This window comes from Triplophysa rosa, linkage group LG7, assembly GCF_024868665.1.
Source record: "Triplophysa rosa linkage group LG7, Trosa_1v2, whole genome shotgun sequence".
Taxonomy (NCBI): domain Eukaryota; kingdom Metazoa; phylum Chordata; class Actinopteri; order Cypriniformes; family Nemacheilidae; genus Triplophysa; species Triplophysa rosa.
The window spans coordinates 20,662,228-20,734,316 of record NC_079896.1 but is presented as its reverse complement, the minus strand read 5'-3'; the positions used below and the strand labels follow the sequence as shown (position 1 = coordinate 20,734,316).

The following is a 72,089-nucleotide window of genomic DNA, read 5'->3' as shown; positions in this document are numbered from 1 at the left end:
TTTTTATTTCTAATTTGCCCCTTCAGTGTAGTGTCAATTCTGTGACTGTTCTTGTTTTGGTGCTTTTTATTTAATTTGTGTAGTATCTTTATATTTATAGATTTATTTATTTATTTATTTGATAGTATAGTGGAGAGCAATAGGATGCAATCGGAGAGCAAAGCTCTGACTCAAACTCACCCAAAGCACTGCTGCACTAAATGTTAGAGCACTGTGTCTACAAGGCTATAGTTTTATTTTCATCGGGTAATATTGTAGAAAAATCTTTTTTGTTTGTTTTGGAGTGTATTTCAGTTTCTTTTTTAATTGTTTCTTTTTATTTCATAAAATGTGATTTAGTTTTCATCTCAATTTATATTACAGACTAGCATCCGTACATCTGTAAATGTTCCTTCATATGTGTTTCTGTGACTCGGAGTAATTTGAATGATTTGGGCGAGCTGAGTACTATAATTTTCTTGTCCTCATAACTTTTACTATCCACAATATACAGACAGGAAAAGAAACACGATTGGGAGGGGGTAAGAGTCACACGCAGACACACAGAGATTGAGAGAGTGAGAGATCAGGCGCTCTCCACTGTGGCCAGAGGCTGGTAAATAATGAATGTGTGGCAGACACAATGCCAGTTTGAAATGTAAATGTGACGTGCGTGCGAGTGTGTGCGTCATGGTTTTAACTGAAATGATGATGGCTGTAGGGTCAAGAAAGTATTTGGAAGAGATGTTTGTGAAACCAGAGATACAGAGTGGAAACTGTAAAATAGCAATGATGGGAAAAAGTGAAGACTAAACATATAGCATGTACATTCAGTGTGATAAGCCACTCCGACTTATGTGTTACAGACTCCACACGCCAAACAATTTCTCTCCGCTTCGATGAGGTCTGGATTAATGATGCCCCCACGGAGACGCTTCTGAAGGACAAGCGCGTGTGTGAGGCGACGTCTGATCTCCTCTGCACCCTCACCACGAGACCAGGTCCAACGGATCTACCGGCCCACGGGGCGGACCAGACTGCCCCAGCGTTCCCACTCTGTATCCAGACTAATTTTATAAAAGACTGAGAATATTCCCACAGAAATCACTGCAGGTCACACTGATCAAGGACACAAAAGAGTCTTATTATAGAGATGGAGAGAATAAGAGAGTTGGGAGGGAGTATGTATAAAAGATTTACGAAGACAGTAGTTTTGAAACAGAAAATATCTTCTTACATTTACATTTAGATTTATTCATTTGGCAGACGCTTTTATTCCTATTCTTGTGCGCATACACCGTGAAAGTTAATTTGACCTTTTTTAACACTGGCGATTTTGCTGTGCATTTATAGCTTTATTGAAAAGATACAGTAAATTATCAGTATTTATTTGAATCATTTATTTTAATGCAGTAAATATATCAGCTGAGATGGAGAATGATAGCTACAAAGTAGCAAGTTATTAATTCACTGGAATTGTAGACACTTTGTGGTAATTTCGTTTGTTTGATTCTTTTCCAAGAGGCGATGCCTATAGCATCAGTAATGACTGCAACAGCCCAGTTTCACTTAGCCTAGTCACACTGAGAGAAAGACACCAAAACCAAACCATATCTCCATGCGTGTCGCACTAAGTGTGTGTGCCAGTCTCAAAGCCAGTCCCTGGGCATGACAGAGGGGTGGGGGGTTAACAGGTGACAGTGGGGGGCAGGAGGCAGGCCAGAAGAAAGCATGCTGGCAGCACAGTTTGAGCTCCAGAGAAATTTTGTCACTCTTGTCAGTCTCCCCCAAAACCCTTGAATCAAACCCACCTCCCTCCACGCGTCCATCTGGACCCCTGCAGGATACTAACCGCGCCCTGAGCCGTGCCCGCATCCCTTCGCGCACACAAACACACGCAAACGTACGCGTACTTACTGACCACACCCACCATTCCTACACACAGCTGTCTTCCCCTTCCTCCTGGTAGGTTACCCCCCAGAAGCGTGTCAGTCCACTGTGTTCTCTTCCCCAGCCAGCTGGCAGCTCATCAGGGGCAGGGCGGCTCACCGCTCCCTGCTCTCATCACTCGGCAGTGGGGAGGACAGGCTGACTGGCTGGCATATGCTGGACCCGACCTCCACAGGGCACCGTGGTGCTCTCCGTCTCTCAGCCCAGCTCACCGTCCGTCAGTCGTCACATAGATCACATCATTAACCTCCAATGTGAGTGTGAAACAAGAACAGCTGTCAATCCAAATAGCTTTTTAAAAAGTTGACATTGTTTTTCATCTCTTTTTCGATATGGATGTTACATATTTGTAGTGGCAGGTAGCCAGGTGCAAAATATAATGCCCCTTTTTTTTGACAGATCAAGTATGCCTTGGTATGTCTTGGTAAAGTGGCAGAGATGGAAGGCCAATACATGTCAAGGTGGGTGGTATTAAAGTAGATTATCACTCCATGCCTGGCAGTATTGCACAGCATACACACCATGTAAAAGCCGGTTTGACCGTGGTCATGGCAGACCTTTCATCTGCGTGACCGGCATCCCGTACTCCAGCACTGTTGGGCCTGTGTGAGATATCCAGGTGTAGCCAGGGGAGATTTTCTCTAAATGAAGCCTCTGGTGGTGGAATCCCCCGCAGGTGTCCCTGGCGTGTGAAAGGCCTGGCTGGTGATGCCGTATGCCTAAAGCACTGCCAGGGTATTTAGATCCTTTGAGTGTGTCCAATCAGCCGGGGCTTCCAGCACGCTCTCCATCCAGCCCGGTGCTCAGTATGCACTCTGGCTGATGTAATTCTTCCAGAGCTTGGCCAAGGACTATATAAACACACACACACCTACTGATGCAAGATTGCAGTATAGCACTACCACAATGGAAAAATGAAACGTGATCTTGAGAGTTTGGTGCACCTTAAAAATGGTGTGAATTTATTTTAAATTAATGTCACCTACAGTTTTCTTATTCTTGTTGAAGGGAAAACCTATATTTGGTCATAATTATCTCAGCTTCATGACTTCTGAGCACATATTTTTCTCTGCAGGCGGGGGTTAAGGTTTTTTCTCAAGTTCACTGAATGATCTGTCTGCTTATTTTGTACTAGGGAGACCGGGGCTAGTTGTCACAAAGACTGTGTCTCATTAACTAGAAGGTGTAAATGAATAGTTCACCACAGGTAAATATGAAAACTCGCCCTCATGCCAACACAAATGTATATGACTTATTTTTTCAGCTGAACACAAATAATTTGATATTAAAATGGCAAGATATAGACCAAAAAATATTTAGACCAAAACATTAGACTCATTGAAAACATGCATATCCAAGTGCTATATATTCATATATTAATAGAGATATTAATTGAAACTAGTTGTCATATGATATTTTGTCACAAGATATGCAAGAACTTTTCAACTTTCAATTTTGCTTAATGAGCTCAAAATAATGCTAATTTTCTCACTTTAACCAAATGCAGGTTTCATTATGTGACACACAGGAATTAATGAGATTCAATAATATCAATGTGTTGCCATATTTTACCTTAATGCCAATAACGTCAGTTTGGGCATGTTTTTAATGTACAATAAATGAATATTCATATATAGAAATATGTTATTTCAGAAGTGAAACAATACATTTGTGAAAATATATAGTTAATATTTTAAGCTTATATGGCGACATTGAGACCAAACCATGCATATCTAAGTGCTAAATTCATATGAATAATTTCAGAACCTAACTGGTTCTCATACGTCTAAAGACTAGTTGTCATATGACATTTTGTAACAAGATATGCAATTTTGCAAAATGAGCTCAAAATAATAATTTCTCAAATAAAATATTTGGTTTCATCACATGACACATAAGAACAATTGAGATTGAATGTTGTTGATGTGCTGCCATATTTGAACTAACTGCCATTAATGTCAATAATGGAAATTCAGGCTAAGTTGTCACATTTAATATACATCGGTATATGAAATATATGAAAATATACACTGGTGTAACAAATGGTTAGCCCCCAACTGCCAAGCTCCAAAACAAAATTTAGATTTTAGGTTGAACTACACCTTTAAGAGAAGCAGCCACAAATGTAAACACGTACAAATATTCTTTCATGCACACTATGTACAATCTCCCCTGTGCAGCCGTGGTAGACAGACTTCCAACACACAGAGGATTAGGGCTGCTTTTACTCTTCAGCACGGCATAGTAATTAGCTGTTCCGTATGTGTGTCTCTCAGAACACAGAACACTGATCTAAGAACCCATGCTGTTGCTCCACCACTGCAGGACCCTACTGATCCAGAGGAGAAGGGAGAAAAAGAGAGCGATAGAAAAGAGAGAGTTAGGTGGATTGAGCCTCAGCCTTGTCAGGATGGATTAAAGGAAAGACTTTGAGGGTTTTTTTTCAGAAACGCTGAAACTGAGCTTCCTGCTCTCCCCAGTTCTTCGGCTGCTGGCTCTTGCTTTTATCCCTTTTTAATCTCGGGCCATTCATTAATACTCCCCGAAATGAACAAGCATGTCATGCGCCCGTTAACGCCTCCGATAAACCATCAGGGAGGCCTCCCGATGACAGATGACATCCGTCCGTTTCTGTATGGGCAAAGCGGGCCGAAAAAGATGTCACTCGTCTGGTGGAACTCCCTTAGCCCCGCCCACCTTGGTGAGGTCCCAGCAGTCCGTGCACGTGACTAATAAACAATTAAGCCTGTGAAGAAACATTCTGGGTAGTTTACGGTGAATTTCAAACCAGGCCGTTTCACTCAAACACGTTCCCTGAACACAGCCGTGGGCAATTAGACTCTCCATTGTGAAGGGAGGGTTTGATAACGTGCTTTTCTTTATTCAGCAATATTTATGTCTCATCTCTCCTTAGCGTGAGGCGTATAGTACACTTGAAAGGAGCCACGAAGAGCTTCAATCACAAGGACACACACACGTTCAAGCACACACCCCCACACACAATCACACTCATCTTTTCAAGAGGGCATTATTGGAAACTCCCTGCAGAAAACATTATTTCAGGCCGGCGGAATAAATGAGGACGGTTTGGCGAAAGGATGCCAGTAACCTGTGCGGCTTATTTTAACCTGTCTCATTACAACAACCTTTAGTTCTCGTTTCCAGGCAATAAAAACATATTTTACTGAGTGGTATCTGTCAAAAAAAGCAAAATACTCATTCGGAGGTTCTGCTATCTCTCTCTTTCTCTCTCTTGCTGATTGATGTTGTGAGGAGGTATTAACACTTCTCCTGCTGCCTGCACTGAAGTTAATGCATGGGAAAGATGGATTACGCCACGTAATGGCGATGGCTTCCAGAAAGATGGCTCAGGAATCAATAATGAGTTTGTCCTCCCCTCTTTCTTCTCTGTGCTCGTCGCTTGCTTCGCCGCAATTAAATAAAACCACATTTGCATATGGAAAAATAATTAAAACAAACAAACCGCTAGGACTGCACCCTCTCCCACAGGAGAGGCAGTCGGGAGATGAGGAAGACCCAAACATGAAAAATGCCCCTCACTGAAGGGTGTAATTGCAGCGCTCAGCTCCTCGTCCATTAATCCTGTCAATTCGGCTCTTCGACACTTTTTTCGGCTCTCCTTTACAGCTTTATGAACGCACAGATGCCAGGGGTTTTGATGAACAATGTAACAAGAGAGACTGCAGACCAACTTTATTCATTAGGACAAATAAATAAATGACATTGAGAACTTGTTGCGGATATGAGGGAAGATATTGAGGACTTCAATCATAAGGAGACGCGCGCAAAAGCAAGCAATCATCACTCGTTGAACTTGAGAATAAACTTTCACTTTTGCCAAATGTGCATGAAAGTTATTCGTGGGTCCTCCGCCCGCAGACTCCCAGCGCGTCTTGTGTATCTGTGTGTTTATAAAAGCATAAAAAAGAAAGCAAGAGTTGTGTCTTTTTTGCATACATGCGTTCTTGCATTTGCAGTGTTGGAGTCTTTGAAAAGACTCCCTGCTGATGCTGCAGGCAAGAAGCCATTGCTCAAAATTCATGCAAGCGAGTGAGAGAAACCGGCTAAAAACTCAATTTCAGCTTCATTTGAAGCCCGGGGATAAAAGATAGACAATCTCCCAGCATTCCTGCAGTCTCATTGAGACCCTATCTGTGTTCAAATACATGAGCCCTGGCACAGTCTGCATAGAAGTGGGCAGGGTACCAGGCACAGAAACACATGTTAGTCCAGAGAGAATACCACCTCCTTGAGAGGATCTGTCATGCTGGGAAATAGCTGGCCAGGTTGGCAGCTCATTGGGCAAGGCACTTAGTCCAAAGAGGGCAGCTTGGTGCCATCCTTCATAGTCATGGTATAGCGAGCCATGCCTGGCTGTGGAGATGCCAGTTAGCTTTATAAAACTTCTCGATTGGGCAAATATTGTTATTCACCAAAGTTTAAAGCTCAGGCACGAATTAATAGATGCATGAATAAATTAGCATGATTAAGTTTAATTTAAAAGACAAGGGAATACCGTACCATCCAGGTTATTTTGAAAGCTCTTCAGTTAAATATTTTATCTGGTTTGTACACTCACCGAGGACAACTAACACCTCACACCTGGACTTGTGTATTATTTAGAGGTTCCCACACCAGACACCCGCTCCTTGAGGGCGGCTGCATTTACGAGCCACGTCAAGATGCCTGAGAGATACGCGGGGTGAATTTGCATTCATTGAGGCCTGCCGTGTTTTCTCTTCCTCCCCTGAAAGAGCTCAACATGATCCAGTGGGCTGTAGCCCCAGGCTAGAACAACACTGCTTAAAAACGCCTGCTTTCGGGCGAGGAAACACTTCCAGGAACGCAACACTTTCTCTGATCTGTCCATCCTCTGCGCCGTCTATAGATGCTGCCTCGTCTGCTCCGTTTATAGAAACTCCCTCAGCTATCCAGGAAGATCTCAGGGTTAGGTGGACACTGACTGGTGTTGTGTTTCAAATCTTAGCTGCTTGTTGGGGGTGTTTACGATACAGCAGGTGACAAGTACCCCAAGTTCAATTCTTGTGGAGTTATTTTGTTTTCAATGGTCCAAGTAAAAATGCAACTGTGAGTCGTACAGTAGTGGCCGAAAGTGATGGCCAAATTGGCGGCTCTATTTCAATATGATTAAAGATGTATTAAAGAGCAGGTTTAAAGGTTTTTGTACGTGTCCTAATGTTGTATTAGAATCCCCAACAACATGTTCAAATGTATCAAAGGTAAAAAAAAATGGTGCTATTTTCTTAAAATATGCATTTAGTATCTATCCATTTCTCAAAGATCCCTAAACCCGAAGCTGTTCAAATTTTCCGCTTCTCTAAGCTCCTCCCTACTGGAGTCCAGTGTGCTCCGATTGGCCAACTGGCCCAATCAGTTGTGATTGGTCTTTCTTCATACACTGCGTGTCAGAAATGAAACACCCATTACCACAGTTCTTATCTCAGGAAGTTTTTTGTAAACAAAGATGCTGTAAGTGTATGAAAATGGCATCAGTATTATCATATCACAAGTACTCCATCTATCTTCATAAACCATTCAGACTATTGTTTTCTATTGATCTTTTTTCGTCATAGCTCTGGGAGAACAACAACAGCTCTATCCAAAAGTTGATCATTACTTTGATTATTCAGAGAGGAGTAACTGAGCAAGTTAGCGAGAGCTTCCAAAGATAATGCACACACCTTTACATAATAAAATGATATAGTGCTGCAGTCCGTTTTTAAAATAATGACAAGCAAACCGTTTTGTTTGAAGGGGATCGTGACCACAGCTAAACTTTGCACACTTGACAAAACCATAATGTGAGACATGTTAGCAAATTGCTACCGTGACTAAATGATAAAGGGATACAGTTTGTACAATACTACGATATGTAGAATGACAACAGTCTACAATAACCGTCACATTATTAGGTAAGAGTTGGATTATTAAAACTGTAACACCCATTCCGTGAACTGGGGTTTCACGGACTGGGTCACATATGCCCTTCAGACATCACTTTTGGCATTTCTGTATATTAGAAGTTTTATTTTATTTTTCAAAAGGGATTAATTTTGACACGTGCTGCATGTAAAATCTTTTCAAATTTGAGGTTTTAGAAGATAAAGACCACTCTTAATAGACAGACAAACAGATGATAGAGAGGCTGGCAACACATAAGCTACCATGAAAACATTATCCAGAAAAGACTACAGTTCCACTACCCTAGTTCTAGTAATGCCCCTGAATTAAAATATGACATTTTTAAATAAACACACATTTGGCTTGTGCATGTGGTTGGTACCCCAAGATATCCGCCCCAAACATAATTTTAAATTAGTAAAACAGAATTGAAAATAGTAAATAACGCATCTAATTAGAAAAAGATCCCATAAGAACTGTTCAATGCGTTAGAATAATTACAGTGTCCGCTTTACTGAAGTTGTATTCTTTATATTGCGCATCTGTGGTGGAATTAACCAAAGCCCCCGTGTTTTCTTCTAACATCAATGCGTATAGCGGGTAAGACCTTAAACACCAAAGGTGTCGGTTGGTGGCGTTCCTGACGCCCATGAGCTTTATCTCAGATACAAGAAGCACAATCACAGAAAACCTACGGGCGCATGTTAGACCTTTTTGTCAGAACAATAAGAAAATAAAATGTTACATAATGGGGGATGCGGTCTCATCTCTGAAAGCAGATGGGGTGTGTGAGGCACAGCAGCTCCCCTGCAGTAAATAACTTGTTGACTGCTCTGACCTCTCTTTGTGTTGTTCTGGATGAGTGGACCTGCGGTGAACATGTGCTTGGTAGAGTAAAGTAACAGTGAAAGTGGGGGGAGGAGGTTGCGGGGAGGGCATATGGCAGTAGCCTCTTCTTCAGAACTCAACATAGTCTACACTGACACCCCCCTTCTCACCACCCCTCGACCGAGGCAGTGCTCTGTCCTGAGCCGCAGATTGCTTATGACAGCCGCACTATTTCAAGTGTAGATTTGAGCTAAATTGAAATGAGCAGTACCACCTGTGCCGGTAGAGGCCCGTGCTTGAGTCTCCTGCAGCGGTTCGGGGAAAAAACCTGCTACCTACAACCATCAAAGCCACCGCCTTCTCCTGCAATCTGCTTCCGCTCTTCCCCTCGTTCCTTCAGCTGCCCCACAAGGGTCTATTCCCCCTGGAGCTCCACTATCCATGTTCTCTACAGAGCAACCACTCAAAGCTCTCAGCTTTCGCATGTTTCTCATGCTGCTAAGCTCATATGGTGTTGGTTACCACGTAAAGGTCCTTATTTCAATCTAATAAAAAGGAATGAAATCTGAATGAATGGAAATTGGCGGAACAGTAACGGAACGAGCTATTTTGACATACATACTAGTTACAGATTAAAAAAGCATCTGACAGACGTCGGTCAGGCAACGTAACGACAGGCGGGAAGTGACTCGATGCAGACAGGATGTAGTCGGTGTCAGTCAGCCGTGAGAGCGGCGAAGGTGGTGCGAGGACAGACGTGAGGTCAAACACTCACCGCCTCATCGAGTTTATTTCCACAAAGTCCTCGGCGGGGTGTTTCCCCTCAGAGGGACTGACCAGAGAAACGCTTCATTCACTTACTGATCAGTGGCCTTTTCCATCTCCTCCCCTCCGCCTGCCTTTCACACTGTCTCTCTCTCTCTTTCGCACACACACACACATATCAGGGTGGTGCGAGGCTCTGAACTGGAAGCTGTGCTTTCTAATAGCGCAACAGGAGGTGAGCAGTGTCACTCGCAGACTTTCAGCAGTGGGTGTCGGACTAGTGTAAACTGTATCATCAGTGGGATTGTACTGGCAGACACACCTGCCAACTGTTCTGCATACAGACATCTGCTAAACCATCAGATATGAAATACATTTCCTCGTAAAAATCCACGTCAGACCTTCCGAAGGCAACCGCACAAGTCCAAGCGGATCCGTGGCAGTCGATGAAACGGCCGTCAGCTGGGTGTAGTTATCTTAACGGTGACCATTATGGGTCAATGAGTAGGTCTGGTCACTCGATGGCCGTTCGTTAAAGAGAGGTCAGATGGTTTTTGCTGGTGCTAACAGCGTCTGCAGCTATGTCGCCACTTGGCTGGTCACTCCTAATGATCAGGCAATCAATAGAGCCTGCAGTTCTCTGTGACCAAGCTGTCAAAAAAAAAACACTCACAGTTAGTACGAGGCGGTATGGAGCAGTCGACTCGGCGGTTTGATCGAGCAGGCGAGCGCAGTGATGTCGGATGAGTGTCCTCGAGAGACTAGACTCAGTGGGAGTTTCTGCTACAGTTGAAAGAGACGTTGGAAAGCAAAACAATTCTGAAAAAATTGCTTTACTGTACACTTTACTGTTATTTAACGGCTTATATGAAATTATTAGCGATTTTAATTTTGATTAAAACAAGCTTTGAAATTGTGTATAGCCTGGCACAGTCACTCTCTTTGATCATACTGCTTAAATAATGTTGATTTTGATCATTCTTCTGAAATTAATTTTTAGCTTGTTTATCGTGTATCAGGAATGTGGGTTCTCCATCCAGAGAATGATTTACACAAACCGACTTTGTGTTTGCCTGCTGGAGTTTCCAAATGTGTTTCATATTTTAACTTCCATGGTCTAAAAGATGCAGTTAAGAAAAATGGCACTGTGCAATACCTGTCAGACATTTCTTTTCTGTATGTGTGTGTTATCTCGTGGTTAAGTGCACAGGAAGGCTCATTGTAGTCCACTGAGGGATGGCAGATAAAAGCGGATTCAATCTCTGTGTCTGGCGACACAAGAAGTTCCTCCGAGTGGCTGGCTGGCCCGCCCCATCTGCTGTCCACACTGAAAGGCCCGTTTGTTGGCTGCTCTTCAGAGACCGGGCCACTCGGAACCCGAGGGTTCTGGAAGTGATCCAGAGACGACTGTACCAAGCGGTTAGTCTGAGAGAGGCGCTGAGTGGCACCGTAAACAAGAGGCAGAGAGGGAACTTGCTGTCACACACTTTATTGTTTCACATCAGCACCAGTATGACACCACAAAACAATAAACATATACACAATAGGAAAACGGAAATAAATAAATGTCTATACAACATCATCAAGTAGCGGAAATGGTGAAAAACAGGTTTATACTGACCAACATCACCATCCAAATTTTAAGGACACCTAATAATACTAAATTCATCAAAACTATGTAACTATAGGAATTATGTTGTGGCTAAAAATTAAAATAATTCAAAATTGTTGTATTTTAGCATATTGTCGCAGTCCTTCTGAAACCCTGTATGTCCAAATGTGCTGTTTTTCAGGAAATGGAAAAACACTGTACTTTTAAAATGAGTACTACTGGGTTGTCAAAGTTGACAAGCACTTTCTAATACGTTTTATTGGTTACATATGCAAACCCCAGTAACAAACATAAAGGGTGACTAATAATAATGATCTATGGCAAAAAGAATAATCACGAAATATGGAGATATAAGGTTTCAGAAGGACACCAGGGATGTTCAAAGTAGCCACCCCTAGAATTTGCAAGTGTACTCTTTGCATTTTATTAACCAGTATTCAAGGAGTTTCTAGCTATTCTGACATCTTATTGAATGATTTTTCTTAATTATTTAGTCTAATTCATCCTTTTTTTAACTTTTAAAATAACACATTGTTTTGGAATGAAAGAAATTAGTAGATTGATCTAATTTCAAATATTCCAAAAATGTTTTAAAAAGATAATTCATCCAAAAATGAAAATTCTGTCATTATTTAGTCACCCTCTTGTCATTTCAAAATTTTGTCAAGACAAAAGAAGATATTTTGAAGAATTTTGGTCAACAACGGCAATACCCATTGACTTCTCTTGTATGGACACAAAATTAATGCAAGTCAATAGAAACCATGGTTGTTCGGTAATCTAACTTTTTTTTAAATGTCGTTTTTGTGTTCTGCAGGGGGAAATAAAATCATACAGGTTTGAAATGACAAGAGGGTGAGTAAATGATGACAGAATTTTTTCAGAAAGTATAGCCTATTTACTGATATAACACAGACTTATCCCTTTAAATCTCTGATAATGTTTTGTTTATTTTGTGTTTTCCTAAAGTGTGAGCAAAATACTGTGCTTAATGTAGTGGCCGTCTGTCTGCAGGGCTAATAGAGCCAGTGATGGACATTTGCTACAATGCTGCCAAGCAGTTATGCACAGCAGAGCACATAATTATATAGAAATAAAAAGAGTTTGTTGACTTCAACAAAGCACTTTTCCACTCACTCTTTTTAATACCTCTCTTTTTTCCTGACTTCTCTGGTGTCTTTGCGAAGGATTAAGAAAGTCATTGTAGTACATTGAATAATGTAATAACGTTGAATACATTATTTAAGATATAACGAGGTTACATGCCAATCCGCTCTTTAAAACATAAGAACGTACCAAGCAGAGTTTTAATTTCCGATTTTTTTCCATCATCTCCCTGCTGTTGATAATTAATATCTACCTGTAAATGTTATGCTAATCTCCTCGGTTATATTGGTGCTGTTCAGATTGAAAACTCTAATCCCGTATTTACTTTCCAGCCATTTTCTGTCCCCTGATAATCTGTGTATGTGCGAGTGTGGCGTTGCGTTCTGCCGGGTGCTTGAGGGGTGTGAGCTGTGTTGTACGGAGGGCTCTGTGCGATTACAGGGGCTCAGTTTTGGCGGGCACTCAGAGTTGTCAAAGCCTTTGATCTGAACTGTCTTCATAATCACTTCAAAAAGTGTTCTCGGCACCGTGAGGGGTTTACAAATTCGCCCCATACTTTTTCCTGCACTTTTCAAGGGTCTGACGCTCTGTTTTTCAAGCTTGTCCGCCATGATGAGAACTTTAGAGAGTGGAAGAGAGCGTTAAATCTGTGACAACAGATTTTGTTTGTTTGTTTTGTTGCTGACTTCAGTCATGACATTTCAATTAACCTATCGCAGTAGCTCCTTTTAATTTGTTCACGGTCTTTCTATAAGCAAAGAGATGGACTAAAAGTATAATACTTCTGCATTTTGCTATGCAGTCTCACAATGAGCGCAAGCAGAAAAAAAAAACTCAAATTCTCTCTTTAACAACAGCATTTGCATATTTTTATAGTCTCTCAAAGAAAATAGCCAGCAGGCTAAGAACTCCAGCAGCAGTGTAAGCTGAAAACGGAAGAAGTGCGTGTGTGCGTGCGTGTGTGTGTACGCCGGCGCTCACAGCATGGCCACTCTGTCCCTCGTCCCAATGCAGCAGAATGAATCTGGGGCTGTCGTAGACACCCCCTGTCCAGAGGTGGGAGGGAAGGTGGAAGAGTCTTCTGCAAATGAAAGATAGAGTCAGGTTAGAATAAGCCCAAACTGCATCTTGAACAATATTCATACAGTATGAAATACAAGATGCACATTTTGTCTTCGGGCATCTTTTTCTCCAAGTGTCCAGATGCTCACCATGTTTGCTAACATAGTTTATGTCCATATCTGATCACGCACCCCCCTCACCCATTTACTGAAGTGAATGATTAATCCTTGAATTTATTGACTATTTTACCATTTTAAATGTGATATTCCATTTAGTCAAGCTAATAAAAATGCATTGCTAAGCTTTAAACAGTTCATGACGTCCTATTTGTTAAACTGTGATAGTTTTACATTTACATACATTTACATTTACGCATTCAGGAGACGCTTTTATCCAAAGTGGCTCGCGTTGCATCCAAAATATACATTTGTCAATTTGCGTGTTCCATGGGAACTGAACCAGTGCAATGCTCTGCTATGTTGTTTTATAGAAACGTGTAGTTTCAATAACATGCGTGTACATTTGGATGAATCCATGTTACATGGTTTCCTAAACTGAACTTTAGAAAGATTTTTAACACTATTTTCTATACTTGATTTACAGATGTTAGCTGCTTTGGTTTAAATCAGTGGTTCTCAAACTGGGGGCCATGGCCCCCTGGGGGGCCCCAAGATGGATCCAGGGGCCCACAGATTTTGCGGCAAATATAGAAATTATCATAAATGTTCTGCAATCAAACATTAGAACAATAAGACCACCAACCAAAAAAATTGATGTTCCAGCATTGTATAACTGAATATGTTTATGGTTTAATTAAAATTCTATAGTTTAAGATTATAAGTCTTTATTTTTGGGGCCGCAAAGCGATGTACCCTACACAAATGGAGCCATACAACAAAAAAGTTTGAGAACCACTGGTTTAAATAATCCTATTCAGCATCTTAAGTAAAGTATTGACACTTATGGCTCATATGCAAACACAACAATAACAGAAAGTAATTGTTAACACGTGTTAACACACAATTTTAATGCTCTGCGCTTTCTTTCACGACCTCCGATCACCCACTGCAAGCATACTGTATAACCATTATTGTGCATACCAGAAATTAGACTCGTTGACCTTTCCACCTTACACATGAGACACATATGTTTCCTTAACATGGCCATTATTCAGCCTCTAAGCATTGCAATACACGCATAGTGTGCGTATTTTAATAAAAGCGAGTGAAAGAGAGGTGGAGGAGTTTCGAATGATATATTACACGTTGCCTGAGTTAAGGGCAGCATTTTGCTGTGGGCCTGTCCATGTGCCCGGCCTGAGTAATGAGTAATGTGTGGTAGGCCGTTTGGCAGAAGGTCAGGCCACATCTAGCAGGCTGGCAAACGTTGCTTTTGTGACCCTGCGGGCTGTGTGCGTGAGCAGGGCAAGAGGAAGAGCATTAGAAGCAGAGACAGAGCGGAAAAAATGGTAGAGACATGGTTAAAGTTCGAAGAAACACACAGGATGCCCAAATAATACAGATGTATGTAAGCCCATTTCCAAATATAAGCACCTAGAAAGTCTCTGCTGTGGGTTGGAACGTAATTCATGCAGATGATGTTCTGACAACCACACGTGCCCACACATACAGAAACAGGAGATTTCATATACTTGCTAACTCTGCAGTTTACACAGAGTCATGCACAGGAAAATCGGTCATACACCCCATCCTGTCAAAAGAATGGTTTTCTCGCCATACAGCTTGAGACAGACAGGTCGCACAAAGGCTCCTTCTATGTATTTTAAAACTAAAGCCTATACGCCGTGTTCCTCTGAGAACCTCGGTCAATGCCAGGCAAGAGAAAAAAATCTCTTTGCATTTGTAATGATGAACCTTAACATTGTATCGGTTGCCCGGTGGCGTCAAAGACAGGTGTGATTGAAAGGCAAGTTTCTACGGAACCGTTCCCGCGCTTCCATCACCTATCCAGCAACCCAGGACAAAGTCTATCATTTATCCCTGATTGGGCTGAAAGCAGCCGGGCTGAATTTGTGTTTCAACACGCTGCATTGCCATAAAGAGGCCCACGTTTTCCTTCCTACGTTCACCATGAATCTCAAACGGCACACACCGGCCACATTAAAATAACACATGAGGAAAATTACAGCTGTATTATTTTATTTGCAGTACCTGTAACAGGCGTCGTATCGCAGGCTGTATATATTGAGCCTGTTCATGCGCATTATTGCGGATTTATTATGTTTTGGACTCGCTCAGTAATGCATTTATTTTGTATATAAGCATAAAAGCACTCATTTAATCTGCATGTTATCTTCTTTTCATATGCTAGGGGGTAGATATCAACAATTTTGTTATAAGTGCATTATAGATAGACAAAAACTGCACATTTTTCTACCGTCAACGTCAGCTACAACTATTGAAACTCCTCTCATCTCCTGTATGTACTAACATACCGAGACGTTTGTATTTCTGAATAAAGCCGAAATGGCAAGAGACCTGTTTTTCTCACGAAACAAGCAACAGAAAAAGTGTCGAGGTCACTTCCAATGCACAGTTCCTCTGTTATTCAATTTGATTGGGATTTGGGATGATTTGTGCTGTGCATCTCTGGGGAAATAAATGCTTTGATTAATGTAATCCTGAGCAGGGAGGTACCACAAACCACAATCCTCAGGGAACGCTGCTGTTTGACAAACAAAAACACGCAGGGCACCACTTCAGTCTACACACAACGGATACATTTTAAATGGTGAAGGGCACGTCACAAAGCTCATGCAACTTTTTCATCAGATTAATATGTTGATGCATAATTAAGATGGAATATGAGATAATCCTAACATGTATGAATGATGTATATATAATAAAGTGTTCAATCAAAGTGCACCCTGACCCGTAATGGGACAGTAGGATATTGTAGCGATGAGCAGTGTGTGTTATAGGATGATAATATTGTTAGTCCACATGGGACGGGAGAACTATAGCTGTCACACAAACACACAAGGCAGAAGACATTCCACATGCAGCCATGTGTCACATTCTGACATGAATGAATTTTGAGGTTGGTCTTGACTGAATCCTAAAGCCATAACATTAGTCTGATTTGATAGTGTATATTTTAAGTCAATATTTTAGTGTTTTAAATATAAGTCTATTTACATATACGTGTAAAAGTATACATGTGTCTAATTATTTAAATGTGTATAAACAATATATGATGAATCCACGTGTCATTTGAAGCACATTATTACATTTGCATTGATTTCCAATGAGAGAGTGTACGATCAATATGGAGCTGGCTGGAATGTTTACGAATAATGAAGCTGGGATAATCTTCGTGCAAGACGTATAGAGCTATGAAACATTTCTCGCCATTTCGGTCATGAGCTGCGCGTCTCCTGGGCCGGTGCGACGGGAAATGATGCACAGGGGAGCAGTGGAATAAACAAGGCGGAACGACGTGACGCACTCAATGAGCTTCTATGTATAGAACAAGCATATAAAATAATTTCCTTCGCACTCACAAATTATAAAATAACATGGTCTAGTCGATTTCTCTCCCTCTCTGACCTCCTATCACAAAACATTGTATTCATATTGTTGAAGAAACAGTGTCTTGTTAAATACAGTAGCCTACATTCGGGAAAGGCGTCAAATATTTAAATCGGTGGTTTATCGAATTTAGGTTAATGATTTTGTCCTATAGATCAAAATGTCAACACTGAAAGTGGAGTTTGGCAATATTGAGGAATTACAGTGACAGATATAGCCATCCCTTCGTTTCCAAATATATAAAAACAAAAATTATATAAAACAAATATGCATAATAATAATAATATTATTATTATTAATTAGCAGTAAAATGTACCATCTCATTAAGATATTTTATTCCTTGAATGAAAGGAAAATAAGGCACATCGCGTCTTTTCTTTGGGGGGACGCCAAAGCTCTGGCCTACAATTTCACGCTGTTGACATGAGCTTAGCGCTTTGAGGATTTGTTTCTCTAATTAATGACAATTCAGCAGTATTTTCAGGTTACACCTAGCCTGCCGCCTTTCTTCAAAACCAACCAATACATTAAATTAAATTAAACAAAACAAATGAATAACGTAGTAAAACTATTTTTGTTTAAATAATATATTTATAATTTTCATATTTATCTTTAATTATTTATTTGTATCAATTTATTCTCTATTTTGCTTTTTGTGATTTCAAACCTAATCACTGAAATAATGTTAACTGGGTGATTTAGGCAGGCACATCTGATCATGACATAATTTATTTATATCAATTAATTTTATTCAATACATTTTTGGCCTGGTACAGTTTTAAACAATGCTAAAGAAACATTTAACATTCATAAATAGACCGTGTTAATTTGAGCCAAATATAATAACAGTTTCAGTTCTACACTTCTGGCTACATTTTTAAAAAGCAATACCAATTGTACATTATCAATCAAAGTCAGTTAAAATTCTGTATTCGAAATACTGTAGGCTATGAAAGGGTTTTGCATTATACTTGGTTCTACAATTCTGTTACTTTGAAAAATAATAGCCTAATAATCATTTGCATTAATGTATTTTAAATAAATGAGTTGTACAGAGGTGTTTTCTCCATTTCGCCTGATGATTTCAACAGGTATTAGCTTTCCATATCAGTACTCCGTGCATCTCTTCAAAAATAAGAATAAATCAATAATAGCGGACAATACCCCAATTACTCACCATTAGCGCTTTTACCATCGTGACTAAGTGCGACACCTGCTGGTGACAAAATAATCACGGTCAAGCTTGTAAGAGTGAATCTAATCTTTGTGATCTTTGAATCCAGTTATTTTAGGTATATACCTTCTGTTCTTCTGGCAATTGTATTTCTATAGACACACGAATTTCACTGGTGAGTTTGGCTCATTGGTAGATGGTCTTGGCTTGACTGTGGCTCTTTCATCTCGACTCCAGTGCACAAACATATAGCTTAATGCGACCAGTGTTCTCTCTTTTATTCCGCTCACCATAGCAACCGAGAGGAAGGGTTCAGAAATGCTTTGCCCGTGAATGAAACAAACGGTCTTAGTGGGGCTGCGAGAGAGATGGCATCTTCGACCGGGAGGGCACAGAAAGTGAACCCAAAGGAAATAGGGAAAATGTTAGATTGATCCGAAAACGTTCTTTACATTTTAAAATCCTATTAATCTAAAGTTGTTTTTATCACAGTCTATATTTGTATCAAACATTATTTAACCTACAAATTATTAGTAATGTTTTTACAATTAATTATGGTATTATTGTATTGCCTGTTTTAATTCATATTAAATTATGTATTAATATGTGCATATCCAGATTATGCATATTTTAATTGCTATCCGTTATGATCAAGATTTGTTTATGTTGGGTTAGCTCTAGTGTGCAGTGGTTTCTCTCACCAGAGTCAGTTGTTCGGTACTGACTAAAACCATTCCGTCATTCACACACCGCTTACACATCGCGCTCTTCCACAGTAGTCTACATGGCAGCGTTACCGACCAAGTTTCACCAAACTTTGGCAGAGAGGTAAACGATCGATTTATGTAAACGACGCGATATTCCACATGTACGCGACATTCTAGACAATTCCACCGAGGGTCTTCCGTTAAATTTGATTAATTGCACATTCTCCACTGGACATTCACTATACAAAACAGCAGCTTAACCGTCTGCTATTTATAAAGCTAAAGAGTCTCATTGATTTCCATGCGGAAGAAACATTCTACCAAACACACAGATATACAGTATATATAGCCTATATATTCATACACACACATATAGTATACATGCGTAGTATGCATGTTATTACAGTTTTTATATGCCCGCCAAATACCGATTTAGTAAATGTTAACTTACCGTGTTATTCCATGATAACAGAAAAAAATGTCTCAAATACTGCATTGTTCGTCCATCAGTGACCGACTCTCTCCCTCCGATTTGGTCCTTCCTAAGATTTTCTTCCCTCTGACTCAACTGAGCGGAGCTCTCCTCTGCACCGCTATTATTTTCACTAAAATATATGAAAATTTATGCAAATGAAAATCAGCACTAACTGTTCGTCTCTTGTTATACTTGGGGATTTTTCTCTCTCTACTTGCACAGAAAACAAATGATCTCCCCAGCAGGGAACACGGGGACCTTGTTACATAAACAAATAAATAATAAACAGCCTACTTTTCAGATAAAAACATTAAACTTCAAAAGTTGAAAGCTTGAACATTTGAAATTGCTTTGGCTCCTCAGAGTGAGTGAATCCTTTCCCTCACACTGGATATCACGTTTCTCATGGCCGCAGAGACGCCCTTTGAAAGCGAGCAGTATGAAATGCATAGCAGTAATTTAGACCAAAATCCACTGGAAATTAATGAATAGACAGCCCCGTGGCGGTGGCCCTACTTTGCCATTCAATGTAAACAAATCCACGAGGTTCTCTCGGTTTTTGAGTCTGATCCAAATTAAATCTTCTGGGAAGGGGAGTGCGTAGTCCTCTCTTGGGTTTTACAAAACCTGATTCAGTGTTATTATACCCAGTGCACTCGCACTGAATGAAATCTAGAAGATAAGCTTTTTGTGACAATACCTTTTGGAGTAATTATTGGTGAATTTGTTTTCTGACTGTATTTATGCACTTAACAAAAACAGTATTTCTAGCAACATCCTATAAACAAGGACAAATGATCATCGCCACGTATTGTGGCACATCTCTTGCTGGAGGACCGTGCATGATATCCGAATTTTCTTTCGACTTTAATTTATACCTCTGGGTGAATCCATATGCTGAAGGGGTCTGGTAGTTATAGCTAGACAGTCCAGCGCGAATTTAGAAAATGAATATGATATTTGACCTATGATTAGTATATATTGGTAGTTAAATTAGCAGAGATTTCTTGCAAATCCCCAAAGGACTGCACAGTTTGCATTCGATTTGGTTGCCACTTTCTCCCCATGCCCTTCTTGTGTATGGTTGCCTTGCACTCTCTGTTTCCGCTTCGAAGCATCTCTTAGTCGTCTCGTTAACTCTTAAGAGGCCGAGGTTTACAAAGTATCCTCATAAAATGTTTGAGTATACATTGTGATGCAATTATAGTGGTTATTAGGCCTACGTCAATATATATAGACCAATCGTGCCAGGAAACTTTAACATTTGTAGCAGACAATCTGGAGGAAAACTACTATTTTGGAAATTCTTTTTGGCAGTCACATAGAGCAAAAAGTGAATCCAGTCAGTGTTCTTTTAAATCGTTTTTAAACGTCCTTTTTCGAAGTGTCAATAATAGGCATATACATTGCATGTGTTAGAAGTCACAGAAGCCTATCTAAATTCAAGTTGCCTCCACAATATAAGATTTGAAAATAGAACTATTCTACAACATATTGTTATAGTCTGTTATTTTTTATATTTTTTAAGGCCATGGGAAAAAGACAGCAGTCACACTGGCTTGTCAATAATTCGCCCCCAAAAAATCAACTAAATTATAGACACTGCAACTTATTTCTAGATTTATAAAAATATCTCGACAATTGTTACAATTTTTAGTCGTTTATCTTGATTTATTTATTTAAATTCAAAAGCAACCAATTGGAATAGCCGGAAGGGGGGGTCTGGGCGCCTGGAGCGAGTTCTCTAGACCTGTCAATCTTGCCGATACTATCCAATCAACGAGAGCCATACAGCCGACTTCCTCGCATTTGGGGAAAAGACGTGGACGATGTACGCAGCACAGGGTAAACACTCGTGTGTCCTCGAGCTCTGAGGGAGGGACGGAGCTAACTGTCAGAGAGAGAGAAAGAGAGAGAGAGAGAGAGAGAGAGAGAGAGAGAGAGAGAGAGAGAGAGAGAGAGAGAGAGAGAGAGAACAAGCGAATGAGAAAGAAGGCATGCAACACTGCTTTGCACTGTAATACTGGATTGTACTTCAACTGGAGCGGTTTGGCAGCTTTAAACACATCAAAACAGAACAAAGAGACAGACTTTGCAGCACCATAAAAGAATCTCGAAAAGAAAAGAAATAAAGGAACGACGCAAGTGAAATTGCTGCGGCTAAATAACAAAGGAATTGAGGAAGAACCGCGTTTAATATTTTTTTCTATCGGTAACGGAACATGCGATTGGACTTAATATTTCAAATAACAAATTGCAACTTCTTCCAGCGCCACAACTTTTTTGCGGGACAAAGTTTTTGAACGATTTTAAATCTTTCGTTTTCAGCTTTGTTTATTTGATATTTTAAACAAAGATATAGATTGAAGGACTGTGGGACTTCCAAAGGACATACACCTGGAATTTATCGTTTTTTTACTCAGTCATATGTTTGAAACATATGAATACAGAGATTTTTCAAGAAACGGATTTTCTCCTCTCGTCTACAGCATCTTTCTCCTGCCTTTTTTATTGATGGTGTTCGCCAAAACACAACTCAGACTTTTAAAGTTTGAATAATTCATGAGAGATAATTTGCCAGCATTAAAAAAGTTTCTGCAAAAGGGAGGGGGAGATCGGCAAACATATTCGTAAGGTTAGCGGAATGGCCACAGCGGCTTCCAACCCTTATCTACCCAGCAGTATATTGTCGTCCGGCTCGATCGTGCACTCGGACTCCGGAGGTGGGATGCAGCAGGGCAGTGCTGCGGTGACCTCAGTGTCAGGTGGGTACAGAGGAGACCCAACGGTTAAAATGGTTCAAAGTGATTTCATGCAGGGCGCAATGGCAGCGAGCAACGGGGGACATATGCTGAGCCACGCTCACCAGTGGGTGACGTCCTTGCCTCACGCTGCAGCGGCGGCTGCAGCTGCCGCAGTGGCCGCAGCCGAAGCTGGATCGCCGTGGTCGTCTAGTCCTGTTGGGATGACAGGCAGCCCACAGCAGCAGCAGGACGTGAAAAATAATTCGGGGAGAGACGATTTGCACTCTGGGACTGCGCTGCATCACAGGCCCCCTCATTTAGGTCCCCACCAGACTCACGCGAGTGCCTGGGGTAGCACAACCGCTGCTCACATCCCCTCAATAACTGGAAGCCAGCAGCAGCAGCAGTCCCTAATTTACTCGCAGACTGGAGGCTTCACGGTGAACGGCATGCTCAGTCCACCGGGCAGCCAAAGCCTAGTACACCCGGGTCTGGTGCGTGGCGACACCCCGGAGCTTGATCACAGCAGCCACCACCACCACCATCATCACCAGCATCAACATCACCAGCAAGCGCATCATGGAGTGAATAACCACGACCCGCACTCCGACGAGGACACACCAACATCGGACGACTTAGAGCACTTCGCGAAGCAGTTCAAACAACGCCGGATCAAACTGGGCTTCACACAAGCGGACGTGGGATTGGCGTTAGGCACTCTGTACGGGAACGTGTTCTCGCAGACCACGATCTGTCGTTTCGAAGCTCTCCAACTCAGCTTTAAGAACATGTGTAAGCTAAAGCCGTTGCTTAATAAATGGCTGGAGGAGGCAGACTCTTCCACGGGCAGTCCCACCAGTATTGACAAAATAGCGGCTCAAGGAAGAAAGCGCAAGAAGCGCACGTCCATCGAAGTTAGCGTCAAAGGTGCGTTGGAGAGTCACTTTCTGAAATGTCCCAAGCCTTCGGCCCAAGAGATAACCAGTCTAGCGGACAACCTGCAGCTGGAAAAGGAGGTGGTGAGAGTTTGGTTTTGCAATCGGAGACAGAAAGAGAAAAGGATGACGCCCCCAGGAGTGCCGCAGACGCCGGAGGATGTGTATTCTCAGGTCGGCAATGTGAGTGCAGATACACCGCCTCCGTCCATGGACTGCAAACGAATGTTCAGTGAGACATAGAACAGCATACAAGACTAAAATATTTTATATATGACTAATCTGATATAACACAGACTATCATCGTGAGATAGCAAAACATTTTGATACTGTGATTGTGAGGGAATATGATTGAGACTGCAGATGTGTTATATATTTTTTTCTCAAGAAAAAAAAATCACCCCTCTTCTTTCCCAACCCTAAATCGCCCGCTAATCTTCTTCCAGGCCCTTTAATGTCTTAACCTAAAAGGTTGTGTCTGCTCTTTCTTTCAGGGACATTTTTTAGTAGATTACTTAAAAGATGCAAGTTTAACTGGGCCGAGCGAACCGGGCGACCAGAGGGTGACAACTACAAGTTCGTTCCATCAGGTAATTTTGGCGCATTAACTTCAATTGGAAAAATGAAAGAAATATGAAATGAACAACAAATCTTTGCCCCCACCCTGTAACCCCAGTGTCTTGTTTGAGAGAGGCAAAAGACGCAGGCAATTGTGTATGTTGTTATGGGACATTAAACCTCAAACAAAGGGATGAAATTCAACCGAACAATGCGAAGAACAGTGGCATCCACGAAGCTTCCATCCAACTTGGCAGAGAAGACTGCATGGTTTGATATTATCCAAAAATATGGAATGGATTTTTTTCTGGCCTTCCAACCCCTATAAAAACAACAAAAGACTGTACTCATTTTCTGATCTCCAAGATCACGTTTTTTGAAATTGTTTTTTAATGTAAAGAACCGATACTCACGTGGATTTTTGAGGAAAAATAAATCAAAGAAGACATTTGAAAAGACTGAATATTCCGCAGCTGCACCTCTTTGAAAATCTTCTGTGCGAACATCCGTTGCCAAGTGGGCCAGAGTTGGTGCTGTGGATGTTTTCATGTGCTGCCATTTCCAAGCAGTATTCTTTGGTAGGTTTTAATAAACAAGACTATGTAAAGCCGGCAATATAGATTCATTAGATCAGATGCTGATCGGAATTATTTACTTAATATTTTTCATTAAAATGCTTTGTTTTAATATTTTATTCGGGATAAATATGAACTATTCCAAACAGTTATTTATTTCCCCAAGACTTGTGTAAAATGTTTTCTCCCTGTTTTCGCTGTTGACCTTATTTGTTTTGTTTAATTTTGTATTATCATTTTTAAAAGAGCACAAATCTACACGAGCTGACTTTGACAGTAGGTAATAAGGGTATATTTTGATGTGATGATTTGATTGTAATTTAATTTCAGTAGTGATTCCGTAAGAGATGATCGAGAACAATAAATTTGTTAGAATGAAACGAGTTTGTGTGTTGTGCCTAAGCTAGCTGTTTATAATTTTCAGCATACCCAGAGAGCAACAATAAGGCAAATGCATTTTGAATAAATGTCCTATTTAATGAGAAAACGAGAGCTAAAATTTAAACAATATAGAGACACTCAAAATATGAAGCCGACATAAACAAAAAATTAATACAAAGCATTTTCATTTAAAAGAGCAAGAAAGCGGGAGGGATAGATTTGTGTTTTGTAGCAAACGTTAGGCCTCGTCTGGATGTTTGGTGCTGAAACTTCTAGCATCTCTATTAGCCTGCATTATACTGTCCTTATAAATAAAACTTTATTAATTATTGCTGTGGAAAGGTGTCAATGCTGTAAATAAATTTGAACGTAGAACTATTTTGTTAGTTGGAAGCAGACGAATGGGTCACTATGACCAGCAAAAGAGACAACAATACTCAGTACATCTCAAGAGAGAGAACACGGGAAAAGTTGTGTTAACAGTGTCATGCGCCTTTAGTTTGCAGAATTTACGTCAACTGTAAAACCCACATAGGTTCTAGATCGTCCGATTATCGTCTTTATTGAACATATAATTTTTTTATGTTGCATTGGTCTTGTTTGCAGCTGCTGACATATTCTAAAAATGTAATAGTGTTTTAAATTAAATGTATGCTATCTATCTATCTATCTATCTATCTATCTATCTATCTATCTATCTATCTATCTATCTATCTATCTATCTATCTATCCATCTATCCATCTATCTATCATCTATCTATATTTAAAACATGTAAAACACGTGTTCAGAAATTTGACATATTTATATATTTTTAGTTTTTAGCAGCTGACAACATGGTAAGATATTTAGATAATTTAGGACAAGTTGAATCTGCTAACATTTAGTCAGTAATATTTTTTAACAATTGCAGAGTTTGCTGTGTGTTTTGCGTTGTGACTATCAGAATATCGCGCCTGCTTTATCCATCGTCTAGTGATGACCTAAATATAATATGTTGCCTCGAGTGCCACAATTTTCTGGTTTGCTTGTTAAAATAAAACAAAGATCAGTGTCTGCAACACACTATGCAACATTATTGGACAAATTGTATAGGACTAATTCATGACAAAAACTTTAGCAGATATAAACCTGTCACAGACTAAACTTTGTTTTATATTACTATTTAAAATTAATTAAGTAAAATATTGGGGCTGAAATGATCCCGAATCGGACATCATAAAACAAACCATGTGCTTTGTAAGTTTAATAGAGAAAACGATAGTGTGATCGTTTATTGTTAAACTTTCCTATAGGATCACTGTTCAGCAAAATCGCGCAATCGTCTCTCTCAAGGTTTAAATTTCGCGGATGAATTCCCATACACTAGTTGCTTAGCAACTAAATTCAATCAATGTTGCATCCCCTCTCTTTGTCCCCATTATTAAGGATGGCAATCTAACATTGAGGCTGAATTTTTACTCGAGTCAAAAAATCCTCGCATTTTTTAGAAATAAAGGCATAATTTATAATAAAAACAAAAACTAGGCATAATTTATAATGAAACAAAAAATGTGATGGACTGGTGTGTAAAAAGTTCCTCTTAATTACGTTGATTTAGAGTTTTAAATGAAAATGTAATTGTTAATCAATTTGTAGACTGAGTAATATGACTGAAAAAATCTAGTGGATGTCTACAACAGCGTTCTATGCACAAGAACCCACTTTATTTTGGGGCGTTAACATGGCTCAAATAAAAAATATAGTATTTTTATTTACTAAATATATGCAATTGTAAATTGTAAAATGAAAGTGCATGTTTTTGTGGAGTAGAGAGAGGCTGGAAATATCGAGCTCAGTAAGCAGATGACATAAACTGCACTAAATTGCATAGTCGACTGTCACATGACTTTTGACCCACGTGCTCAGATGTATCCATTGCTGATAAAATGCTACACAAGAACTGCTATGAACAAAATCTGAAAAATGTCCTACACATTCATAGGGCCTTTTTCACTTTTTTGATAGCTTAACAGAAATGCGAGATATTTCTATTGAAATAGGCACACATAGGCTTACCAAAATTGTTTAACGTTTATCAGCACTGATTCAGAAGCAACTAGTTCCAAGTTATTTAATAATATCGTTATTGTTACAAAACAATAACAGCTTTATTTTATTATATTTAAAAATACAAAAAAAAGTGAAATTCGATTACACATATCGAACAAATAAAGCAGACAAGGCAAAAAGGAATAAGTATTAGGGCTAAACTTTTGGTTCCAGTGACACTAATATAATTACAAACAAAACACACCTAATTATGTAATTAATGTGGAAAGGAAAAAGTTCACATTTTGCCCACTTGTTAGTACCAATGACGCTCTTAAACAATATTTTAAAACACGCGGCATATACAGTATACAGTGACCTACTTTTTAATTTTACAGAATATCTCCATCCATCCACCCCGCCGCCACATCAAAAAAACATCTGCACCAACCATGACATAAACAAAAATTAGTATAGGCTACCAAAGTATGATTATGGTAATAGAGGGATGACGTCGTAAAGGCAAACCAGCTACGTTTGCGTCATAAAATTAGCCTTGATAGAATGCTTAGGCTATTCATAAATGTATAATTGGGGGATATTAATATGCTATATGCTAACATTTTTAATGCTTAACTTTGAACAGAAACAATCAACGCCTTGAACAGACAGAGCAGACACTCACCAAGTAACTCAGAAAAGTGCGATCAAAATAGTTTACGATGTGGTATCAAATCCCCAAAACATCAGATAAACTATAGTTATAAAGAACATGACCCTAATTGAACCAAACAATTGTCAAAATATGTTCAAATGATAATAGTCGTGTAATCGCAAAAGCTTTAAAAAGTAGGCTAATTTGTTTATATCATATTTGTAAATTACAAAAAGGGCCAGACTATTTGCGTTTCTTATGGTTCTTTTTGATCCCTAACCCCTCGTGCTGTGTTCATGCGTAATGCTCCTACATGGGACATTTCTCAGCGGGAAGACCTCTTCCAGACCCCATTGTTAATCCATGTTCTGTTGTCATTGTGTTGGTAATAAGCATTAGGTAAATGATTGTATATTCAGATGGTTCAAATTAGAAATTCCAGTATTTCGTATTCTTGCCAAAATGTATTCGTTTTATTTACAGATATATTAAATATATAATTAAACATACTGCTCAACTATCAGCCTGTTGTTTAAATTAGCTTATTTAGAGTATTTACAAGGTGGTTAAAAGCAAAAGTATTTTGCACCACAGTCGGTCGCGTCATAGCATTGGACGAGTAAAAGTTAGGAGAACGCCATTACTGTTCAATAGTTTTACCCCGTGAAAAGTATTTTAATAGGTTTATCCAAAGGGAATTTTATTTAACGGTAATAATTTTAGTAATGGTAATAATAAATAATAATACGCTTAGTTATAACCGAGTAATAATTTCTGTATTTGTCTAAATCTTCAGGTTAACATATGTAAAATTAAAAACTCTGCCACTACATAAACTTTTTGACATTTTGTCATAAGAAAAGGCCCTATACATCCATGTAAGTAAGTTGTGCTGTCTGGAGGACCAGTCACACCCAGTCACTCTCTCCCTCTGGAGATACACCGTAAACGCCGTTCATGTTCAGCGGGCGCAGGTGCTACCCCCTCTGCAAACCAGAGATTACATTTCCATCACATGTCTCCTGAAGTCATGTGAAACAATAACCAGACACGTTTAAGCAATGCAAAAGTCACACTTGGTCTGGTGTCTTTATTGTTAAATTACAACATATAGACCAACCATATTTAGACATACATTTACTTGTGAGTATTTAATCTATTCGAGAAATTATATATTTATTTTAATATCAATAGTTTTATACAAGTTAAGAAACAACGTTTCCCCATGGTAATAGTATAGCAAGTTTCATCATTGTGCCTTATTGAGATCCCTGACTGTTAGATAGGGAATTGTGCAGACTTAGCTGCTGTCACTTGGGTCCCTGCTGGTGTCTAATGAGTTCTTATATGTGCTGAGTGCGATTGCCATAGAGCGCTCAAAAAAGAATTGAAGAATCTATGAATTCGTTTCGCAACAGAAATACAATATTTAAAAATAATAATAACGATAGCAGCATTCAAAAATCCTATGGGAGCCATACGGACTAGTGGTGAAACCGATCCCCCAGGATCATTTGCCCATGCGGTATACAGCGTGCGCAGGGCATAGCGTGCCCTCCGCCGCTCTCGAGCGCGAGAATGGAACTTCATGAAATATGTATGCAGAGTGACGTTACGCGTGGGGTTTCCTTTCTATACAATGAGAAGACCAAGAAGCCGGACAGGTGAGGGAAAGGACAAGAGTGAATTTAGTTCATCTAATAAGCCTTAAAACAGTTCATGCACGTCTTAGATGTCTTTTAACAGGATTAAATATTTTTTCAAAGATATAATCGGCTAAACATACAGTTTGTATGATGTAATTTAATATAAATTGTTTATATTATAGCCAATAGTACGTCAACGCTACTTTATAGTTGTAACTATTTATTTACTACTCCATTATTTCTTAACATTTGTTTTTAATTAAATTACCACCGCATAGGCCTTTTACTTTGGAGACACTTGTTTATTTATCCACGTATAGCAGGAGTTTGTTACATTGTAACCATACTTTTTTGTTTCTTTTAATTTATTTGGTTTTGTACTCGGCTGTTCTAAAACGATAGGCTACTCCCTACTTGAGTAAAATTTTAACTTCTAATTATAAACGAATTCTAATTATAATAATAATAATAATAACAACAATTAGCATTATTATTAATATGAACAATGTATAATAAAATATATGTAAATACAGTACGCATTAGCTTAATGATAATTATATACTAGGCGTTTTTGTTTTCCACTCTCAAAATATAGTCTTTAAAATAAGACACGTAAATCCCAGTGTTGTTATTAATGCAAATAAGTGTCCATCATTTTAAGACATTTTTTTGTGGGTTGACTACTGGCAAACATAGAGGAAATCCCCTTTTTCTTTGTAAATTCACTTCATCCTTTCATGTTTTAAAGCACATAACCTATACTCTTTTATGCTTTAACACATCCATAGCCCAACAGCGCCATCTGCCGTTTCGTGTGTAGGCTTATATTACACTCACTCGTTGCAAAAAGTGGAAGAGGTTAGAATGGTTTGCGGTTTCACATATTTTGAATACTGACAGACTTGTACACTTCATCTGCGCCACCTAACCGAATCAAATTTAAATCCCGTTTTTACTAACGAATGAGAAATACATTTTCTTGTTTTTAATCCTCATATTAATCTTCTCATATAAATGTTCACCACGTTTTTTTCAAATGATTTTCAGACTCAGAAAGAGCGATGCACTTTACATAAATTAGCAAGATTGGGAAATTTAAACATTTGAAGTAAATGGCTGAAGTAAATAACACTTGGGTGTTTTGGTACATGTAATGTCAAATGTTAACGCGTACCATGACCACAGCCTATATTCTGTGGTTGAACTAAGAAAATAATGTAAATATATCCCACATATAGGCGGAATTATAAACTAGACTTTACTATTTACTACAATAATATTCCAGAATACAAATTTGACAAACATCTGTTTGTAAGGCATAGGAAAAATAGAAATATTCTATGATGTGGCACTGTTATACTGATGTTATAGAAAATCTAAAATCAGCAGCAGGTGAGAACACATCATTAGAATTCTGAATGAACTCCATAGTTCGCTAATATTAGAGGTAGTAGCCAAACAGAATGTTGTTGCTTCACTGTTTTCAGTGAAAAGATGTTTCTCAATTACACAACTTAACTTTATATTACTCTGAATTCCGAGTGTCCATATTTGAGGATCTCAGGGTTGTGCATCACAGACACAGGGCTATTGGAGTTCCATTAATCACTCAAATCCATGGCTTCCACATGCCCCGTCTGATCACAAATGTTAAGTTGCCGCGCTCTTGTTTGAGAGGAATAAATTTAGCCTTGTATCACGATGGATGGTAGCAGAGATGTTTGGGGATCGATGGCCATGGGTGGGTGTGTGTGGAGTTCTGTTCCTCTGGGGTCTGGTGACATCTCCAGCCACACGCCTGCCTCTGCGTCATGGCGGTCCGCCAACAGAGGTCAGCTATCCCAGCAGGCCATTCACTTCAGTAGCAGTTACCAAGGTGACAGCATGTCAGAGCTTTGGCTTCTCAGAGTGGGCTTGTAGGGAGCTGATGCATCACCTCCCTGATGGATTTGTCAATAGTGCTTAGCCCAGGAGAAGCAGCGGCCCGGATGACACCCACCGTCCCGAAACACACGCACACATAGCCATCCAGACATCATCCCTTGGTTTGTATAGACATGTGCTTTTCTATACATCCATTGATTAAGTGATGTATTCGTGGCAGTTGGACAAAAAGGAAGATGGAATTACAGTATCCTCAGAGGCCCCGGAAGGGGGAAGAGGTTCAGGTGAAGGGGCTGTTGGGTTCAATGTTTCATTAACCATGTAGGGATTTAGAGCATAGAGCATCTGAGCCGTCTTTAGCTGTATGTAACCATTTATAGGCTCCAGGGTTTAATAGATTACTAATAATTGGAGCCACATATCCAAGTTAGGTATTAGTGCCCAAAGCCAATAAATAGATTACTGTGAATATATGTAACAGCTCTTTTGCTTAAACTGAGATCAGTGACACAGTGGAAAATCTTTCGTTGATAGAGAGATAAAAAAAAGTTGACCGTCTCCCTTTTTCATGCCGTTTTAGTCTCAAGAAAATCGTAATTCTGGTCACTCATTCACCACCCTCAGACGACAGAGATTCAACTCACTGTTGAGCGAATGGCCAGTGAGAGCACGCTCGCTCACTCGCTGAGGTTTTGTTTTGTGGCGATTAACCTTAAATATCAAAATGGTCTCTCAGAAACACATCTTGAAAGTCGAAAAAACAAACTTAGACATCTGCAGTGCACTCACAACTATGGTATGTGCAGATTCTCAAGTCATTAAAGGCATTACTCCCAGAAATAATAGTAATTAATTGGTGTTATACACAAAGGACATAATTATCTTTTTTCTGTACTGGCACATATTTAATTACCCGTAATTGTTCCCCAAGCCTCGTTCAAAAGGGGTGTAGACTAGACAATCGTAACGCATTATACTCTAATCCTATCTTCGGTTTTTCAAAGAGGATATCCCTTCATCAAAGAATACACAACTTTGTTCAACAACAGAAACATACCGAACTCATTTTCTACATCATTGGTAGACTGTCTTACGTGGACAGCATTACATATGTTAATAACTGCCAGATTTCTCCCTTCCCCTCACAGACCAAAGAACAAAACTACTGATTAACGTGAATTCTTGTGAAGTGTGCCGGTCTCCGAGCGTGTTGGGAGCTAAATTTTCCCCCCGTGCAGAGTGGCCGCGCAGCTCCTTGAACACAAGATGGAGTTTAATAAGTAAACAGAGCAGTGAGAGGACAGAGACTCTGATCACGGGCCCATTCGCCTACCGCGGCCCCCTGCAAGCCGGGCGAGCTGATTAGCTCTGCCGATTGTACCTAGTAATTGCATGACCCCCTCCAGGCAAATATTAGATTTTAGTGGTTTAACCTTTGCGGTCTACGGTGGGTTTAAATTGCCTGTGCAGATGTTGGGTAGCCCAGCGGTAGCCAGAGAGCTGGTGTCTTCTCATCAGTGGAGGGATACGTCTTGAGACTCGGTTCTTATTATCCCTTTCTTATTTAGGCTCGCTCTTTACGTTTGATTGGGATGCAGAGATTTTTCACTGATATCATGATGTTGCTGAAACTTTGTTTATAATTATGTGAAGCACCTGCTAAAACCTCTAGATGTCCGGTTAAAGGATTTATTTAAAAAAGCACTTTGTGATTTTAAGGACAAAGATCATTTAAAGAGCAAAAGGCTCTGTTACAGTAAAATCGACCCCAAAATGCGTTGTTGGGGTACGTGCTGGGAATGTGCGCAACTCTGAAACCCAACGGAAATAAAGGCAGGAGAAATGGGAAGGGGGGGGGGCTTTGCAGGGCAAGTCCATTAACAGGAAATGTTCATGAGATGAAGCAGTAGGAAGTTTTTCTAAGGTTAGTCTCAGCTTCTCCAGAGGGTCGTATTACCTCCGTCCTGTCTGGGGTCTCGAACCTCTTCCTCCCCAGTGGCGGGCAGCTACATCCCACGACCCTTCTCTCCACACTACGTAGTAATGGCTTCCTTCCTGCAGTCGCCACCGGGACCCCACCTCAGACGCTTACCTGGGGGAAAAAAGACGATGAGGGAGGGTGAAAGAGACAAGTCTTTTTATCCATGGGAAGGAGGGAAGGAACCCTTCAACTTGTCTCAGGCTTGGAAACCCAATACAGCCGCACTGGTGTACGATGGGGGCGGGGGGGTTGAATGGGCCTACAAAGTGGTTCCATCTGAGAGTGAAGGAGACGGAGACCCGCGCAGGAAGCGTATCTCAGGAAGAAACACACATACGCATCACACGATCCTGACAGATCTGTATTCCGATCTATCCTTACTGCCCATGTAGCAAGTATCGTGTCGAAGAACTGAGGTGTACAACATGAGATCAGATAGAAAATCTGATAGAAATAAGCAGGGAATCAGAGGAAGGTCTGGCAGTAGCCCCGTGACCATGCAAGCCTGCGAAAGAGGCATTAGCAAAGCTGGCACAGGCAAAGCACTTCACTGATCTAAATCGCTCCATTCTTTCTTATCAGCAGTGTGTGGGGAGCAATACTCAGGTAGCCCCCCACAGGCCCATCGCTAAAAGCCCTAATATCTGTGGACGTCCGTGGCCACGGCCCAATCTGCCGCGGCGGTCGATTTGTTTCACGCACTGCCAGAAGTGCTTTGTAATTAGGCTGATATTGATGAGGCCTGATTCCAGCAGGTAATCACTGGCAGTTCAGCTTCTCTCCGCTCCTCAGCAAAACGTCTCTATTTATTATAGAGCTTTTGCTATCAATTAAAGGCCACTCCATGCGCGGCTCTTTGATAATCAGCCGGATGATTTCCGTGGCTGTCGGAGGGCAGATATTAAATATGGATAAGCATTCTCCACGGATGCATTGTGTTACAACAATGCTGTGCGATTTAGCATTAGAAAGGACTGTTTGCATTAAAAGTCCATTTTCTAAATAAGACTGTTAGTAAAAAACAATGTAAATAAAATTGTGATTTTCTAAAACAATCTCTGCCAGAGTTATTTGTGGTGTGTTATGTCATACTTATTTTGTAGGCTTGGTTGATCGTGTATGTGTGTTTAGGTCCCTGGGCCGTGCGTGTTTTGTGTGGATTACAGCTCTCCTGGATTCTGTCTGTGTTTCTAAAGAGAGGACACCAATTGGGCCTCACTCATATCCTCCGGCTGCCTTTTCCAATCACTGCCTCTCTACCTTTTCTTTCCCCTACAGATAAGCAGCCAATCAGCACAAGTGCTAGTACAAGCGGGGTAGGGGCACGGGGTGGGTTCCATGGCCCAGGGGCACGATAGGAGCACTCGCACCCGTGACAAAGAAACACACGCGGATACTCACGCATTTACGTTAATGGACAAGTGCGTGTTCAAGGGGGAAAAGAGAAATCTGCTGTTTTCCTTTCAATCTTTTGCCACCCTCACTCCCTCCAAGCTGTTGTGTCTTAGTATCAATCAATGGCTCTCACTGCATTGATAAACTACTTTCTTATTCGATTCACTTGTGTTGTTCCTTCTTAAAGTTCACCCAAAATGAAAATGTTTTCATTATTTACTCATCCTCAACCTTTTTCCTCTGCAGAACACAAAAGAAGATATTCTGAAGTATGTTGGTAACCAAAGAACATTGGATGGACACCAGTGATTTCCATTGTATGAACACAAAACCATTGAGACATTTCTCAAAATATCTTCTTTGTGTTCCCCAGAAGGAGTCATATGAAGGTTTTGAACAAAATGAGGGTGAATAAATGATAACAGAATATCACATTAAATTGCAAGACTTCTATAGATGGTTTCTGCCATGAATTACTCACACTCAAGTCATTCGACAAGCCTAGGACATCCGTTAATGTGAATAATACATGGCAGAAATTTTCATTTTTTGGCAGAGATCCCCTTTAACTTTGGGCCACGCGTGTGTGTCCGATGGAACCGTCGGTTCCCCTTTAACGTCCAGTCTGTCTGGATTGTTTATCAGTCTGGCTAGTGGTTAATATAACTATTTATATCTTAATCAATTTATATTTATTGCATAATAATTGTATTAAATAAACAATTTGTTGAATTTTATTGATGTGTACCAGAAGTTCAGTTTGGGCCACAAAAGCGTGCATTCGCAGTAGTGTAGGGTTGGAAAAAATAACAGGAATTTATTGCTTTATCACAACCCCCTCTTTCTTCCCAAAAGGCACCATTTGATCCCTTCTAAAGATCACAGGGGTGCTGAGATAGTGATCAACCACTATTGCCCGAGATGTTTGTTTATTGTGGGTCCAGTACAGTGGGGGTTTAAAGGTGGCCTTGATTGGTCAATTTGAATGTATCATGTTGGGTTTAGTCACATGGTCAAGGAAAGGATGAAAAGGAAATGTAAGATACGCTCTGGGCTTTTCTCGTCTCCTCGCTGGAAGCTCCTTTCTGGGAGATCTGGCTCTCCTTCTTCCTCTTCTAAACTTTCTCTCTTTTCTATCCAATCTCTCAGGTAATATCACATACTTGTACATTTGGAAACTGATAGCTGAATAATTTACAATTTTATACATTTACTTTGTAACCATTTTACATTTAACATCAATTTAAGTTTGTTATGAAATACTTTCATTTACAAATCTGCAGACTAGTGTTGTTAATATTTAAACGCTCCATATTGCAATACAATATGGGTCATGTCATAGGAAAGCTCTCCCACATATATAGCTATCACTGCGCTAATTTCTGTCGTTGGTATAAGTTGCAGAAGGGTGGAAATGGACAAAAATACACAGTTTTATACCAACTTGCTGTTAATGTTTCTTTAGTAATTTCGGCATCCCTATAGCATAAACCACTATAGCAGAACCACATTTACAGTAGCGTTTGTTTATGTTGTTGCTTTTTAAAGGGATAGTTCACCCAAAAAATTAAATTCTGTCATCATTTACTCACCCTTTTGTCATTTCAAACCTGTATGACTTTCTTTCTTCCGCAGAACAGAAAAGAAGAAATTTTGAAAAATGATGTTAACTGGACCCCATTCACTTGCATTGGTTATGTGTCCATACATTAGAAGCGAATGGGGTCCAGTGCTGTTCGGTGACCAACTTTCTTCAAAATATCTCCTTTTGTGGTATATATGATGGTGTGTTAAATAACTGCCTTCTTATACTCACTCATATTGAAATAGCTACTTTGCATTACATTATGCGAACTCAAAAGAACATATTTGGAGTGTTTTTGAAGCATTACTTCCTATCGGGAAATAAGCCTATTTTAAAAACATCTGGACATTTGCCATTTATTTTGGCGCTGGCCCCAGGTAAACAAAATCATTAGACCAAGTCTTAGCAGAGAGCCTGTGCTGTTTGTAACCAGTCAGATGTTTTCACATAAATCCCTCATGAATGGAATAAGATACAGTGTGCAGAATTCCAGAGGAAAAGCCGTTTTATGCAGCCTGCTTCTATGAATGATTGTGTCAGCCACAATGGCCACTCTAAGCAGTGTAAAAGCTTTAAGGTGAAAACGACACATGCTGTGAGATGTGCTTATCCCATCAGGAGCCAGTAAGTATATTAGAAAATCACTGCAAAGCGTGATGGAAATTATGACTGGAATAAGCCAAGATCCTGCCCTGCCACAAAAGCTTCAAGAATCCAGGCCCATCACCTTTATCCTCTCCTTCTCGCCCTCTTATTCCATGCCACCAACCCGTTTTTTCCTCAAGGGTAAATCAATATTTCTCGAGAAGGCACCATTATGACATTTCAGCCTGTGGAATTTGCCATTGCTTTCTCATTCTCTAAAACCACACAGCTCTTTTGCCTTTAAAGGAATCTTCTTTTTGGATGGCAGCCACAAAATTCCTGGAAGAAAGGTGGACATTTCTTAATCTTTTAAAAGACAGCAAAACCATCTTCACATGAGTCTGGCAAAAATAATAATGATGACATCATGCACGGTACAGTTAAAAGGTTAGTCCACCCAATAATGAAAATTCTGTCATCACTTGTTCACCTTCAGATTTTTCCAAACCAATACAGTATGAGTTTGGTTCTTCAGTGACACAGAAGAAATTGTTACTGACATATTATCCCAGGCATAGACTGTATAAAAGATGGACAGCGTGACGCCGCTTCCTTCCATTGTAATGAATTGAGCGTAAAACGTCCGACGATGGGCGCTGACATGTTACGCAAAAACGTCAGTTTGGAGCCTGGGCATGCGCAGAAGGAATTGACAGTGGTGCCAAAGTCTGCGCAGTAGTGAGCACGAAGTGGAGGGTGGTATCAAGGTCCCGCCCATATTCCCTGATGACTCAATCGTAAACTAAGAAATCATGTTACCACACCCCTTTTTTATAACATAAAATACTGCAAAATACAAAAGAATATATTTTGAAAAATGTTGGTAACCAAAAATCGTTGGTCCCAATTGACTTTTACTGTATGGACACAAAACCAATGCAAGTCACTGTGGACCAACAGTTTTCTGTTACCAACATTGTTCAAAATATCTTCAAAATAAAGTCATACAGGTTTGACATGACAAGTAAATAATGACAGAATTTTCATTTTGAACAAGAGCTATTCCTTTAAAGTTTAAAGTGCTCTATTTTCACACATCTATTCATGGTGTCTTAAAATAACAGTTGAAAAAACTTAGATCTTAGAATATAAAAATTAATAAACATTTATATAGAATTTCAATTATTGTTAAATATAAATAAATGCATCTAAATATTTCCTAAACATTTATACATGTATATGTATGTTTTGTGTTTATAAATACAAAATTATAATTATGCACATTGACATATATTACGAAACAAACTTTTATTCTGGAAGCGATTAATCATGATTAATCGTTTTACAGCCCTACTTTAGTACTTGAAAATAAAGCACTTAAAATACATTTAGGCATATTTTAGTGCACTTTTTTCACCTAGCAATGTCTGCTTTTCTGTTTCATGGAAAAACAACCCACATGGAAAAATGATAGAGGTTTTCCTTTTGGGGAAATATCCCTTTAAAGAGAATAAAGCACACAAACTTTGTTGGTCCAAGATGAATAGAACTGTAACATTTTATTTAATGTACTCCAGTTGTACTGGACCAACAAAACAAACAGCAGCTTCGCCAGTGATTCTCTATTAGAGCTGTCACGCTTAATTGTCTTTTAAATAATTGCGATTATGGCGAATAATTGTTTTAAGGCTTTGCCAATATAACTATTAATAATAATTAATTTATTGAACGAAGAAAAGATATACTTTAGAAATGTGAAAATGTTGTAAATAACTAATATTATTTACTACAGACTGGCCACAACACAGAGAAAACTGTCTTGAGCACTAAAACTATGAGGGTCTTGGTGTGTAGATGCAGCAAGTCTGGAAACAAAACAAATCAACACAAAACATGCAAAGCTAATACAACTCAAATGATGGAGAAATGTCATTTGAATGTAACTGTGAGTGCAGATTAAGGACGGTGGATGTAAAATGCAGGGGATACTGCAGATCACCATTGTTTTCTAAGGATTCACAATAATTGCGGTTATCTGAAATAATTGCGATGACGTCAAATAATTGCAATGAGACGATTATTTAATAATTGTGACAACCCTATTCTCTATTTGTTTTATTGTAAGATTAGGCCAGCTCTAGTGTGGATCCAGCAAAAAAAGTTGACGCCAACCCCTGCTAAGACTTCAGATGACACTAACTCTAAATCCACATACAGTACAAAACTGCCACATTTTGTTTTTAATATAATGTTGTTATTGCTTTAACATTTTTTATTTAAAATATGTTATATGATGTCAGCAAACTGCATGTTATTTTAGAACATTACACCTTTGCAATATGTTCTTGACACAGTCATATCTAATAAAAGATTATTATCTTATTATTTTTCTGTAAAAAATAATTATTGTGATTTTTAAGTAAATGAATAAATACAATAATAGTTTCAATAATTTTGTTTAGTCTTATGGTGTGCATCAGACATGTTAGTTCTGAGTTTGGCCAGAGTTAGCATGTGATTTATGTGAAGCTCACTGACCCCCATGGTGAATTGGAGACCAGGGGTCGAATCTATTTGTCTTTGCAAACGCTTGTGGCTAAACCTGAGCACAAATGTAGTTCATCATTGCGCCACACTAGCTCGCCAGAGCATTGACTGGCACAAACCAGAAGCGTGTGACCCTTCACTTTGATTAATGTTACTAAACCCTTACTCCAACTCCATCATGAGTGAAGAGCCAGCATTCATTAAGAACCGTGCTCACATACATTCTCTAGAATAAATGTTAGCCTGTGGCTCTGCCCTCTCCATCTGATTTGCTCTTACATAGTGTGAAGGAGATTGATTTTTTAGAAATCAGTAATTAAAAAAACTTAAAGAGAAGGTTGTTTGGTATGAATCATGACATAATTCCAAAATATATACTGTAACATTATTAAAAAAATTCACATCTTCATTTGTGCAGAAACATTTCACATTATTTCACAATGTTCTTGTAGTTACAAATCTTCACACACTGAAATGACGTTGCCGCGCTTCTTGCCGGATGTGACACACACTAATCACTTCCTGTGCGAGTCGAGCAGCGTATTCAACATGAGCAAACATGGCTGCCTCCTGTAGCAGAGGCGTGAGGTCGCTCTTCTGGAAATACGAGACTTGCAAAAAAGGTTTATGTGTGTCCTTATCAAGGACATGTCTGCAGGTAAAAACGACGCTTTCTTCTCTTTGATCATCGGCACCTCGGAGCGGTCTCTGCGTTTAGTTACTCGTGACTTGTAGTGATGCTGCATAGAGTATCGTGTCCTTGTGCAATAATATAATTCTCACGTAACAATAGAATTCTTATAGCATGTAAATAACTCTTAAATTAACACAGTATAGTGGACGGTAGATCCGTCGTGCTTTGGGAATTGTCAGAATGGCTTGAATGGTTTTGGTTTCATTATTATTTAGTATAAGACGGTTTGGCATCACTGTCAAGCAAAGCTACTAATTCAGATCGCACATTATTCAGTTTTAGAAATGCAAATGTAAACGATTATTACAGTGATGATCATTTATTAGAGGTTTCAGTCACCTTCATTTTGATCAGCGTGCTTCTCTCTTTATTTTAGCTGCCCGTCAGACAGATTTGTGTGTCTGTCTCTGTGTGGAGAAAGAACTTGGCAGCTGCAGGCCCAAAGAAATACACAGAAGAGTTTATCAAGAAGCAGGTGGAGGAGTTTGAGATTGGCAAACGTCACCTGGCCAACATGATGGGGGAAGACCCAGAAACATTCACACAGGAGGATATTGATGTAAGTTATCTCGCTACTATTCTTTTCTCCGTTCTCTTTTGTGTTCTGTTCTTCTGAAGGAGGTGAGTCGAGACGGTGTAGTGTAATAAAGATATAAAGTAAAATCAGAATTTATTTCAATACGTTAATTTTATTTTTGATGACAATATTTTTACACTATTGCTAGTTATAGTACTTGTTTATATGTTTATTTTCTTTTCATTGAGGACATGCATACTCAGCGTTTATCCTAAATGTTCTGTAGGTTGTTTTGATATAAGCATCTGCCTGTTGTGTAAATGCGTTATGAAACAAATTTGTTGCTATAAAATACAGGAAATTTCTAATCCACTTAATTAAATGGATGTAGAGTAGGGCTGTGCAATTAATCGAAAATAATTGTAATCGTCAATTTTGGCCTTCAACAATTACAAAAACAAAATAATCGACATAAAACGATTATTGTGCCGCATTCCATTTTGCAAGGATCGTCTCTTTTCTTGTGGTATAAATCCACAGCGCACCCCCTTCCTTTACAGTTGTTCAGCTGTGCTATTTCTTTACATTTATTTTTCAGTTGAATTCACAGTTTAAAAGCCAAGTTTTTTTTTATTTTTCTATGTTGTTTTAAAACTTAGTGAGTAGTCATGTTAAATAATCGGGATCTCAATATTGGCCAAAATAATCTTGATTATGATTTTTGTCATAATCGAGTAGAGTAGAGTAGAGTAGAGTAGAGTAGAGTAGAGTAGAGTAGAGTAGAGTAGAGTAGAGTAGAGTACCTCTAGCAGTAAATTGGTTTTAAAAACATTTTTTGTGAATACAGCCCTGCGGTTCATTGACTCATTCCGCTTATCACTTATCAATATGTACATGTAGGGCTGTGCCGATAAACGATATCATATCGAATCGCGATAGAATGTATTTCAAAAACGATGATAAGCTATTGGCATTTTGACTCGATATGGATTAATCTTACAGTCTAACAGAACGCAGAAATAAACGCAACAACAGTCAGTCAGCGTGCAGCTTTTATCATGCGGGTCAAAGTACAAAGTCCATTTCATACTGCACTTGGCAAAGAAAACTCAACATGAGGAGGAAAACATTACTGGAAGCGGAAACAAAGGTGAAACTAACCTCGAGTTGTCATCACGCGGTTTATCAAGTGTCTTATTTTTTTTCGCAATCGCTGGTTAAACAAAACAAACTTGAGGCGCAATTGCAAGCAAGTTACTTAGAAACTCAAGCACAAACGTTTTTATATCCATCGTTAACATATCTGCTAACATGAGCTGGTGCTTATGAAACAAACAAGCGCTGCCCTGTACAGATAAGAGATGTAATGAAGTGAGTTTGTGTGCACATTAAAATATTGAACCGTGTATGTAAGATGCTTGCATGATTAAAGAAATGTACTACAGTTTATGTGAGATGTCTTTAAGGTTCACTGAATGCATTGAATGAACCCCACTACTCGAGCAAGACATTATTGCAGCGTTATGTATGTGCGCAGGTGCTGAGCCAATAGCGTTCGAATGTACACAGTAACGGAGCCCTTTCATTGGTTGAATGTATAGAATGAACACTCCCTTTACTTAACGAGTCAATTGAGTCAAAATGAGACTGAATGAACTGGTACATGTTGTTCATGGCCTAACATCCTCTGTGTTGCAACAGTGCAATAATTTAATTGAATTTTAACTGGTTAAAGGTTAACTTTTGTTAATAAACTGTATTTAAAATAGATTAATTTAAATACAGTTTTTAATTAAATATATATCGAAATAAATATCGTTATCGATCAATATAGAAAAAAACTATCGAGTTTACTTTTTTGCCATATCGCCCAGCCCTATGTACATGCATGTTGTATGTTACTTTGGTTGGCTGTGTGAGCTGGTTATAGATTAAGAAAAATTTTCAGCACTTTTAATGATTTGTGTTGACTCATTCCGTTTGGATATTTATGTGGCCATCATGCTTTGGGCTTATTGCACATAGTTTAGTTAACACTATGAAGTTAAAGAGCTGCAAATAAAAGCTCATGAGATCATAGTGCTGTAGTTTAGATGTATTTTGTGTCTGGCTGGTCTTTGGTTCTCTCAAAATTTTTAGAATGCTTAAAAGAAAAGTAAGGATTTGGAAACCATATGAAGACAAAACAACCAGAAACCTAAATGCTGTTAAATCAAATACTCGGTGATCTAAAAGGAAAGTGTCCAAGCTGAATTTGGCAGTTTTCTGACAGTCATAAAAAGTCAAAAATCTTAAAAAAAGTATCTTTCAGAATTTGTGATTTGTCTTAAACCTTTTTCTGCCTGTAAACCAACTACAAACTGACATTTGCTCAAAGGTGTGTGTATAACCTGTTCTGAGTGGAGACTATGAGACCCGTTTACCCGTTTATGAGTTGGCAGATCAAACTGTTCAGTACTTGTGTTCGGTATCTCTTTCTCTGCCAGACTGAGAAACGTCCATAATTGATTTATTCCACTCATTTGGTCCAATTTCTCGATTCTTAGCGTGATTCCCTGATCTCTGTCACCATTAATGAATTGAGTCCTCAGAGTAAGTGTGGCTAAGAGGAGTTGACACGTACCGTCCCTCTGCCAGCTGATCGGTGGGTAAGGGGTGGAAAATGGCTGCGACTGCAGGGCACAGGGCAAGTACAAGATGGGGCGTCTGTGCCTGAGCTGGCACCAGCGTGTCTGCCAAGCGCTTCAGCCGACATGACGTTCCTGTGAATGCGCTGAAGGTGTGAAACAGCTGCACAGCAAGAGCTGCCAGGAGGAAGTAATTAATAAAGACTGCAAGCTTCACCTGCCTTCTCCCGCTGTCTTTCGTCTGCTCGCGCACGCACTTGTGTTTGCACCCGTCAGGTGGGCTCTGAACTTCACAGAGCCCGTGCGTTGGAGAGTGAACTGGATTTGGGAAGAAATTTGCTGAGTTTTTGACGATTCCAACTTTGTTTGAACTGTTAAGATGTTTTTAGGGAAGCAAAATTGTGACTTTATGGCATCACGTAGACTAGCTCCAATTTTCTTGATGCAAAGCACCTACCGTATTCACAAGCTGTTTAATGAAACGAATGCAGAATGTGTCATTCTGAAATCATCATGATTAAAGTCACAACTATGATGATGGTAAAGCTCACCAGGAAGTTTCTCATATACTTTGCTTGCCCGAATATAGTCACAACATGGCACCTCTATCGTTTTTTTAGGGAAAAACTTACATTTTTACTTGTTTTTCACTTTACATTTATCTTGGAATTATGAAAGTCTTGGAATATGGTGCAAGTAATTTGTTTTTCATTTGTTTCTGTGTCTTTTGGCAGTATACATTACCATTTCATTTCATGGAAATTGGCAGCTTGGGTATTCTGAAAAACATCTTTTGTCTGAAAATATTATGGGTTTGTCGACATATGAGTGAGCAGATGATGACAGAATTTTCATTTTTGGCCAGACGTTATTGAGCCACTATTCAAAATATTGAAACATTCCTAAAACATTTCCAATATAAACAAGTTTTATTTTTAGGTGAACCAATATTTGAAGGGACAGTTCACCCAAAAATGAAAATTCTATCATTTATTCAGTCTCATGTTAAATTGTATATGACTCTTTGTTCTGTGGACCACAAAATAAGATGTTTTGAGAAATGTCTCAGTGGTTTTGTGTTCATTCTAGATCTGTGAATCGTCAGATGCTTCACAAATCGATTCGATTACGATTCAGAAGGTCACGATTCGATGCATCTTGTCATCCAATTGTACTGTATTATTAACACAAACATTTTAAACGTTAAATGGTCACATCAGCATCAAAAATTAAGATTATTTTCCACAGCTCTAGTTCATACAATGAAAGTCAATGGGGTCCCAAATTGTTTGGTTACCAACATTCTTCAAAAAATCTTATTTTGTGTTGTGTAGAACAAAGAAAGTCATACAGGTTTAGAACGGCTTGAGGCTGAATAAATGATGAAAGGATTTTCATTTTTGGCTGAACTATCATTTTAAATCCCTTTAAATCATAGGTTTCAAACAGCAGTCCTGTGGGCCACTTTTCTGTAAAGTCAAAGTTAAAAACTTCTCCAACACACCTGCTTGTAATTTTTAAGAATATTCACTGGTTTTGATTAGGCCTGGAGTTAAACTTTACAGGACAGAGTTTAACGCCTGTGCTTTTCCCGTAAGAAAGCCTGTAAGGGTCAAAAAGAGGGTAGCCGGTATTAAATTGACGTTGTGGTGCAAGAAACCATGTCAAGCACAGGTCGACATCAAGGAAGACCGAATAAAATGCTTCAAAAACCTGTGTAATGTAAATGGATGGGATGTCAGATTTGGTCAACCTGCACAGTTTTTAACTGTATCAGCCAGATTGTATTTATTAACAGATATGTCCTTGTCACCTAGGAAGGTCGTACACTTGGTTTTGATGCTCCAGTCATCAGAGCGCATAAAGCGAGTGGTAGGACAGCTCAAAATATTCAGTGAAGTTGAGGGCGAGTGTGTAGGAAGTTTGTTATCCCAGATTGGGGCTGTGTGAAGCTCAGGCTGCAGAGGTTTCTAGAACACTATGACGAGGCTAAACCTCCCTGAGGGACTTGGGCCATATTGCTTTTCAAGGTATGAACAGGTGCTGCCTTCATCTGTCAAGCATCCTGCACCATTCTGTCTGCTCTTCTTTTTGTTTCTCTTTATCTCTCTCACATTATCTCACCTGCTGGCTTGGATGGCCCAATACATGGATGTCTGTTCTCTTGGAGTGCATCTGCCATCGCCTCACCTTTTGCTTTCATTCTCTCTGTTCTTTTCTGAAAAAACAGGGTCAAAAACCCAAAGGCAAAGAAGATTGCCAGTTCTGACCGGGTCAAGTTAAAATTTGATCCACCCTTATCCCCACTGTTGCAGTTATTTTGTCTTTATCAGGATAAAATAGGGGGTGCACAGAGAGACTTAGTTGGGGAAACATTAAATATATGTTGTCTTTACTAAAGTGTGACTTGACTTAAAGCTGGGATGTTTGTACAGTCTGACAAGCAACAATCAGACTAAAGTCATAACGTAGGGACCCGGCTTTAGATCGTATGTTAGAATGAAGTTGCTTGAAATTGCCAAAGGATGCACATTATCTGAAAAGCCACGAAGTCATTAAAACATCATGTGTAAAATTGGGTTTTTGTTTTTTTCCTATAGAAGAGCATTGCATATCTCTTCCCCTCTGGACTGTTTGAGAAGCGAGCAAGGCCTATCATGAAGGTAAGATTTGGTCCAGCTGAACCGTATTGGTCCCACTTTATAATAATTGATGCACAAGTGACACCTTTGTTTTTGTTTTAGCATCCAGACCAAATATTCCCAAAACAGACAGGTAGAGTACTAGCTCTCTGTGCTGATTCTGTTTGACTCAAAATATAAGCATGTCAATAGCTGATGATGATCATTATTGATGCCCTCTTCTCTTTTTTTAGCTGTCCAGTGGGATGCAGATAGACGTCCTTTCCACTTTCTGTTCTACACAGGGAAACAGTCTTACTACTCTCTCATGCATGTGAGTCTACGCTCCTCATGATGTTGTCAGTTGTTTTTTGATTTGTTGCCGAAAGTCATCTTGAACTTGTACTCACTTGCCGTTAGATGCAGGATCAGAGTAAAGTTGTTCCATATGGTTTTCAAATACTGGCTGTTCCTTAGGTTGAAGGTAAGATGGTTTTGAGCTGAGTTAGGGAGAGGTTTTGCTTTGTGTGGTCTACGGATGAAGGGAGTGGCACAGACAAATGTGTAGGTGGGGGCACACTATAGAGAAGTGGGTAAGTGGGAGGGGCACAGAAAAAGGTTCGTGGGTTGAAGGGAGGGGTGCGACTTGGGTCTCTGATCCCCTAAAAATGGCCTGGATGGAGTGAGGGATGATGGGGGAGCTGTGCGTGTGCGTGCGTGTGTGTGCGCGTGCGTGTGTGCGTGCGTGTGTGTGCGTGCGTGTGTGTGCATGCGTGCGTGTGCGTGCATGTGTGTGGAAAATAGTGAATGCATGCACGCATATGCAGTTCTTTGTGTTTGTGTGTGTGCATCAGTCTTGGTGATGGTGAGCCTCTTGCCTTAACCATCTCTTTGTCTCCGATGCTAATTCATTTTCAAAGTTTGTTTGTTTTTAGCCTTTTTTCCCTTCTCTACCATTCATCTCTGGACTCGACCTTGGGCTAAGACGTCTCTGTAGTAGCAGTAAAGAGTTTGTGTGCGAGTTGACTAATGTGCCATTCTCCTCGGTTTGCCCAAGCCCCTCGTCCTCCCCTTTGCCCTGCAGTAGCTGGGACCCCTGCTGCTAATTTAAATAGGTATGTCAAATCTGCCGCCGCGCACCGGCTCCCTCATCCAGTTCCGATTCGCATGGAGGTGCTCCGTGCCCAGAAACCCCGCAGCGTGCAGAAAATAATGTACAAGTCCCATTCCTGCAGAGAGGAAGATTTTTCTAGAATGAGGGAAAGCAAAACAAAAATACACTTCCTTACTGACTCAAAGAAGCACTTCTAGTCTGTACGGGTATGTTCCTAATATATCACAATGCATTTACAGCAGAGGGTATTTGAGAGGGAGGGGCAAGGGCTCCTGTTATATACTGTTTCAAATTAAACAGTGCTTTTTAAACCTGCTATGTAAAGGGATAGTTCAAGCAAATATAAAAGTTCTGTCAAAATTTATTTACCCTCTTGTCACTCAAAACCTGCATATGACTGAATATGAACACGCCAATGTTGTTTGGTTACCAACGTTCTTCAGTATCTTTTGTGTTCTACAGAAGAATGAAAGTCATATAGGTTTGAAATGATATGAGGGTGACCAAATGATGAATGAATTCTTATTTTGGGTGAACTATACCTAAAATGAGTATAGTACCATATAAATGTTTTATTTACTTGGTTATGATGGTATATTGCATATCGCATAGCCATTATTGATAAACAGTCATATACTTAACCTTGTATATATACAATACATTACATTTACATTTTATGTAATACACTTGGGCTATTCCATGCACATGTCACCCTTAAGATGAAAAATAAAGTTTTTACTAAATATTTTCACCAAATTGAAAGTTCAGATATCAATATTTGGTGGTTTTTAATACCCATGTGAAGTCTCTCTTAAAGTTTTTAAAGCATAGTTTTCCATAGTCAGGGAAGTGAATTGTCACATCCACAACAGAATTGCCACATCCATAACTGTCCATATTCCTCATAAATGAGCACATGGAAATTTGAGTAAAATAATTATTTAGTTAAGAGTCAGTTGTTGGGTATTATTGCTTCTGGTTTGTAATAGCTTAATGCAAAGTATGCTGTCTTTCAAAAACATGTGTCCTCCATTGTCACTTCCATAACATGTTCATTTTCCCCTCTTTTAAATGAGAAATTTGTGTGACTCATTTTTTCTATTATCAGGGGTTTAGTAAAATATAAAAGTATGATTTCATCTATTGGTAATAAATACATTCTCTGAGAATGTATATTTCAAGTTATGAAAATGTCACATTCATAATGCTGGAATTGCCCATTTTAATGTGTAAGGGATGATATAGCACTTTTTTATATTTTAACTTAATGTGTCAAACTTGGCACATTCTGAATTGAATTATTAGGATGGCAATTTGGATGGTACCTTGTTACCACAGATGTTGCACCTCTTTCAATAAGAAGCTCCACAGACATCCTTATGACACGTTCTACATCAAGCAACTCTTAGAAATAAATCGCCCCCTCCTGCTCATCATTAACAAAAAACACAGTAAAGCATAGATGCACATCATTGGTAGTGCTTGCTATTCCTTCCTCAACTGTAGCTCTTTTAACTTCGATTCTAAGTGCTGTATTCATCGTATTTTCAACGGAACCTTAACCTTCTACGAAAATCCTTGGGAGGAGCAAGGCCGCACAATTTAATCGTGATTTGTTTGACTACAAGGAGCCCCGGCCAACCAAAAGGCTACATTCACAGTTCATATTAAAAGCTCTCTTCCAACCTCAGATCGAGAAACCTCGATCCCCTCCTGAAGGCATTTGAATTTCTCTGGATTCGTTATGGCGCCGTGATCACGAACGGGTAACACGCATTCCCCCTCTTTTCTCTTCCTCCCCCCTTGCTTTTCTATTACTCCTCCTTTTTTGTGCTGAAAATTGGTTTTTGCCCGATGTTTGCTTTTTTGGCGAGTGCTGATGGATTATACGCACTCTATCAGGACCGAATTAAACAAACAGCTGTGGGATAATTGAGGGGGAAATGAATTCTCGCACGGGCGCGAGGAAGGCGCAGACGTGAGCTGCATGTCGGTGCCGGGTCCCGCGTCAGACCCCTGCGCCGCTGTTCTCCAACGCCGCCACGCCTGACGGGCACTCATGGGCGTGATGCCAATTTAGACAAGTGTGCCCGAGGATGCCATCCTGCTCTGCATGGCAGGTTCTCCTTTCAGAAGAGTGTGTGTATTAGGAAGCAGGGGTTAGAGGTATGTGTGCGTTTATGTGTTTGTGAGAGAGAGTGTGGGGGTTAAGGCCCAAGTGCTCCCCAATTCAATTTTCCCTCCACACACACACACAATTAAATTCAGTCAGCGCTGAAAACAGAAAGATGGAATCTGCTTTATAATGGAGACTCCCCTGTGTGTGTGTGTGTGTGTGTGTGTGTGTGTTTTTAAGCGTGTGTCGGGGGGATTTTTTTAAATCCCTGCTTTTGCTTCACTGCATCTTTTCTTTTGAGGGATTCTTGAATATCTGTGAAGAATACTTTGCTATTCAATGTATTCATAGACATATTAGTCAAAAGGACCATGTTCAAGGTATTTCTGTTTCACTTTCCTGCTGTTCCTAGGATGTGTATGAGAAGATTTTGGCGATAGAGCGACACCAAGACAAGATGAGAAATAAAGGCCTCTTCACATCAGATACCAAACAAATGTAAGGAATTTAAAACTTATTGTAAGATAACTGTTTGAGTTGAGTGAACATTTTAATGGTTTCTATCTGTGTTTATGTTTGTATCAATTTGGGTTTTTTCTCAGTTCGCTAACTGGAAGCAGGTGGCTGGTGAAAGAGGAAATGGAGGAGCTTCTGGTAGAGAATATTTCAGATCAAGATGTAAGAACAAAATATATTAAACAGGCCTCAGTGAGGAACCTGTAACTTGTGTTATTCAGTATGAACACAAGAGGGTGATGTTGTAAAGTAAATGCTGTTTTTTTGTGCAGTACATGCGGTTTATTCAGCTGATGGAGAGACTGTTGTCTATGCCCTACTGCTCTCTGGAAGAGGAGTTTGTACAGAAGTTCCGCAGACAACTGGAGGTTCAGTCCAGTAAACAGGAGATCGCTCCGCTACAGTATGACTCACAGGGAATTGCTTTCAGCGTTGCAGATGGTACTAGAGAAAATGGTCATACACATAGACTATGATTTTATTTTTGTAGTACTTAAACTATGGCGAAGTGTTTAGTTCCCCCAAAACATGAAATTTGTGGAATTGAATTATTAATTATGAGTCTTATTCCAAAAATGTAAGATTTTCTTTAAAAAAAAGTGAAAGAGGAGAATGTAGAATATTAAGCACGATATCCCGGGTGTTTTTTTCCACAAAATTTGAGTGAAAGGAGACAAACATTGTCAAATTTGGAAACAAATATTATATATTTTTTAGTTTTGTTGGTAATTTTAACTCTTAGCCATTTTGTTATGTTCTTTCTATCATTTTTTATTATTGTATTTTTTCTATGTATATTTAGTTTGTACTTATTTTCAGTTAATTTACTCAATTTAAACTTATTTCAGTTTTTTGCGTATTCAAAATTTTTTCATTTTCAAATAGTTTGGAAAGTATTTCAAATAATATTTAGACAGATGTTTTATTTGATTTCCATTAACATAAATGTGTTAATCATTTTAGTTATAGTAAACTATTTGAAACGTATACTTTGGTCTGTACGACTTCTGCATCGAGGCATGAAAATGACACCTGAACTTTTGTTGTCAAGTTTGACTTTAAACGGATAGTTCACCCAAAAATAAAAATTCTGTCATCGTATACTTGTTCCAAGTTGTTCCAAACCTGTGTAAATTTCTTTGTTCTGATGAAAACAGGGAAAGATATTTGAAAGAATGCATATAACTAAACAGTTCTGCTACCGTAGTAGAAAAAGAAGATATTTTGAAAAATGTAGGACAACAAACAGTTCTTGGGCACTTTTGACTACCATTGTAATTTTTCCTAGTGTTGTAGTTAATGGGGTCCAAGAACTGTTTGGTTACAAGCATTCTTCCAAATATCTTTCTCTGTGTTCAACCAAACAAAGACATTTTTACAGGTTTGGAACTACTAGAAAGTGAGTAATTCATGACAGAATTTTCATTTTTGGGTGACTATCCCTTTAACAATGCCAAACGCCATTGAATTTCAGTCTGGTAACAGATCATAACATACAGTGTTTAGGAATAAAACAGCAAAAGTGGTTCAGTAAATACAAACCTAAATTTTGGTCTTTTCCTCACAACATGAGGTGGATCAAATTTTCTATTATATTATATCTTTGTTTCCTTCCGTAGTAAGATCTGATTGGGGAAATCTTTTGCATTACTCAGCCCTAGTCTACACTGTCAGTTTAGCCTTTTTAGTCATTTTATCCTTATGTGTTCTTCTTTACACATTCACTGAACTCTCTATCCCACAGGCAGAAGGAAGTCAGCCAAAGCCACCATCACCCTCAGGGATAGCGGCTCTGGAAACATCACAATCAACGGCAGGAACTACCTCCAATACTTTTCTTTACTACAGGACAGGTGCGTGTGTGGGTGTCACTAGCTACTGTACTCGTCACATCTTTGTGAGAAAACAGATCCTTTCAGCAAGAGCTTTGCATGACTAGTATTTGTCTTCTACAGTTAGTATGCTACAAATGAAACTCCAACCTTCCAAAACCGAAAATGCTCATAGCCAGCATTTATGCGGATAAGGTGTGTGGAGCATGTTTAAAAAGTTAATTACACAGATGAGTGAGTCAGGGAGCTGCCGCTGTCAGCGTGCGGCCGTCTGATGCCCCTTATCGCACTGTCCGCTTCACACAAGCCTAATTGGAGTAGAAGGGGACTGTCAGCATTGTGGGTCGCCCCCATGAGCGCATATGCAGTCAGGCTAATGCATGCTTTTGCGTCGGCTCCTCAACAGTGTCCTCTCAAAGTGTCAGATTATCACTTTGTCTAAATGTGTTGCTGTAGTCTTCAATGGGGGATTTGCAAGAGTATCATTCATACAAGTGTCGAAAGCTTGAATAGTCCAGTGGAGAGAAACGTGTTTTTAATTCTCTCCTGCAAGTTGCACGTCTTTTGTGCTGTTCACATTGTCCGTATAAACCTTGATATTTTAAACTTTTTCTCTTTCAGGGAGCAGCTGATGTTTCCTCTGCACTTTGTGGACATGCTGGGCAGGTTTGACATTGAGGGCAGCGTGGAGGGGAGCGGTCACTCGTCTCAGGGCGGAGCTCTGAGATTGGCCATCTCACGGGCCCTGCTTAGCTTTGTGTCGGAGGGAGAGGTGGAAAAAATGAGGCAAGGTGAGTGATGGAAGCCCGTAGCACTATAGTGACTCAGAAATGTAAACTTTTTATTTGCACTGTGGATATTCGGATAAGAATTAAATCTGATCACAGACTTTTGTTGGTAGCCTATTTTGTAGCAGAAAAACAAAATATGCAGCAGTCACAGTTTTTATAGCATAACCATAAATTGTAAATGTAACCAAATGAGTTAAACCTAATACACAAATATTTTTTTTTATGAATAGCTGGCCTGCTGACTGCTGATCCCAGAATCAAGGAAAGGAAAAAGCCAGGCCAGGAGGGAGCACGGAAGAAGTTCACCTGGAAAAAGCGATGATCTAAAACAGCAGCCCTATAGGACAACATGACATGGATTGTGGAACTTTCTCTCTCTCATTGTCACACACTGGTTGTGATGATCATACCCCACTAAACAGACATAAACAGCCATGAGGTGATATACAAATATGGCTATAGGAAACTGTCTGACATTGCAAACTGTCCTTCTCTGTGTGTATTGTGTATATTTATATTGTATTAAAAGATTTGTCAACATCTTTCAATAAATATGTTTCTTTCATATGTCAATTTTATAGCTTTTTTTTCAGTTAAAAATGAGCCAATTTGCCAAGCTTACTAGAAATCTCTTTACTCACCACAAGAGGTCGGCAAATATTTACTAAACTGTATATTTATAAACTTAAAAAAAGTCAATTTCAAATAGGACTTTAAGGGTTTATTTACAAAAAGAAATCTGTCATGAGTTACTCACCCTCAAGTTGTTTCAAACCTGTACAAATTTCTGTTCTGTTGAACACAAAGACATTTAGAAGAATGTTAGCAACTGAGAATTCTGGGTTGGTTAAAAAATGGTAGTCAAAGGTGCCTCAGAATTCTTCAAAATGTTTCATTTTGTGTTCAACTGAACAAAAAAATACAATATTTTTTTCTACTATGGTAGTCACCCCAGAATTCTCAGTTGCTAACATTTATACAAATATCTGTCTCTGTGTGCAACAGAACGAAGAAATGTAAACAGGTTTGGAACAACTTGAGGATGTGACAGAATTTTCATTTTTGAATGGATTATCCCTTGAAATTTATGAATTTTGCTATGTATGCATGAAATCAAACAAACGTTGTTTAATGAGTTGCTGTCTATAAGGCTTCTGCAATAAGCCCCAAGAAGCAGTGGGTTACTGGGGTATTTTATAACAGTTTAGAACTCCGCTCAGCCAATCAGAATCAAGGACCAGAACTGACCGTTTTATAAGGATTCGTAAACTACCCATATTGACACACTTTTATGGTTTTCAAATGAAGTTACAGTTTCGATATTTGTTTTACATCAAATACAACATAATATAGAGCTGAAATGATGTAAGCAGTTTTGTTTATTAAAATGGACGTCTTTACAGTCTGTACATTCCACCCACACTTGCATTGATTTACAAAGCAACACATATTAATCCAGTATGTACACAGTAGCATCTATGTGCATATATAAAATACTTCAGAGGATATAAAGAGATAGCAATGTAGAGAATTTCCATTAACACTTAAACTGAAAAATAACTATTCTCTCTGTAGACAATTAATGGGATGGAAGGAATTGGATGCAACGTTTTTATTTGGGGGGGAGAAAGTTTGACTAATAAGAATGAATAAGGTCTGTAAAGAGCATGTTCATTTTACTGGTTTAAGTGAAGTAATTACTTTGCTGTATTGCCTTGTGCATTTTGCACCCATGTGTTTTACCAGTTCCTATATTTAACTGAAAATTTTGTTGACTGCATGAACAAGTTTAAATAGTATTTCTGGTCTCTGTTATACTTCTCTAACCTACCACAAGTTGTAGGTGAACGCTCATTTAACTGTTCCTTGATCTTTAATGGTCGCGGTCATGTTAGTCTATGTAGGTGTTTATTATGTGCTTTTCTGGTCTCTCATCTCTAACAAATTCTGCAAGCATCTCAAAGATATTACATTTTCCCCCTTTCATACAAAGTTGAAAATCTAAAACATTTTCAAATACAAGGTTATAGATTATTCTCAGGCAACACCATCACAATGTGCTACCTTGCTTAAAAGAAAAAAATGATGATTGATCAAACAAAGCATTCTTAAAACAAATGACCCACGTCCACATGCACATGAGATGAAGCAAGTAAAATGCAGCTATTACACATAAACACAGCACAGCCTCAGTCAGAGATTGTTTTGTTTGCTTGAATGCCACATGGTCTACAGTTTACAGATTATTTAAAGGGACAGTTCACCCAAAAATAAAATTTCTGTTATCATTTACTCACCCTCGAGTTGTTCCAAATCTGTATACGTTTCTTTGTTCTGATGAACACAGAGATATTTGAAAGAATGCTCGAAACCCAACAGTTCTTTGCCACCATTGACTGCATGGTAGGAAAAATTACAATGGTAGTCAAATGTGCCCCGGAACTGTTTGCTTTCCAACAGTCTTCAAAATAGCTTCTTTTGTGTTCAACAGAACAAAGAAATTTATAAAAAAATCCTACTATGGTAGTCAATGGTGGCCAAGAACAGTTTAGTTACAAGCATTCTTCCAAATATCTTTCTGTGTGTTTATTAGAACAAATAAATGTTTACAGATTTGGAACAAATTGAGGGTGAGTAAATGAAGACTGAAGAAAATGTTCATTTTTGGGTGAAGTGTTCCTTAAGACTGATAAAAAAAGTGAAACTTTTATATCAAGTCAAATCAAACCCTAGAGACACCAGAACATAATTTTCAGGTTATGCACGCACATTTTTACACACTTTGATTGAAGAATATTTTTATAAGACTGTGATGTAACTTTGAAAAGCAAAGCCAGATTTTAAGCACGGAACATTGTGGAAATCTTTCTTTTTATATCTCAGTAAATCTCTGCGACTAAATTGATGAAATGTATTTTATGATAACAATCACATTCATAATAAAGAAATAATACATTTCATTTCTCCCATAAAATATTAAACAGACCATGACAAAGGACGCAAGCAATCAGGTAAAGCTATAACCGGTCAATTTCCGAGTCCAGAACGAGTAACTTTGGTGTTCGATAAAAACCCCTAACCATTTGAATAAATCTGGTTGTTAGAAGAGATGTTATTTTGCCCTCAACCATGCTAGCAGTCTACAAACCATAGTTACATTGTTACCCTAGATACCACGTTATCTGCCCGAGGCTGCATTAACTGTCAAGTGGTTTTGCGTTGTACAGTGTTTACAATGCATGTATGCCCATTTAAAAGCATTTAAAAGATTTCAACAAAGCCACTAAACCAGCCACCATAGGGCAATGAGGAAAATACTAACAAACGACGTCAGTTTTTCTGAATGATAAACTTAGTTTGATGTTCATTAAAAATGCTCCATCACTCATTGTCAGTGTTGTGTATACACACAGGCGGACAAAAGAATAAATCGTTTTTCAACACACGCACACACACACACTCTCTCATTCCCTGCCTGACACACACAGAAACAGGTTTGTATAACAAGTCCTGGTCATCCTCTTGCGCAACCTCCAGACAAGGAGCCCGTATGCGCCTGGCCCTCTTGCCACATTTGTGCAATACGGGTCCAAAACCAGCGTTAGTTGACTACCCTTCGGCTTCATGTGTGGTTGCTGTGGTGGGCATTCTCTTGCTGCCGCTCTACAGGTACGACCAGGGCTTTCTTGGCGACACAGTGAATGTGAACAGGTGTTCCGCCGGGCAAGCAGGCACAGTCTGGCTCACTAAAGGTATTGTGGCACAGCTGGCATCCCTTCTTTTCAGACACTAATATTGGGCCACCTCGATACTTCAGCTGCGTGAAACGGGAAAAAAGAATGACGGATGATGGTGACGCTTCTTTTAGAAAACAAAAGCACGTTGCAGTTTAAGAGCACAAACTTAGTAAAACTCACCCTGTCATGCTTAAGCTGGAGGTTTTCTGCATGGGCCAGCCCCACTGCAACCCGGGAAGTACACCGTGCGTGCACGCTGGCCCTCAGTGCCCCACAAAGAAAAGGGCGGAGCAGCGGTAAAGACCACTCCTCCGGGAGGAGGGTCAACACCCGCACCGCATCAAAAACGTTAGCGTGCCGGTTAAGCAAGTCTACAGCAGCTACGGTTTGTGGTCCTCCCGGTACATCTGGGTCCAGATAAACCCTCAGGAGTTGGTGGAAAAGGTTCTGACGGTATGCCTGGTCCTGAGATCCAGATGCCCAGGAGCAGTATTCCTCAGCTGCAGGCGAGTCTTTCAGCTGGTGCACCAGAATGTGCAAGGCTTTACCATGTTCCTCCAACTTTCCGTGTAGTGTAGCGCGCTCAGGTAGTAGCAGCTCGTGGTCCTGAAGTTTATCTGCAGGCACGCAAGCATCTCTCAGATTACAAGAGAAAATCAATTATACTGCAATCATAGGGGTATGCTTAACAAGACTTTGGTTTACAGACTAGGTACCCACTTAATAATAACTGGACTCTGTACAGACTGGACTCCTTTAGTAACTGTTGTAGTTTCTGGCGGGCAGCAGACAGTTGTTCCTCGGTGACGGATGGTCTCGAGATCAGGCCTAGCACTCTGTCTGCATACAGCACAGCCAGATGTGTGTGATACTTCTCTTTCTGTAATAACAATGACACACAACAAGCTGAGGAACCCTTAAAGTCACCTCTAAAATCAAAACAGAAAATTCTAATATTTCATAGCATATTACAGTGTTTATTTTAAATGACTTCTCGCTGCAGATCGTTTTTTTTTATTCATGTTCCCTCATATGAGGGTGAGGCTATAACGATTGTCCAATGGCCAAACTTCCAATTTCTAAAGATCTAAATCAATTTATTGATTTTTTTATTATATTTAAATTTTCATTTTTGATTTGATTTTTCTCATTACAAAAGCAATTTCACTCAGATATGTCCCAATTCGGAAGAAAATACCATTGCAACTTGTTCTTACCTGCAATCTCTTCACTAATACCAGGTGTTCCAGGTAAAGCACAAGGGCTTTATTGTGCTTCTGCAAGTACCCAATCACATCATCTGGATTTAGCTGCCCCCTCTTCCCTTCAGAGTCAGGCCTTTTGGTGAATATCTGGACACCAATCTGTGAAAGACACAAGAGATAGACATGAGTTGTGTAGCTTGGAACAGTGGATCATGCATTCATTAGGATGAGGATAAAACACAAACCTTCTGATCTTTCTGTAGTGCCCAATCTGCATGCCGCCACACAAGGTCAAGGTTAGAACAGAAACTAAGAAAGTCTACGACATACTCAAAGAGATCTGGTCGTGTTGAGTCCTGGAGATCCCCCTTGACAATCTTAACCCACATCTAAAACAGCACCACAGAAAATTGCCATCAGTTATCAAGTACCTGAAAGTCTTTCCAATTGTAAGGTTATTTATTAGGATGACATTTTGCTTAAAGACCCCTTGTACGTTTAAGAATACATTTACACAATAAAAAACGGTTTTTACAGTTTTTCTTTTGCATTTTCAAAACGTTTTTGCTGGAGAAACGTTAATGCTTATGTCCAGCAGCACCGCCATATTGTGTTGGGTATGCTCATGCGACTGAACATGTACTACGCATGCGCGTGATGTCATCATTTTCAGAAAGTTCCGTCTAGCAGTTCACATATAATATACAATAACGGTGCCGTTTTCAGAAACTTGTACTTTGAGACCCGTTTTCAAAAGTTTGCATTTTCAGTCCAAAAAATCTTTTTGCTTGTTTTAAAGGGGTCATATGGCGCGAATACGTGTTTTTCTGTGTCTTTGGTGTGTTATAAGTTGCCCATGCATCTAAAAGCGAATGCTCACCCAGACCTGCCTGAAACGCCTCGTGTAACCACACCCCCACAAATCCACGTCAGTTCGTGGTATGAGTTGACTAAGACCGTGCAAATGTATACGCAAGTAAGATGGGCGTACCAGTCAGTACAATTGCTTTGGAATCTGATGTTCCAAATATGGTAAGAGGCGTTACATTTCCGTCACACACTGCAGTATTCGACCAATCACTACGCACTGGTTAACTGGCCAATCATAGCACACCTCGCTTTGTTCAAAATCTGCACGTTTCAGAGAGGTGGGGCAAAGAGGAGATACAAACATGCACGGTATGTGGAAAATACAGCGTTTTTAACCTTAAATCGTGTATACACATTGCATTACATCTAAAACAAACGATAATATTCGTTTTAGCAGTGTCATATGACCCCTTTAAACAATCTTATTTGATTCTTAGATTTTCTTTCATAAAACCAGACTTAATATCTTGGGTCACTTTCCTTGTCAAGAATACTGCCGGTCAAAAGTTTTTGTGAATGAGTGAATCAGTGAAATGTATAAAATTGGTTTCGTAGACAAAAACGTTTTATTAAATAACAAATGTTTTTGAAATGGATGACTTTGACTAAATAATGAAGAAAGAACAGCCAATAAGAGATCAGAAAAGATGGAAACTCCTTTAATATTGTTTAAAAAGCATCTCAGTGCGAGACCTCAAGAAGTTGCTAGATAAAATGGCAAGAAAACATTTCTGCATATTCTAGGCAAAAATGTGACTACACTAAAGGTGCCAAAATATAAAAATATAAATTTTTAGTTGCAACATAATTCCTTATAGTTGCAATTAATTCCCTTTGTTTTATTTCATAATTTTGATGAGTCTAGTTAGTATTATTGTAAATTGTGGGAAAATATGAATAAGTAAATAAGTAAATGATCAAAAACTTCTGACTGGTGATGTACATGTATCTCTTGCTTTAAAAAAAAAATCTAGATATTTTTACTAGAAAATAAGACAGAAATACTTAGAAGCATAGATATAAATAACTAGATGCTGCATTAGCATCTGTTTCTATGGGACGCTATATGTAGGTCGTCCGCCATATTGGGACGATGCGAGCTGGTCTGTTAACACTCAAGAGCAAGCTGACTGTGTATGATTATGAAAACATATTTACTGTTGTGTAAACTCAAACATTATATCTGCTACACTAACACATAACAACAACGAAAGTTTATCCCATTATTCGGAGACTTAAATCACCGTGGTTTTCACAGACATGGCTGCGCAGTGTTGGGGCATTTTAGCCAATTGTGAGTGAAGACAGTGGACCGTTCCAAGATGGCAGACACGTCTACATGCCTGGAGCATTTGAATGAGGGATCTTTTTATTTATATATGTGCTTAGAGGTTCTTTTTTGCAGTGTTGATGTCACTTCCTGTACGTGTTACAGCAAGCAAAAGTAGCATAACCATGTTTGGAAATCATAACCAGAACCAAAGATTAAATAGTACATTCATTTAAAAACATATTGCACCTGTAAAGCAGCAGAATCTTGGCCATTGTAGTGATACAGAAGCCCAAGAGCAAAATACCTGAATGGAGAGAAACATAGTTAAATCACATCACCTGAGCAATGAAAAGACTAAAGTAAACATAGACATTTATTTCATAAAGCTTTAATACTTCTGGAGTGCTTGCTGGAGCTCTACAAGTGCATTTCGAGATCAAACCAGGATGGAATCTCTCTTTTAATGGCTAGTTAAAGACAAATAAAAGCGACTACCCACTTGAGATGTTTCTCCAGCCAGGGGGCGCAGTCTGCCAGAAGGCAAGCATTGTCTGAGGCCAATAAGTCCAGTAGACTGTCATGACCGGTCTCCGCATAGAGTTTCAACAGCGCCGTGTCCACATCTTCTCGGAAACCGTTAGCACTGTCGAAGCTGCGCACCTCGTGCAAGTAGCTGATGAGGAAGCGTTTGAAGCGCTGAACTTTCTCCTTGTCACCCTGCGTTAGGTGGTTTAGATCGGCGAATTCGTGAAGCGGAGGATGGCACCGCGTGAAAGTGGAAGAGGCAGGCAGGAGGAGAGGATACAGGGAGATCAGTTCTCGTACGTCCAGCTGTCCTTTCCTGAGATTGACACAACATTTACCAAATTAATTTTTTTATAACACCAACACCATGAATTTGTTTCCCCATTTGAATTTCGACTGTTCAAAGACAGTATGTAACTTTTTTTGCAGTAAAATATCCAAAAACCACTAGGCCAGTGTTATATATTTTATTTAGTTGAGTACTTAAAATATGTCAAATGTTTCAGACCATTTGTAAATCGTGAGAAATTGCCATTTTAACCAGTGACATGGGCTGTGTCTGGCAGTCGCCTGTCAATGGCCTCATATCTGCGTTACCAAAGACACTAGATGGAAAGCATGCAACCTTCAGAAGAATGCAGGAAAGGAGACTAGAGGCTGTTATATGATTGGCTGAGGTCCCTCACGTGATTCGTGTAAGCCGTTACGCTTTCTTCAGACCTTGCATCTCCCTAACAACACTCTGGCGGTACCCTCTGTTTCTTTTACTGCTGTAGAAACCATAACAACACAGTCTCGTGGACAAATGTGAAAGTATTAGTTTGTAGCATCTATCAAGCAACTATATCCTTTTGCGCAGTCGTTATGGAGCACAATTATTCTTTACAGTTTGCAGCTGGTTCTGTCAACAAAGACACACGGTTACACCAAATGACCCAAGATGGGTTTGGGACAAGAAGATATGATCAAGAGAGATCAAACTAGGATCAATATTGGTGTGGCATTTCCTAAATGGAGAGAGCGGAGCAAAATTTTTAACTAGACAGAGACACTGATCTTGCATGTGTTTTACTAGACAGGTGAGCAACTCTTTAGATTCCTTTACTGACAGAAAACATATGATTATTATATCGATCAACAAAGTTAGTCTTATTGTTTGAATGTCTTTTTCTTAATTTAGCAAGAGTGTCATGTATATATTTACTGAACAAGCAGAAATCATTTTTAGATCATCAGACTAAATCGTAATAAATTAATTTTATGAATTATGTCTAATGCATCTAATTCATAATAATGAAATAAATCATGTCATCAAACGCAACCTTTATAAAACTTTATTACTTCACATCATCCATAAACATGATTTCTCATTCACGTCTGATTGATTATTAGTTGTGGAGTTGAAGACGGTTACCATTATTCCACGCTCCTTCACAGTGGGATTAAGCTACGCCCTTGTTGTTGTTTTGAACATATCTGTTTTGAATGTGCGCCCTCTAGCGGCAGATTTTACAAACTGTGCCTTTAATGTTAAATTAAGGACAAAAAACAGCATTTTACTGTTTTAGAGTAATGAACACTCATTTATTATTATTTATCATTTTTATTTACTATTTCCTTTTGAAGCAAAATTTTTATGTGCTGGTTCAAAAACAGATTTTTTCAGAAACTAACAGACTGCAGCTTTAAAACATATAGAATTAAAAACGGTAGATTTATGATATTTATGAAAGCCATTTATTCAGCTATTAGTTTCTGTTCTCTATCCAGATTAGCATACAGCTATTAGGGTCATGTGCGCCAAGGGAGAGGCAGCGATTAGCAAAGAAGTTAATTAACTCAATTCGATCATCCTTTGAAACATCTGGGCCCAAGTGACACTTAACAGTGTTAATTACATGACAAAATTGTGCACATCACCTAAAATGTTCTTTTGCTTCTAAAAATTGAAGCTGGCCAAATTGGATGAATCCTGCTTGCTGGAGAATTCTTTTGTGCAAAAACTAAAAAAAAGACACAAAAACGTCAATAAAAACATTTGTCCCAATTTTTCTTATATTTTGCCATTGTTCGAATGGTTTAAGGTACCTGATACTTTTCCTTGGGAATGTTTCTCTGCGCGGCCTCTGTAAGAGTCAGGGCCTCCTCGACTCGATGGCTCGCCAACAGGTCTTGGATCTGACGTTCCAGAGGGAGAGGAACCAGTATATACACTGCCTTTGTAGAGGCCAACACCACCTTACCTGAATACATGAAACAAATCAAGACAAAGAATTAAAACATAATTAGAACATAGTGCTGTGTTTACTTGCGGTAAAAGTTTGTTATTTTCATGTGAGTGACGCGAAAAACATCACGCGATGGGGAGTGTCTTCACACATCCAGACCCATCAAACAGTAGATGTCAATGAGCTCTTCGAGCAAATTCCTCGCTAGAGTTGAAAATTTTCAACTTGCGCGGATGCTGCGATTGTCACGAGTTAGCATCTATTCGCATTTTTGCATTGACTTTAGGGCTGTCACGATTATTAAATAATCATCTCATCGTGATTGTTTGACCTCATCGCGATGGTTTCAGATCATCGCAATTATTGCACATCTCTATAGAAGACACTAGGAGGAGCTGTAGTGCCTGCATATTGCATTTTTTTGTGTATATATTGTGACTAAAGTATGGTAATACTGGTAAAATGTACCACCCACTTTAAAAAAACCGTACCCCATAAAAATAACCTGCATTACAATTTAAATTATATAAGTTAATCTCAGTGTGAAAACCAGCCTACCAAAATTTCATTAACAGAAGTAAAATGTTATTGTAATCTTGCAAGTGAGTAAAAAAGACTAGAAGCTTTTCTATGACTGATAGCATTTTAATGGTGGCTTCAATTCACACCTGATCAATTTACAAGTATTTGGCGGTTGTATTATTGACATGTAAAAGCCTACACATTGAATATATGATGACACCATTTTTTCCAATGTATTTCCAAGAAAAAAACAATCTTATATTCAGAATAATATGGTAATTTCAAAGCCAAATAAAAAATGTTTGATAATTAAATGTCAAAGCCCTAAAACAGACAATTAATCGTCATAATCGCAATGATTTATCAGACAATTAATCATCAGCCAAATTTCATAATGGTGACAGCGCTAATTAACTTTGTATGTAATTTACTAAAGCAAAATGCATAATTCGCGCTTGGTGTGAACACAGCATACGGTAAGTGACACGGTTTTATTCAAAAGATAAAGGCGAGATGGAGGGATGCAGTGTTGCTGTTTGTGTAAGAAAAACAAATAAAGCATTAAAAAGGAAACAAAACAGATAATTGGAAAATAAATAAAAAGGAAATTAGATATAAATTCATGCCCTGTTGAAAAAAACAGCATATGCTGGGTTAGGTATGTTTTGATACTGGTTTGACCAGATTAAACCAGATATGGACCAGCACATGACCAGCACAAACCAGCATCAAAACAGCAGTTTTTTTCAACAGGGTGTTTACACGTAAACACAGTAACTTCAACATAGTAATACAGAAAACATTAAACTCATTACATAAGCCACATTCACGAAAATAAATGTGAATATATAAGGTGTGAAGGCTGAACCTGATGGCTCCACACACGATTAGACAGCTAAAAACTGATCAGCGACAGACCTGTCATAAAACATTACTTTGTGTTATCCTGAGTAAATTGCCTTCTCTACTTGACTTGCTTTATTAAACATGAATAAATCTGCTTCACCACCTCCTAATTCAAGCCCTATCAAGCAAGACTTGACAGGACAAAATTTCTTTGCTGCTTTGTAGGGAAATTTACCTCAGCACTTCACAGAAATCAATACTTGTAAACACTAGACTGCAGCACCAGCATTAAATAGGAATACCAACTAAGACAGATATACAAATGCCTATATCGGTGACATTCCACACGACTCCAGATAATAGTTTTTAATAAAATTACAATTATTGCATGGGGTGAATATGTGGTTTCAAAAATACTCTTAGGAGAAATATAAACACAAGGCAAGATATTAACAAGAAGCCACATCTAAAACTATGAATGAGGAATACTGACTTTATTTTTATAGTCCACTTTCCAAACATTTCACAAACTGCAACTTCTTGTTAACTAACAGCCATAAACTGTCTCCTTAATATCGGCTGACACTTTCCTTTAAAGATTCCCAAAAGACATTCTACTGACTATTAAGAAGTTATCCTACCAACCCTAACATCTATTAATACTCTCTTGAGGGTTAGTTGACATGAACAGTAGTTACAAGTCAACTACAAGTTTGTTGACTCAAAGATGCAAATTAACTTTTAGTTAGTAGTATGTCTAAGATTACTCTCAAAATAAAGTTTAACCAAAAACTGCAACACTCATTACAGATGCTACAGTGAAGTACCACCTTCTAGTAAAAAGAACCAATCATCAATCATTAAGACTGACAATTCTCTAGGGGAGGGGTTATGTACAGGCTTGTGAATATTTGAAATATTATAATATACAAACATATTTGGAATATATTTGGACCACAGGGCCGATGTTTTGAATATTTACTTAAATATTTACAATTAGCCAATTTAATCTTTCCACAAACATTGTATAAGGGTCATTACGTGTCAACTAAACCAGAGGTCCCCGGCTCGATTTTTTTTACAGAAGCAAGACCACCATCAGTAGTGATGAAAGCCAAAATATTAAATGCCACCGATTAATAGTTATTAAGTAATCAATTAATTTGTGGAGGGAAATGTGGAGCCATATTAGAGGGGGTAAAATGACATGAGAAATATGCCAGCGTCATAATTTTATTTTTACACAGAGATTGGTAAATCTGTTGGTAAAATCTGTTAATTTTAGCAATCCTTGATGCATTTTATGGCAATGGTGACAGCTCAAAAGTGAAGAAAGTGGCCAGGACATGCTAATCATTGCTGTATACCAGTCAGTCACATTCTATGTTATATGTGTGTGCTGTCAACCACATCTGGCACACACAGCACGAAGACCTGCTTCGTTGAAATTTTGTAGGTGGCGCTATAGAGCCATTTTGCAACGCTTCATTCTAAAACCCATATCAGATGTAAATTTTGACCACATCTGACATGTGTGCAAACTATCATGAGTTTTCGAGCATGTTTAGGCTCTCAAAAAAGGGATTCATTTAGAAGATTATAACAAACAGAGCAATTCCTCACAACAATGGTGCTCAGGCCATAATTAACAACATCCCTTTATAAAAATGTCACATTATTTGTTCTTCAGACATTTCTCTTTAAAAGAAATGTAGTGCCAGATTTTGAAAAATGACCCACATTTGTTTTTTGATGACTGAAAATGTGTCCATTTTAATAGTTTTCTCATAAAGCCATATTTAGATCCCCTTATCACTCTTAAAAATGAAGTTCCTAAAAGACAAGTTGGTCCAATACAAGATTCTAAAAGGACATTACGGTATCTCTAACAGTTCTGGAGTTACAGGCATGCAAATTTTGTAAAAAGAACACAAAAATGTCCCTTCTTCATTTTTGAGCTGTCACCATTGGCATAAAATGCAAATTAACAGATTTATAAATGGCAAGCTCAAACTACTTGATTTTTGGCTGGATTTTGCTGTTGCGGACAGATTTCCAAGGTCTGCGACCAAACCCCAAGATCCTGACCAAATCGGTGCTAGTTTTGGTCGCCGAAGCTTGTTAAGTATAAGCAGATTAGCAACGTGATCTGGACCTGTCTTGAGCTATCCCAGACGATACGCTATTTTCAAACCTGCTTGATATTATCGCCAAGTGATCTCGTGGTCTGTGACACTGTGGAACTAATCCAGTCAATCACAGCGCAAAAAGTTTACGTAAAATTATTGCGTGGCGGAATTAAAAACTGCTGGTATATATTCATTAACATTACAGAGTGTGTTAAATGGCTAGTATAACAGACATAAAGATATTTTAAACTAACCTAAAGCAACAAGTCTGTATAATAGAATATAGAAAACCTTTTAATAACACTTCAATTTTTCCTGCTCCATTCCAGTGAATGGCGTAAACGCACCAACAACTCGTTTTCCATCCACTATCAAACTAGAAGTTAGCGCGATGTGGGAAGTGTTTTTGCTGTTGGTCGCATCTGCTCCTCGACCAAGGTCTTGTTGTTAGTGCACTTTGTCTGCGTTGTGTTGTGTAGTGTGCGTGCTGCTACAACAAGAAGATGAAGAATGACAAGAAACCTTGTTGTGTAGTGTAAGCGCCATAGCAATTCAAGCAGTCTCACAGTCCCGTAGTGTCAGCTCGGCTTAACAGATATACCAATCTCTGTGTAAAAATAAAATTACGATGCTGACATATTTCTCATGTCATTTTTTACCCCCTCTAATATAGCTCCAAATTTCAGGTGAAAATTGTCTTTTTTACCTCCATTTACAAATGAAAGGATTACTCATTACTATTCATCGGTGGCATTTCATAATTATTTAACATCACTCCAGATGTTGGTCTTGCCTCTGTAAAAATAGAAAACAAGTTGAAAGTTCGAGCCAGGAAATATTCAAAACATGGTTGATTTGACACGGAATGACCCATAAGTAATAACATGTCCTAGATATTTTTATTCATTATCTGCGGTACTAAACTTTTGAACGTTAGTGTCATTTGTCATCATAGCCTGATGACAAATCGCCTCTGACAAAGGTCTTCAGCACAGAAGGTTCTTTCAAGTAAACGAAGTGTTAGGGTGACTCTAACCTTCGAAATCTTGCAGTAGGTGTCCATCTCTGAAAGGGAGCGTCTGTTTGAGCTGCTGGTCCAACATGCTGTGAACGGTCACAAAACCTTCGTCCAGCGCGACCACATATGGAAAGCACACAGACGCCGCGATCACGTTCTCTGACCAGCTCACCGGTGCTCGCTGAGATATGCCCTCCGCGTTAGCAAACATCCCTGAGAGATGAAGATACAGAGACCAGCATGACTCATGTGAATAATCACCATGACGACAGTCAGAGACGAAAAGAACATCTCAGGTGGGATGCGGCTGAAGTTATAATAGAAGCCATAAACATATAAACAAATAATAGACATATTTGCAGTAGAAATGATTTGTCACATTGACTCCCCAGGGTCATATGAGGCACCTCCTTTAGGAATATAAAAAATGTGTAATCCGGCATCTCTGAGAATATAGACCTCAAACACAATCATATTAATTCTATCTACATAAGGGGTCAAATATTTTATCGTCTGCATTATGATGGCAAATATTAAGGGAAAGGAAAATCCTTAAATAAAAAGTTCATGTTTAACATCCTTTGGATTTCTATAAATATACAATAAAAAACATTATGTCAGGGCAAATCTGGAAGCATAAAAAGTATAGGCACATGCACTTATCGGTCCTGTTTTGGGTCATTTAACTTACCAAGCCCCCCGGGGGCAGCCAGTAGAAACTCTTCCCGGCCGATCCTTTTAACGATAGGTTTCCTTTCTTCACAGTCGTAGGGGAAAAGATCCTGAGATGCTGCCGTGCTGTAGTTCAGAATCATATACTGTGTGGACAGGGCTAGGCAGATAAAGTACCCATCCAGGCTCAGGGCGCAGGGCTGCTCCGGTGTGGTTACTTCCTTTAACACTTGTACCCGGTCCTCATGGACCAAACAGATCTGGACAGCCCGTTTGCGTGCCGACACCACTGCCATTTCTACGCAGAACGGGTCTCCCGTCACCGGGTTCTCATTAATACAAAACGCAGTCACACCTTTCAGTTTATTTCCTCCAGTGGGCACAGGTTCAAGGGTAACCATGTCCACAACAGTGATGGTTGAATCACAAAGAACAATGAGACGTTCTAAAGCAGAGGCAGCTTTCAGCTCCACCACCGGCTTTTTTAAGCCCAGGAATTTATGTAGGAGCTTATGGGCGTTGTATGCCAGCATGCCCTTGGCTGTTGTGTGCTCCTCTAGTAGGAAGTGATGTATGAAGCAGTCGTTGGTGCCCAAATACAGGTGTTTACCGCAGCATTCAATGCATTCGATGTTAATTCGCACCTTGTCGCCCATCACCTGTTCCCGCTCCACGGCGGGAACAAGCTCGAAAGCTTTCACACTCATGGTGCCACCCACATCTATAGCAAAAGAGAGAAGGACAAACAATCAGTATGAGATGAGAAGATAAACACTGGATTTAGAGATACGTTGGTTACACCAGGGCCATTGTTTCTATGAGAAATGAAAAATTGAAAGAAAAACTCTGCCAAAGGCCACTTTGGCAAAACCATAACTATAACTAGCTGCATCAACACATCAGCCCTAGCTTTCACATCCACTAAACAGCCCAACATGAGCTCTCACATGACCGTCAGGAATAATTCAGATCAAGTGCTGTGATTACGGGTGACTATGGTCGTGGCTCAAAACCCACTAGAGCTGCCTTCATTGCTTTGGGAATTATAGCTAAAGCTAAACGATGCGTAAAAATCTGTATAAGCAGGCAGCTCTCTCTAGGCTTTAAGACACAAGCTATGTGTTTGATTGCGCTTGTGTTGCTGCATGCAGAGTGCAGGCGAGCGGTGTGTGATAGATCCGGGTGCATGTCATACCCCAGCCGCGGTCTGTACGGTCCTGATTTGAGAGGTGGCAATGGTTTCACGGCCTGCCCGATTCATTCAAGCGCACCACTCCACCTCCATCCTCTCCCATGTCTCCGCGTTAGCGCTTCCTGTTTCTACACCGAAATGCATCCGGTCACGTGATGAGGGCGGCATCTAGCGTTTAGGCATTTGTGAAAGATAACTCTGGAATAAACTGAAATGTAAAGAAATATATAGATTTTTGGATCATTTATCAAAATAATGGATAATTTCTTCAATTAAATATATTTGATGCTTTGTTAATAATTCAATCAGTGGTGTTTGGGATTTTCAAACCGTGAACTGGGGACACACAGTGGGTGGGATGAGGTGGAGGGTCTTGCGGTCACGTGGCTGTTGCGGTGATGACACAAAAACAGTACCAAGTTACAAGAATAGGACGTTAGCAATTGAACTCGTTTTCTTTATACAATGAATAGGAAAATAATAACTACTTATTTAAATATTCTAGTGGGTCTTGACTGAGATTATACCTGATGGGTCTAAAAGGGTTTTCAACAGGCTATGTAAACAAATCAAATATTAACTTATTTGCATGTTTAAAGCAACTAATCCGTTTTAAATGTAATTTAAAGGTTTATTTATTTTATTATTAAACATGAGTTCAATTTTACCCACAAGAGGGAGCCATAAGCTAAGCTCAAGGCTAACCAATGGGACTGTACAGGGATTTCAAGGGATATTTCAGCCAAGAAACAAAATTTTATACTTGGAGTGAATGGGGAGCAATTTTTTGAAGCTCCAAAAAGTGCATCCATTGATCAAAGAATGGCTCGAAACGGCTCCGTCGTCTTAACAAAGGTCTTATGAAGCGAATCAATGCGTTTGTTTAAGAGAAATATCCATATTGACAACGCTATTAATGTTAATGTCTCGCAGTAGTAGTTTCGGTAGGATATGTTAAGCTGTTTTCTTATAATGGACGATCGGACTCGTTCTTTTAACATTAGCTAGTGCTTATGACAAGGCATGACAGAAATGTGGGCTTCCCTGGTAGTTGTTTAGGTACATTAAACCTCGTTAAGCGTTTTAGAAAGTCATCCGGCTCATCCCCTCCCGACAGCAGATTCAGGTTTACAAGCCATTTTACCCACCGTTTCTCAGTCAATTCTCGCATTTTGTGATAGTGAATTACCTATGGAGAAAATCACTTGCTGCTCTCCATCCGCACTTCACTCCCTTCAATGCAGAAATTTTGTATCACCATAGTGCCTAAACGTATGTAAATGCAGAAAATGGGATTCAAATCAAAAACATTTTCCCCTATTTTGTGTCCCCGCCACTTCTCAAACCAAAGTTACACCCTTGGCGGCACCGCTCTCCTATATAACGCCGTTCAGTCCCATTTTTCTCCTTCAGTGTGACCATCTCGCTGCTCCGAAGAAACCTTTTCACTCTCCGTCGAACAGCCCTGCAGCGTAATCTACGCTCCAGAAGTGCTTCCCCTGCGGCTTTCATTAAAAGAGCAATTTAAGTGCGTTGTTTGAAATGCCCACACTGAGTCCGCTCTCACAGGTGTAGGCTGCCCTCACTGCGAGCGTCTTTCCCTCACTGTGCTTCGCGCCCCGGACCGCCTTCTTCAGCAGACCCGCTCCCTGTGCTCCCCCGCCTGTCCCTCTCGATCAGAGATGGAAGAAGCAGCGGACCCTTGAAAGCGAGTGTGTAGAAAAGCTCACGCCGGCCCAGCCCCAGTGTGCCCTCTCTCCACCGCAACGCAGCAATCCTATTTGTTTCACTCACAAGGACCTTTGACCCTCCTCCAGTGCTAGCGGCATGGTCTCATTTGACGATTCAAATGAGCTGGAAGAAATTATGTCCCCCGCCTCGGAGTGTGAAGACTGGTCCGCTTCGGATAAAGAAGCTGCTGAGGAATCCAATGACACCCATCCTCGCTCTGACACTGAGCTCGTCAAAATCCTCACCAGAGCGGTTGCGGAGCTCGGCATCAATTCCTCCTCTCCGGTCTGGTCGGACAGAACATGAGTGGTTTCTGCAGTCGGGGCGCCGTCATCAGCCTCCCCACCAGAGACCCGCTCCCTTCTTCCCAGAGGTCCACCAGGAGCACACCAGATCATGGCGCACTCCCCACTTCACTCGTGCCCACAGCGCCGTGGGATGAACGGGGCTATGCAAAGCTCCTGCCTCTAGAGGTATACGTGGCCACTCACCTCTGCCCGTCCTCGGCCAGCGACTGGGAAGCGAGACCCAGCCACCCATCCAAGCCGTGCCGCCTGACATCTGCCTTGGTGGCAAAGTCTTACGCCGCCAACGGCCAAGCTGCTTCTGCCCTCCACGTGATGGCAGTACACCAAGTCATCCAGGCGAAGCTTCTCCGTGACATGGACGAAAGATCCGACCCAGTGTATTCCGCGAGCTGCTCAACAGATCTGGTTCTGCGCACCACGGAGATCACCGCCCAAGCAGTCGGACGTGCCATGGCCATTCTAGTGGTACTATAAAGGCACCTGTGGTTGAATCTGATGGACATCAAGGACGCTGATTGGGTGGCCCTCCTTGATTCTCCCGTCTCCACGGCTGGCCTGTTCGGTTCTGCCGAATGATGGCTTCACTCAGCGTTTCACCGAGGCATAGAAGTCGTGCCATTTCCTCCCGAAGAGGGCGGGCCCCTCTGCTGATGCTGGACGTCACAGCAGCAGAGTCCCAAGCTGCCTGATCTCAAGCGCTCCCATCCGGCTAAGCGTGGCAGTCTTCCCAGGATGCAAAGTCCCCATCCCCAGCTGACGCTCAATCCTGCACTGACTCCCAATACCTGTGGGGCGGAACCCGAGGAGGAGAAAGGGGAGGGCAAGCCAGGGTTTTACAGCTGCGATTTCCTCGTTCCGAAGAAAGACGGCAGCCTGAGACCCACGCTGGATTGTGTTTTAAAAAACACTCGCTTATGAAACAGCTGTTCAAAATGCTCATTGCCAAACAGATTAGTCCCCAAATCCATCTGGGGGACTGGTTTATATCTCTGGATCTGAAAGATACACGGTGGTCACTAAGTGTCACAGCGCTGCAACAGAAGAAAACACCAGAGATGTATAGTAATGAAGTAGAACTACTTCACTACTGTACTTAAGTACTAAAAGACTGTATCTGTACTCTACTGGAGTATTCTGTTTTTCCCTACTTCCACTTTTACTTAAGTACATATTTTCGATGAGTTTAATACTTTTACTCCGATACATTTTTTTATGTGCTGCATTGTTACTCATTACAATTATAATCATTCCAAACCCACATTATCACTGCCAGAGCGGTAGATGGCTCTGTCACCAGGTTTGATGAAGCTGGCTCATCATTGAGCGAATCAAGCGAACAAGAAGACCACACATGCTCCCGTTCTGCCTTTCGCTCTGCTGCCTGCCTGCAATGACAACACTTGAACTTTGTAGTTTGTTTCGAGGTGGAAGAACCAGAAACACCACCTTCAAATTCGAGTGATCGTGGCGGTGAGGGTGAGGAAGGAGACCACCCCTGGCCCTACTTAAAGTCCATGTTTTAATTTGTCGGAGTGAAAGACAATTCATATAGAATGAAGTACTTACTCTGTATCCCGAAAGATTATAAATAATCAGGTTCCAAAGCAATTGTACTGACAGGTACACCCACCTTACTTGCGTATACATTTGGGAGGTCTTAGTCAACTCATACCACGAACTGACATAGATTTGTGGGGGTGTGGTTACACAAGGTGTTTCAGGCAGGTCTGAGTGAGCATTCACTTTTAGATAGAATCTTTTGTTCCCACTCTTTCATTTTTGCAATTTTACGTGTCTAATACATGCATGGGCAACTAATAACACACCAAAGAGACAGAAAAACACGTATTCGTGCCATATGACCCCTTTAAAATAAACAAACAAAAACTTACATTCAACATGTTCGACAACAAAAAGTATAGAACCCAAAATAAGTTCCACTGGGTCTGCTTCGCATGCGACCGCTGCAATTTTGGTTGAAAGCTAGAATCCTGCCTCAAGCATGGAAGTCGGGACGGCTGATGCTCAAAGTGACGCACGACTGCATGAGAGCTATGCTGCCCTGGAAATCCCTTCACCTAGTCCTCACAGGCACCGAGCTCGGCTCGGTATGCAGAGGGAAAGTTGTGATGACGGATGCCTGGAAGATGTGCTGGGGAGCGCTGTGCGACGGAGAACCAACGTTAGGCACATGGATGCTCCCCCCTGTGAGCAGCCACCACACCCACTCTGCCCTAGAGCACTTCGAGTGTACACCGAGCGTTCTGCCCAGTACAGGAGGTCAGAACAGGTGTTTGTAAGCTTTGCAGATCACACGCTGGGTATCTCAAAGCAAAGATTATCCAGATGGAT

The 72,089-nt window shown here is 39.7% G+C and overlaps 3 protein-coding genes and 1 long non-coding RNA gene across 6 annotated transcripts; 2 read left to right on the top strand and 2 right to left on the bottom strand.

The window, feature by feature from the left end:
- Positions 1–8,043: 8,043 nt before the first annotated feature.
- On the bottom strand, positions 8,044–19,802 carry LOC130556243 (uncharacterized). Its single transcript, XR_008963201.1, has 3 exons — positions 19,130–19,802; positions 10,622–13,265; positions 8,044–10,116 (listed from the first exon to the last, which is right to left on the bottom strand). It is a non-coding gene; the product is annotated as an uncharacterized LOC130556243 (long non-coding RNA).
- Positions 19,803–20,989: 1,187 nt separating this feature from the next.
- On the top strand, positions 20,990–23,635 carry pou3f3b (POU class 3 homeobox 3b). 3 transcript variants are annotated; one of them, XM_057339072.1, is made up of 3 exons: positions 20,990–23,015; positions 23,327–23,422; positions 23,509–23,635. In XM_057339072.1, exons 1-3 carry the CDS (start codon positions 21,798–21,800, stop codon positions 23,518–23,520), a joined length of 1,326 nt encoding a protein of 441 aa, XP_057195055.1. In that variant the 5' UTR covers positions 20,990–21,797; the 3' UTR covers positions 23,521–23,635. The 3 variants fall into 3 exon arrangements, with proteins under 3 accessions (XP_057195055.1, XP_057195056.1, XP_057195054.1); XM_057339073.1 differs by having other exon boundaries at positions 20,990–23,006; positions 23,327–23,626; XM_057339071.1 differs by having other exon boundaries at positions 20,992–23,015; positions 23,327–23,626.
- Positions 23,636–39,184: 15,549 nt separating this feature from the next.
- Positions 39,185–52,046, top strand: mrps9 (mitochondrial ribosomal protein S9). The gene is made up of 11 exons (XM_057338596.1): positions 39,185–39,311; positions 39,724–39,906; positions 45,092–45,154; positions 45,236–45,266; positions 45,367–45,446; positions 48,755–48,840; positions 48,945–49,020; positions 49,131–49,299; positions 50,603–50,711; positions 51,312–51,481; positions 51,712–52,046. The coding sequence occupies exons 1-11, from the start codon at positions 39,213–39,215 to the stop codon at positions 51,801–51,803; spliced, it is 1,158 nt and encodes a 385-aa protein (XP_057194579.1). The 5' UTR covers positions 39,185–39,212; the 3' UTR covers positions 51,804–52,046.
- A 796-nt stretch (positions 52,047–52,842) lies between these two features.
- On the bottom strand, positions 52,843–67,821 carry tgfbrap1 (transforming growth factor, beta receptor associated protein 1). The gene is made up of 12 exons (XM_057338423.1): positions 67,702–67,821; positions 66,526–67,227; positions 65,853–66,047; positions 61,180–61,334; positions 61,012–61,094; positions 59,066–59,407; positions 58,813–58,870; positions 56,669–56,812; positions 56,436–56,582; positions 55,939–56,098; positions 55,399–55,835; positions 52,843–55,298 (listed from the first exon to the last, which is right to left on the bottom strand). Exons 2-12 carry the CDS (start codon positions 67,211–67,213, stop codon positions 55,104–55,106), a joined length of 2,604 nt encoding a protein of 867 aa, XP_057194406.1. The 5' UTR covers positions 67,214–67,227; positions 67,702–67,821; the 3' UTR covers positions 52,843–55,103.
- Positions 67,822–72,089: the final 4,268 nt, after the last annotated feature.

Coding starts and splice junctions, on each gene's coding strand:
- pou3f3b (XM_057339071.1), top strand. CDS start 21,798: ATGGCCACAGCGGCTTCCAACCCTTATCTACCCAGCAGTATATTGTCG. Junction 23,016..23,326: donor TGTATTCTCAGGTCGGCAAT/GTGAGTGCAGAT, acceptor TCTTTCTTTCAG/GGACATTTTTTAGTAGATTA.
- mrps9 (XM_057338596.1), top strand. CDS start 39,213: ATGGCTGCCTCCTGTAGCAGAGGCGTGAGGTCGCTCTTCTGGAAATAC. Junction 45,267..45,366: donor AATATTCCCAAAACAGACAG/GTAGAGTACTAG, acceptor CTCTTTTTTTAG/CTGTCCAGTGGGATGCAGAT. Junction 49,300..50,602: donor TGCTTTCAGCGTTGCAGATG/GTACTAGAGAAA, acceptor TCTATCCCACAG/GCAGAAGGAAGTCAGCCAAA.
- tgfbrap1 (XM_057338423.1), bottom strand. CDS start 67,213: ATGAGTGTGAAAGCTTTCGAGCTTGTTCCCGCCGTGGAGCGGGAACAG. Junction 56,099..56,435: donor TATTAGTGAAGAGATTGCAG/GTAAGAACAAGT, acceptor TTGTTATTACAG/AAAGAGAAGTATCACACACA. Junction 55,836..55,938: donor CAGAGTCCAGTTATTATTAA/GTGGGTACCTAG, acceptor GCGTGCCTGCAG/ATAAACTTCAGGACCACGAG.